At 44.8% G+C, this 54722-nt stretch overlaps 1 protein-coding gene across 1 annotated transcript; it reads right to left on the reverse strand.

Annotated features, from left to right (window-relative positions):
• Nucleotides 1–11667: 11667 nt before the first annotated feature.
• LOC311137130 (retinoblastoma-like protein 2) lies at nt 11668–40960 on the reverse strand. Its single transcript, XM_084171472.1, has 21 exons — nt 40672–40960; nt 38980–39110; nt 38370–38570; nt 38066–38130; nt 36160–36288; nt 33541–33701; nt 33325–33389; nt 32539–32710; nt 32195–32358; nt 30799–31015; nt 29918–30055; nt 29569–29733; nt 29256–29367; nt 28858–29121; nt 28382–28644; nt 27149–27325; nt 20946–21017; nt 14521–14620; nt 14133–14395; nt 13616–13789; nt 11668–13425 (listed from the first exon to the last, which is right to left on the reverse strand). Exons 1-21 carry the CDS (start codon nt 40807–40809, stop codon nt 13258–13260), a joined length of 3339 nt encoding a protein of 1112 aa, XP_084027598.1. The 5' UTR covers nt 40810–40960; the 3' UTR covers nt 11668–13257.
• Between the last annotated feature and the right edge of the window lie 13762 nt (nt 40961–54722).

Here is a 54722-nt window from a genome sequence, read left to right on the forward strand (position 1 = left end):
ATGTATACTATTATTAAAGATCACATCACTCTTATTAAACTTTCCTTCATTTGACTTCATTTGTCAGCATTCTTTTCAACGTTGCTGTATCAACTTAGTATTGACATTAGAGGCCTTTCATTGGCCTTTTCCTGTGCTGACATCATGACAAAATTACACTGTCCAGAAGAGCTGTGTTACACTGCCTGCCTCCCAAATGGCACCATTTTCCCAATATTGTGCACTACTTTTGACCAGGGGCCATAGGGCTCTGTTCAAAAGAAGTGCACTATATAGGGAATAGGGTACCATTTGGGACGCAACCACTGACTGTACAACAGCTAGATGGTGATGCATGCAGTGGGTACAATCACACACACACACACACAGAGGAGGGTATACAGTGCCCTCCGTAATTATTGGGACAGTGAAGCATATATTTTCTTATTTTGGCTCTATGCTCCACATGTTTGTATTTGAAATCAAACAATGACAATGAGGTTAAAGCACATGATATTGGTGGGTCTGTAACTTTCTCACTCATCATTATTCACGATTGATTCAGGACTATCCGTAATCAAACACAAGCAGCAAATGCAACCAATACGTTTGTAGAGTCACAAGCGTGATGTAATCATTACATACTAGGAATATGGGACCAAATACTAAACTTGTAATACTTTAATACACATATAAGTGAATTTGTCAAAATACTTTTGGTCCCCTAAAATGGGGGGAATATATACAAAAGGTGCTGTAATTTCTAGATGGTTCACCCGATACGGATGGAAATACCCTCAAATTAAAGCTGACAGTCTGCACTTTAACCCCATAGTCATTGTATCATTTCAAATACAAAGTGCTGGAGTACAGAGCCAAAATAATAATATGAAATGCTTCTCTGTCCCAATAATTATGGAGGGCACTGCATACCCTCCTCTGCTCTGACGATACTAAACATTATATGACCATGAAATCTGCCCCCCGCGCACAGCATGCTGCCCACCTGCCACACGCTGGCACACCATTGTTCAGAAATTATGTCTCAGGGCAGCTGGTTGATATGATAGTCAAGAGTAACTGATGAACCATTGTTTGTGTTTCTGTGTGTGGTGAGTGACTCAGCACTACAAGAACAGATAGAATAAATGTACATCTTACTACCACTGAACCCGATTTGCATTTCTTCCCCTTCAATTTCTCCTAGGGAATGCATGCTAAACTTACCGGGTTAAATAAATACAAGCAATGGGTCTGTGTATTTTTTTTTTTAAGCAGCCACTCCTATAACAGACACAACAGACAAATCCATGGAGGGAGAGATGTTGTGCACTAATTTATTTCAAAGGTGAAAATCAACATGAAAACGTAAGGTTGAGAGTGTTGTCACTGTGACACACGGCCACAGCAGCGCAAGCAAATAAAATGCTGTAGCAAGGTGGCAGGTGCGTTTTAAGTACCAAAAGTATCGGACTTGATTTGAAGAGACTGAAGGGGCTTGAGGGACATATGAAATGCGTTTATCCAATGCAGACATGGACATGAGGTAATAACAATTAATTAGAGAGAAACATTCCACCTGAGTATAAGACACAATAGTACAGTGGGAGCAAAAACAGGACAATGCCATTTATCACCAGCCAATCATGTCTTAGCATCGCTCTTCAGGAAGCACATATAGGGCCATCGACAACTCCTCTCCATCACACTCTGTTCTGGGTAGTCTTCTCGAGCTCACTTCACCCCATGCCAGTTTACAACGGGTTAGCTGACGATTACACGAAAAAGATGAGCACTTCAAAGGGGTACTTCAAAAGTGCAACTTTATTTATGTTTTTAATAAACATTGGAGACGAAATATAGTTTACATGTTATAAACAATCTAAGCCCCATAGTTGCGCACGAGTCGGTTTTGTTGCTAAACAACCAACCCATCTATAAGCTTCGGCTTTCAGGTGTTTCTTGGGCACGCTCTTTTCCTTGTCCCCTGTGTTCCAAGTTCAGTCTTGACAGCATAAAGTATAGGGAAACAAAAACAGTACTAATTTAATAAATGATTGGACCTTGTTCTCAGTACATCGCGCAGATAGGAATAAATTACTTTCCTGGAAGAAGAAAGGCAGAGGTGTATGTTTCATGATTAACTACTCATGGTATGATTGTGGTAACGTACAGGAACTCAAGCCCTTTTGTTCAGCCTGATCTAGAATACCTCACAATCAAATGCTGACTGCATTACCTCCTGAGAGAATTCTCTTCGATCATTGTCACAGCCCCTTGACTTTTTCCACATTTTGTTATGTTACAGCCTTTTCCTCATCAATCTACACACAATACCCCATAATAACAAAGCAAAAACAGGATTTTAGAAATGTCTGCAAACAGAAATGCCTCATTTACATAAGTATTCAGACCCTTTGCTATGAGACTCGATATTGAGCTCAGGTACATCCTGTTTCCATTGATCATCCATGAGATGTTTCTACAACTTGATTGGAGTCCACCTGTGGTAAATTCAATTGATTGGACATGATTTGGAAAGGCACACACCTTTCTATATATGGTCCCACAGTTGACAGTGCATGTCAGAGCAAAAACCAAGCCATGAGGTCGAAGGAATTGTCCGTAGAGCTCCGAGACAGGATTGTGTCGAGGAACAGATCTGGGGAAGGGTACCCAAACATTTCTGCAGAATTGAAGGTCCCCAAGAACACAGTCGCCTCCATCATTCTTAAATGGAAGAAGTTTGGAACCACCAAGACTCTTCCAAGATTGAACTTGGCCTGAATGCCAAGCGTCATGTCTGAAGGAAACCTAGCACCATCCCTACGGTGAAGCATGGTGGTGGCAGCATCATGTTGTGGGGATGTTTATCAGCGGCAGGGGCTGTGAGACTAGTCAGGATTGAGGGAAAGATGAACGGAGCAAAGTACAGAGAGATCCTTGAAGAGAACCTGCTCCAGAGCGCTCAGGACCTCAGACTGGGGCGAATGTTCACCTTCCAACAGGACAACAGCCTTAAGCACACAACCAAGACAACGCAGGAGTGGCTTCGGGACAAGTCTCTGAATGTCCTTGAGTGGCCCAGCCAGAGCCTGGACTTGAACCCGATCTAACATCTCTGGAGAGACCTGAAAATAGCTGTGCAGAGACACTCCCCATCCAACCTGACAGAGCTTGAAAGGATCTGCAGAGAAGAATGGGAGAAACTTCCCAAATACAGGTGCGCCAAACTTACCCAGCGTCGTACCCAAGAAGACTCGAGGCTGTAATCGCTGCCAAAGGTGCTTCAACAAAGTACTGAGTAAAGGGTGTGAATACTTATGTAAATGTGATATCAGTTTGTTATTTTTCATAAATGTGCAAACATTTCTAAATACCAGTTTTTGCTCTGTCATAATGGGATTTTGTGTAGATTGATGAGAGGGGGAAAACAATTGAATCCATTGAAGAATAAGGCTGTAACGTAACAAAATGTGGAAAAAGTCAAGGGGTCTGAATACTTTCCGAATGCACTGTACATATACAGTACCAGTCAAAAGTCTGGACACATACTCATTCCAGTTTTTTTTTTTTTTTTTTTTACTATTTTCTACATTATACTATAATAGTGAAGACATCAAAACTATGAAATAACACGTATGGAATCATGTAGTAACCAAAAAATTGTTAAACAAATCAAAATATATTTTATATTTTTTCAAAGAAGCCACCCTTTGCTTGGATGACAGCTTTGCACACTCTTGGCATTCTCTCAACCAGCTTCACCTGGAATGCTTTTCCAACAGTCTTGAATGAGTAGGTGTGTTCAAACTTTTGACTGGTACAGTATATATACTACGGACTCCGACATTGCTCATCCTAATTTCTTCTTAAATTTTTATTTTACGCCATTTTTTGATCGTGTCTCATCGCTGCAACTCCCCAATGGGCTCGGGAGAGGTGAAGGTCGAGTCATGCGTCCTCTGAAACATGACCCACCTAACCACGCTTCTTAACACCCGCCCTCTTAACCTGGAAGCCAGCCGCACCAATGTGTCAGAGGAAACACTGTTCAAGCGCCACAAGTAGTCGCTAGAGCACGAGGAGCCAAGTAAAGCCCCCCCGGCCAAACCCTCCCCTAACCCGGACGACGCTGGGCCAATTGTGAGCCGCCCTATGGGACTCCCAGTCACGGACGGTTAGGACACAGCCTGGGATCGAACCCGGGTCTGCAGTGACTCCTCAAGCACTGCGATGCAGTGCCATAGACCGCTGCGCCACTCGGGAGGCTATGTCCTAATATTTCTATATTTCTTAATTCCATTCTTTTACTTTTAGAGTTGAGTGTATTGTTGTGTATTGTTAGATATTATTGCACTGCTTGGACCACAAGCACTTCGCTACACCCGCAATAACATCTGCTAAATATGTGTATGCGACTAATAAAATGTGATTTGATTTGATTTGTTTACACAGCAAACCTTTTGAGTAGAAACAATTACCTGACCCTGAAACAAAATATACAGTGAGGGAAAAAAGTATTTGATCCCCTGCTGATTTTTTACGTTTGCCCACTGACAAAGAAATGATCAGTCTATCATTTTAATGGTAGGTTTATTTGAACAGTGAGAGACAGAATAACAACAAAAAAATCCAGAAAAACGCATGTAAAATTTTTTATACATTGATTTGCATTTTAATGAGGGAAATAAGTATTTGACCCCCTCTCAATCAGAATGATTTCTGGCTCCCAGGTGTCTTTTATACAGGTAACGAGCTGAGATTAGGAGCACACTCTTAAAGGGAGTGCTCCTAATCTCAGTTTGTTACCTGTATAAAAGACACCTGTCCACAGAAGCAATCAATCAGATTCCAAACTCTCCACCATGGCCAAGGATGTCAGGGACAAGATTGTAGACCTACACAAGGCTGGAATGGGATACCAGACCATCGCCAAGCAGCTTGGTGAGAAGGTGACAACAGTTGGTGCGATTATTCGCAAATGGAAGAAACACAAAAGAACTGTCAATCTCCCTCGGCCTGGGGCTCCATGCAAGATCTCACCTCGTGGAGTTGCAGTGATCATGAGAACGGTGAGGAATCAGCCCAAAACTACACGGGAGGATCTTGTCAATGATCTCAAGGCAGCTGAGACCCTAGTCACCAAGAAAGCAATTGGTAACACACTACGCCGTGAAGGACTGAAATCCTGCAGCGCCCGTAAGGACCCCCTGCTCAAGAAAGCACATATACCCGTCTGAAGTTTGCCAATGAACATCTGAATGATTCAGAGGAGAACTGGGTGAAAGTGTTGTGGTCAGATGAGACCAAAATGGAGCTCTTTGGCATCAACTCAACTCGCGGTGTTTGGAGGAGGAGGAATGCTGCTTATGACCCCAAGAACACCATCCCCACCGTCAAACATGGAGGTGGAAACATTATGTTTGGGGGTGTTTTTCTGCTAAGGGGTGCAGGACAACTTCACTGCATCAAAGGGACGATGGACGGGGCCATGTACCGTCAAATCTTGGGTGAGAACCTCCTTCCCTCAGCCAGGGCATTGAAAATGGGTTGTGGATGGGTATTCCAGCATGACAATGACCCAAAACACACGGCCAAGGCAACAAAGGAGTGGCTCAAGAAGAAGCACATTAAGGTCCTGGAGTGGCCTAGCCAGTCTCCAGACCTTAATCCCATAGAAAATCTGTGGAGGGAGCTGAAGGTTCGAGTTGCCAAACGTCAGCCTCGAAACCTTAATGACTTGGAGAAGATCTGCAAAGAGGAGTGGGACAAAATCCCTCCTGAGATGTGTGCAAACCTGGTGGCCAACTACACGAAACGTCTGACCTCTGTGATTGCCAACAAGGGTTTTGCCACCAAGTACTAAGTCATGTTTTCCAGAGGGGTCAAATACTTATTTCCCTCATTAAAATGCAAATCCATTGATAACATTTTTGACATGCGTTTTTCTGGATTTCTTTGTTGTTATTCTGTCTCTCACTGTTCAAATAAGCCTACCATTAAAATTATAGACTGATCATTTCTTTGTCAGTGGGCAAACGTACAAAATCAGCAGGGGATCAAATACCTTTTTCCCTCACTGTATAAACATTTCAAAGAAAACAAGCAAAAGGCACAGGAGGTAGAGCATTTGTGTGCTTCCAGGAAACTTCCAGCTAATGAATGAAGCACAGGCCAGGAGGCAGGCGCCCATTAAAAAAATTATATAATATATAATTGACCAATAAACCATTCATTGAGCTTCTTTCCAGTCACAACTTTATATAAGAGCCAACACAACAGTCTTCCACAAGACCAACAGGGGATCTTCTGCTCCAGCCACCCCCAGAACCAATGGAGAGACTGCAGAGAACCTGGTTGGGTACACACACACTTTGCCGTTTTAAAACAAATTTCATGCAATTCTACTCATTTTGTCATGGGGCGGAGAGAAAATGTGTACTTTTAAAGCTAATTTGCTGCAATTCTGCACATTTTGCCATGGGATGGAGAGAACATTTGACAGTTTTAAAGCAAATTTCCTGCAATTCTACACATTTTGCCATTCATGCCATGTTCACATGATATCTGAGTGAGATTGACTAACAAAACCAATGGGGGCCCCCTGGAGGTCTGGGACCCTGGGCACGTGATTACTACAAGGTTTAGATAGCTGGCTAGACTAACTTACTTAACAATATAACAAATGTTAGCTGACATTAGTGATTGTCATCAGGGGCGTCATGCATGCCAAACATCTGAGGAGGCACAAAGTACGTGAGGATGGCTGGGGGGGGGGGGGGGGGGGGGGGGGGGTCATTATGTCTACTGTATTTATATGTAAAAAAAAATATGTATATTTTTCTGCATATCTACGCATACCTCTTGAACTGTCTATATCCTGATTGGTGGTTCTTTTTTTAAAGAAACTAAATATGCTTCTCTGCGTCTCTGCTCAAATCTGGGTAAAAGATTGAAGGAATATGAATCTTAAGTATATTTAGTTATTGCTTGCTTTTCATCCAACCTTTCCAGCAGGCATTTTTATTTATTTTTTTACCTTTATTTAACCAGGTAAGCCAGTTGAGAACAAGTTCTCATTTACAACTGCGACCTGGCCAAGATAATGCAAAGCAGTGCGATAAAAACAACAACACAGAGTTACATATGGGGTAAAACAAAACATAAAGTCAAAAATACAACAGAAAATATATATACAGTGTGTGCAAATGTAGCAAGTTATGGAGGTAAGGCAATAAATAGGCCATAGTGCAAAATAATTACAATTAGTATTAACACTGGAATGATAGATGTGCAAGAGATGATGTGCAAATAGAGATACTGGGGTGCAAATTAGCAAAATAAATAACAATATGGGGATGAGGTAGTTGGGTGGGCTAATTTCAGAATGGCTGTGTACCGGTGCAGTGATCGGTAAGGTGCTCTGACAACTGATGCTTAAAGTTAATGAGGGAGATAAGAGTCTCCAGCTTCAGAGATTTTTGCAGTTCGTTCCAGTCATTGGCAGCAGAGAACTGGAAGGAATGGCGGCCAAAGGAGGTGTTGGCTTTGGGGATGACCAGTGAGATATACCTGCTGGAGCGCATACTACGGGTGGGTGTTGCTATGGTGACCAATGAGCTAAGATAAGGCAGGGATTTGCCTAGCAGTGATTTATAGATGGCCTGGAGCCAGTGGGTTTGGTGACGAATATGTAGTGAGGACCAGCCAACAAGAGCATACAGGTCACAGTGGTGGGTAGTATATGGGGCTTTGGTGACAAAACGGATGGCACTGTGATAGACTACATCCAATTTGCTGAGTAGAGTGTTGGAGGCTATTTTGTAAATGACATCGCTGAAGTCAAGGATCGGTAGGATAGTCAGTTTTACGAGGGCATGTTTGGCAGCATGAGTGAAGGTGGCTTTGTTGCGAAATAGGAAGCCGATTCTAGATTTAACTTTGGATTGGAGATGCTTAATGTGAGTCTGGAAGGAGAGTTTACGGTCTAATCAGACACCTAGGTATTTGTAGTTGTCCACATACTCTAGGTCAGACCCGTCGAGAGTAGTGATTCTAATCGGGTGGGCGGGTGCCAGCAGCGTTCGATTGAAGAGCATGCATTTAGTTTTACTAGTGTTTAAGAGCAGTTGGAGGCTACGGAAGGAGTGTTGTATGGCATTGAAGCTCGTTTGGAGGTTTGTTAACACAGTGTCCAATGAAGGGCCAGATGTATACAAAATGGTGTCGTCTGCATAGAGGTGGATCTGAGAGTCACCAGCAGCAGAGAAAATAATCGGCCCAAGAATTGAACCCTGTGGCACCCCCATAGAGACTGCCATAGATCCAGACAACAGGCCCTCCAATTTGACACATTGAACTCTATCTGAGAAGTAGTTGGTGAACCAGGTGAGGCAGTCATTTGAGAAACCAAGGCTATTTAGTCTGCCAATAAGAATGCGGTGGTTGACAGAGTCGAAAGCCTTGGCCAGGTCGATGAAGACGACTGCGCAGTACTGTCTATTATCGATCGCGGTTATAATATCGTTTAGAACCTTGAGCGTGGCTGAGGTGCACCCATGACCAGCTCGGAAACGTAGCGGAGAAGGTACGGTGTGATTTGAAATTGTCGGTGATCTGTTTGTTAACGTGGCTTTCAAAAACTTTCGAAAGGCAGGGCAGGATGGATATAGGTCTGTAACAGTTTGGATCTAGAGTGTCACCCCCTTTGAAGAGGGGGATGACCGCGGCAGCTTTCCAATCTCTGGGGATCTCAGACGTTACGAAAGAGAGGTTGAACAGGCTAGTAATAGGGGTTGCGACAATTTCGGCTGCTATTTTTTAGAAAGAAAGGGTCCAGATTGTCTAGCCCAGATGACTTGTAGGGGTCCAGATTTTGCAGCTCTTTCAGAACATTAGCTGTCTGAATTTGTGTGAAGGAGAAGCGGGGGCGGCATGGGCAAGTTGCAGCGGAGGGTGCAGAGCTGGTGGCCGGGGTAGTGGTAGCCAGGTGGAAAGCATGGCCAGCCGTAGCAAAATGCTTGTCGAAATTCTCGATTATTGTAGATTTATCGGTGGTGATAGTGTTTCCTAGCCTCAGTGCAGTGGGCAGCTGGGAGGAGGTAGTGCTACAGGATGCAAATTTATGTTTGAAAAAGCTAGCCTTTGCTTTCCTAACTGCTTGTATATATTGGTTGACATCATGACAGCTAAGATAGAGTAGCTAGCTACTCTAACTTGATTGATAGCTTGAAATAGCTTCTTGGTGGCTAGTTATAAGGTTGGGAACCTATCTGGGCTAGCTCAAGCCAGTGGCTAGTAGTATTACAGGTAAAAAATAAATATGTAAACAGGACAAATCTGAGGGCGCACGTGCCCCACGTGCCCCTGTGCCACCGTGCCGCATCTCATTGTCATTGACTAACATAACACGAGGAAAACTGCTGAGGCACTAACACATTTCACCTATATTCTACTAACTCTCAACAGTTAGTTGAGACCCCGACTGAGTTCTAGTGGTCGGGGGCCCTACGGGCAAGTGTATAGACAGAGGCAGCACTGTGCACACACAACAGCAAAAGCAAACTGGCCTCTACTCCACAACTTCCCAGATCCTGCAGAGCTACACACAATGTCAAAAGGTGGAAAATTCACAGGTTTGGATCTGGATTGAGCAGCAGCATAAAGGTAGAAAAAAAACACAGAGTACTCATTTAATCAATAATTACATGGTTTATACAGTTCACCTTTTCAGTAGAGGCAATTCTCTGAAAACATTCACACATTCGCAGGAATACATTTAATAAACCATGCAAATTAAAACATAGTGGTGCAGCCCAGGAGACAGGCATTTGCTTTCCTTTAAGCTCCTTTTTCCATCAAACACATCCACCACCATGCCTCTGGACTGCATCACTTCCTGTGCACAGACACTTTCTCAAACAGAGATAACAGGGGGTTAAATACAATACAGGTGACCACTTCAACAGTCAATTATCCAATTACATTTTAATTGGAGGAAATTAGTCACACCTGTGACTTAGCCGTCCTCCCATTTTCTTTTATAAACAAAGATGGTGGATAAATTAAGACGTCTAGGCTGTTTACCATTGAAAAAAATGGTCACAGTTCCAGTCTGCTTAAGGGGTGGCTCTCCCATAGACACCAATGTGATAGCAGCTGCGTCTGGTCTGCTTAGTTCAGTGGTATCAAACTCATTCCATGGAGGGCCAAGTTTGAGTTTTTTCCTTTCAATTAAGACCTAGACAACCAGGTGAGGGGAGTTATTTACTAATTAGTGACCTTAATTCATCAAACAAGTACAAGGGAGTAGCGAAAACCTGCAGACACTCGACCCTCAGTGGAATGAGTTTGACATGTGGCTTAAATCATTGACTGGATATGAACCAGATACAACATGAGGAAATGGGATGTCTCGCTTCCTCTTCCGTCTCTGGTATAAATGCCTTACAGTTGGATGCATTAAACACGTCTTTAAAACAGGTAGCTTTGCTGCAATGGACAGAGCTTTGTTAAAGTTACAACAAAACACCCCACTGTCCGGTCATAGCTAGATGGGATACAGTTTATGTCAAAGTGACGTCAAAAGTTGCATGTTCGAGTCACCTTATTCTCCTAACCTGCTATGTTTATTCCCTAACCTGCTGACCGTAGCTGTATACCATCTAGTCAAAACCCTGCTGTCCCTTTTGAAATTCTATTGCAGGATTACATCTATAAAGTTCTCTAGTTTCATTTTATGGCTGATTAAAAAATCTTCTGACAGTTGGTTATCACTATGTTGATATTGTTTTATTATGTTTGGGTTATCTTAACCTTGACATGCTTCAGTTCAAGAGCAGGAATGGACTGTTTTGCATTCTGTGCCATTGAAGTTAGGAGATGGCACATTGCTTATGACCTGTCCAGGGTCCAGCTGAAAGCTGCTACAACCCTGGCTATTCTTTCCAGCGGTGGTCAGATTGGCTCCCATACAAATCAGATGTTATGTAGAGAAAATGCTTATTACTAGGATCTGATTACAGACTATTGGCTCAAGATATTGCCAGACAAAAGCAGTAGCAACACAAGACACGTAACAACATTGGCATATGTACATCTTGAGACTGTTGAATGGCTAATTGAAGAATTAACAACAAAGACACATATAAATATTAGATCGAGCAATGTCGGAGTGGCATTGACTAAAATACAGTAGAATAGAATACAGTATATACATATGAGATGAGTAAAGCTGTATGTAAACATTATTAAGGTATAGTAGTATACTACAGCAAGAATAACAAAGTACAGCATCACTATGTCATCACCATAGTTCAGTGGCCCATGCCAAATTGGCCATACTGTATTGTATGTAATTGTAGACTTCTAATACGTGTGAGAAGTATACAGGATGACAGGGATTGTGCTTATGTGAATATTTCTTTTACTTTTAGATTTGTGTGTATTGTTGTGAATTGTTAGATACTACTGCACTGTTGGAGCTAGGAACACAAGCATTTCGCTACACCCGCAATAACATCTGCTAAATATGTGTATGTGACCAATAAGACTTGATTTGATTACCTACAGCACCATCTAGTGGTTAACATATAACTTACTGACGATCATAAATACATATCATCTGATGACACTTGAGGTCTACAGAGGTTGCCTTTAAAAATGTGAATTAAATAATTGTATGACTTCTAAATATATATTTTTATTTCCAAGGATGGTTGTTTTACCAGCTAGACAAGTTAAACAAAGACATGTACATGTACTGTATAGCTTAAATGAATTGATTCAGAAACTGAATCCCACGATAAAATTCAGAAACATTGCCCACGATAAAATAATATGCTTTCTTTTTTTCTAAGTTGGTGATTAACAAAACGATAACATACCATTGTGACTAACAACACAAATATCAAATTGATTGGATACTAAAATGATTACCTTCGAATTAATGGTAGCTACATGAGACTGAAAATAAATATTGTTGTCAGTGATTCTACTATTCGTCATTGTTAAGTGAAATGTATAGTTCCTTGCTAACATTTATAAAGTTAAAAAAGTAGCATAAATATCTGACAGATTTCACAAAAACATAAACACAACAAATAAGAGCATACAATTAAGTATATAAAACCTCAATTATGTTTTTCTGACTATGGAAAAGAAACCTGGGAGACTTGATGACATCATGTCATCTTCTCCGGTGTTACAAAAGCTTCAAAAATACTTATTGGCCAAACAGTGTACAAAGTATTTAAAGAACATGGTCATGGTCAAGTGCTTTCTTCTCTTCTGGCTCAACTCATTGAAAAAAAACTCATCATATAAACGTCTGAGATATAAAATCCAAAATACATTTCTACATTACAGAATACATCATGTGTGTAATTATGACATCATGTGTGTAATTATGCATTTAGTCTCCAGAAGAATCTCAAAACACTGAAAGGCATTCATGCATAATATATTGAACAGCTAAATTGTAGTTAGTAACATTATTTACTAGAATAGACTTCAAAATGCATGTGATTTTGAATCATACTCCACCATAAATGCACATTTGCAAAATACCACAACACCATTCTGTATTTGCTGTGTATTTAGACAAAATACATTCCTTTGACTCTGGATATATGTAGAAATATATAGATGGGTTAGCTGACATGTGATTCTGGATTGCCAGATACCAAGCAACAATGACAAAAAGCTGCCATGTGGGGAATCATAGGTGGCTTGTATCAGCTACATTTATTTTGTTCTTGATACCATATCTTGTTTTGAGGTGTTTTGACTGCTATCACATCTATGGCTAAAATTCACTAGCTAGCTAACCAACAAATGTAACAATGTGCAAATGTATTTATGTTTTCAATAAACATTGGAGATGAAATATAGTTTACATGTTGTCAACAATTAAGGCAACCCCGTCTGTTTTGCACCATAGTCGTGCACGCATCGGTTTTGTTGCTAAACAACCAACCCGACTATTGCCATGGTGATAAAATAATTGAGCCGTTCCTCACAATCTGGCCATGGACAGAAGTACGGTACTTTCTAGACACAAATAAGAAGAACTACCAACCACTGACCATGACCATGAACACTAACCACTGAACCCTCCCCCTAACCTTACGCCTGTCCTTACCCCTAAATGAAAAACAAATATATCCTCATAAATGTTGATATTTTTTATATTGCCAATGTATTCCTTTCTAACATGGCCATCTAGTGACTAGCGACTTCAGCCAGTGGTGTGTTCTGAAGGGGGTGTGTCCTGCCTCAGTGGGAGGAGCTACGGTCATTGGCCACGTCCTGTAGTCTGCGGAGCAGGGCCATCTGGTTGTCCGGACACACCCTCTTGGGCGATGGCTCCTCCTCAAGCTGCATGCTGCGCTTCTTGGTGGGCGTCTCCCCGGTGCGGATCATACTGTTGATCTCCGCCAGGCGCTGCACAGACAGAGATAGAAATCATAGACACAGGTCAGGGAGGGTTCATCATCATCATCATCATCACACGTCAGGTATGGTATGATTAAACTAATCAATGAGTCACTGTCAGGGTTTGAAAAGTACTGTGCTGAACCAATGTGAACCAGCCTACATTGTGTGCATGAGTATGTATGTACTTGTGACTCACGTTGGCTGGGCTGCTGCAGATGTAGTAGAAGATCTTGTCCCGTGCAGTAGTGGAGGGGGTGGGGGGGCTTCCAGTAGTCTTGTGGGGGGAGATGTAGATGGAGTGGTTGTGGGACAGGAGGACCCTGCGAGGGGAGCTGGTCCTCAGGGAGGGGTACGGGCACAGGGGAGGAGACTGCACCGGTCACAAAAACAAACATATTATAAGAGCATAGGCAGATACCTATTCAAAACATACATTAATTGTTCCAATGTATCCTGTTTGTAAATGTCCCCTCATTTTCCCCTCACTCTCTACCTCTCTTGCTTTTAACCAATAGGTTTGCAGAATAGAGTTAAGTTTGTAAAGACACTAGCAAGAGCAGCGTGTGGGTTTCTCTTTTCTTCTAAGTTGTAAACATAACTTTCTGTTACTTCTTCTCCTCTTTCATCTCTCCCTTTCCTATCTTTCTCTCATTTCCTCCCATGCACCCCCCGCCCCAAGCTCCAACCACCCGCTCCCTCCCTCTCTCACTCACCCCTACAGAGGGCGAGCTGGGCGAGTAGCGGAGGGCAAAGTGACGCATCTGTTTGATGTAGACCCGGTTGTAGAAGTGGATGAGGTCTCCTCGCTCCTCCTCCCCCACAACTCCCCCCTCCTTAACCTGCTCCTGAGAGGGAGGGAGGGATGAGGAGGGGGAGGTGGAGGGGGCCAGGGTGGGGGTGGATGGGGTGCTGCCAGGCTGGGGGGCAGGTAGGCTGCTGGTGGAACACATGGGCACCGGGCTGCTGTCTCCACACCCTGAAGGGGGTAAAGAGAGAGGGAGAGGGAAAATAGACAGAGGGAGGGGAGGAGAGGTCCAGGAAAAAGAGTTAGCGTCTCAACATGTAACCCAGGCCTAACACAGAGTGTGTGTGTGTTCTTACCCTGCTTCTGGCTGGTGTCTGTGGGAGAGCTCTGTGTGTTTCCCACGCTGCAGCCCGAGTGACGTTTCTTCTTTCCAGAGATCAACACACTCCTGTAGACCTGGTAAAGAAAATCACACACAACCAATGGTTCCAGGGCCACCGGAAAACGTGTGGCGAGGTGTAATTTGCCACAGCACTTGTCAATCACTTTTGTTTAAGTTGAATATATCGACGCAAAGCATTAAAAAGAGGGGCAAAGTGCTGTGTTTTTTACTGATTTGCCTCATGATTTGTAAACTCGTGCACAATTTATCTGTTCTTCACATCGGAGTGCTGCTACAGGCTACGTGTCTTGACCAATCAGATTCACGGAAATCGCAGGTCATGCGGGCCGGGCACAACGCTCAAGGCCCGCTCTCCACTTTCCTCAAGGATTTATTTAGCAAGCGTGATAACACATCACTCCCGACAGACACAAGCAAAAACTCTTCCATAAATGTAGTAGCCTATACACCTAAACATTAGCGATCTTACATGCTGTATTGCATGGAAATGAGACCATTTTTCAGTCTAATCAACTGTAGGCTGCTAACAACAGCAGCTGCATAGACAACTTTCTGTGTTTGCAAACATTGCCGCAGGAGGGCGATGCGTGCAAGTTGGTGGCAGAACAAGGGGGAGTTCTTATAGAACGGCAGCAAAAAAAGCCTCTATTTACATGTTGATTATGAGTGCATTTCACATTACTTTTGGATTATAATTGAATTTTAAGGCTCGTATGAATATCCTGCCTAAAATAATGTTTGTGTCATCATTGCAAATCAACTGCATTATACTTAAAAAAACACTTCAACTTCAACCAGTAAAATGGCTCTTCGGCTAGCTTTTGCTTAAGCATGCAGTGCATTCGGAAAGTATTCAGACCCCTTTACTTTTTCCACATTTTGTTACGTTACAGCCTTATTCTAAAATTGATTAAATAAAAAAAATCCTCATCAATCTACACACAATACCCCATAATGACAAAGTGAAAACAGTTATTTTTTTTTTAAATCTTTGCTAATTTATGAAAAAAATTTAAAACAGAAAGATCTTATTTACATACGTATTCAGACCCTTTGCTATGAGTCTTGAAATTGAGCTCAGATGCATCCTGTTTCCATTGATCATCCTTGAGATGTTTCTACAACTTGATTGGAGTCCACCTGTGGTAAATTAAATTAATAGGACATGATTTGGAAAGGCACACACCTGTCTATATAAAGGTCCCACAGTTGACAGTGCATGTCAGAGCAAAAACCAAGCCATGAGGTCGAAGGAATTGTCCGTAGAGCTCCGAGACAGGATTGTGTCGAGGCACAGATCTGGGGAAGGGTGCCAAAAAATGTCTGCAGCATTGAAGGACCCCAAAAACACAGTGGCCTCCATCATTCTTAAATGGAAGAAGTTTGGAACCACCAAGACTCTTCCTAGAGCTGGCCGCTGGCCAAACTGAGCAATCGGGGGAGAAGGGCCTTGGTGAGAGAGGTGACCAAGAAACCGATGGTCACTCTGACAGAGCTCAAGAGTTCCTCTGTGGATTTGGGAGTACCTTCCAGAAGGACAACCATTTCTGCAGCACTCCACCAATCAGGCCTTTATGGTAGAGTGGCCAGACGGAAGCCACTCCTCAGTAAAAGGCACGACAGTCCGCTTGGAGTTTGCCAAAAGGCCCCTAAAGGACTCTCAGACCATGAGAAACAAGATTCTCTGGTCTGATGAAACCAAGATTGAACTCTTTGGCCTGAATGCCAAGTGTCACGTCTGGAGGAAACCTGGCACTATCCCTCCGGTGAAGCATGGTGGTGGCAGCATCATGCTGTGCAGATGTTTTTCAGCGGTAGAGACTGGGAGACTAGTCAGGATCGAGGGAAAGATGAACGGAGCAAAGTACAGAGAGATCCTTGATGAAAACCTGCTCCAGAACGCTCAGGACCTCAGACTGGGGCGAATGTTCACCTTCCAACAGGACAACGATCCTAAGCAGACAGCCAAGACAACGCAGGAGTGGCTTCGGGACAAGTCTCTGAATGTCCTTGAGTGGCCCAGCCAGAGACCGGACTTGAACCCGATCGAACATCTCTGGAGAGACCTGAAAATAGCTGTGCAGCGACGCTCCCCCTCCAACCTGACAGAGCTTGAGAGGATCTGCAGAGAAGAATGGGAGAAATTCTCCAAATACAGGAGTGCCAAGCTTGTAGCGTCATACTATAAATAAACACTATAACTGACAGCACTTGGCCTACAGTTGCATAGGGCAGGACTTCACGATGCAAACCTGCATAAAGCAAGCTCAGCCCTGTGAGTTTCATCGTCCAATTATGTTGCTTTCTCTGTGTCTGTGTATAAGAAACCCCCCCCCCCTTTTCCTTCTTTAAAATATAATTCATATGAACAGGTACAAGGTTGCTGCAGTTTGACAGGGTTTTCATCCACTCCAATGCCAGCAGTTTTTCCAGGAGCTTTTTTAAACCATGTGACCAGATTAGAAAAACTCTGATCCAATCATAGCCCATTTTAAAGCCTTTACAACAGATTAATCACGTCATACCGTAAGGTAAGGTCCAGAGTGCTACCTGGTTAGGTTACCAGATCAGGAAAAACTACAGGCCCCAGATTTAAAAAAAATGCCACACCATTCTGGGACCTGTGGTGCTGTCACAGTACTATAGGCTCAAACTACGGCTTGAAGTTCAGGAAAATCTCCTGTCCCTAGCCATAAGAGTTATACACTAGATGACTGATAGGGGGGCGCTGTTTTGAAGCCCCCACACCTCCATCTTGCCACTCCCCCACCATTGTAAAAAATATTTTGGAAGCTATAGAAATGCATTTATTAAGGTCTACATTTGTTTTTGCCACATTCATTCTATTACAGACACCTTAATACATACGTTTAAATTATATGTGAGGTAAACATTGTTTTTTTTATATATATAAAGTATAATTTTTGGAGATAACTAATGTTACGGTCCCGACTACAACAACAAAAAATACTTAAATACATGCAATTTTGTCATTGAAACATTTAATTCAAATACTGTAGAATTCCATTCACTCCAATGGAGGACTGCTCCTACTGGGGAGTGCCAATATGGCCAACCGGTGGCTTCAAAGCCTCTCAATGGCCAATACATAGCATCAGAAATCCAGTTTTTATATACAGTGCATTCGGAAAGTATTCAGACTCCTTTACTTTTTCAACATTTTGTTACGTTACAGCCTTATTCTAAAATGGATAAAATAGTTTTTGTCCTCATCAATCTATACACAATACGCAATAATGACAAAGCAAAAACAGGTTTGTAGAACATTTTGGAAATGTACACTACCAGTTAAAGGTTTGGACACACCTACTCATTCAAGGGTTTTTCTTTATTTTTATATTGTAGAATAATAGTGAAGACATCAAAACTATGAAATAACACATAAGGAATCATGTAGTAACCAAAAAAGTGTTAAACATTCTCTCAACCAGCTTCACCTGGAATGCTTTTCCAACAGTCTTGAAGGAGTTCCCACATATGCTGAGCACTAGTTGGCTGCTTTTCCTTCACTTTGCCGTCCGACTCATCCCAAACCATCTCAATTGGGTTGAGGTTGGGGGATTGTGGAGGCCAGGTCATCTGATGCAGCACTCCATCACTCTGCTTCTTGGAGGTGTGTTGGATCATTCTCCTGTTGAAAAACAAATGATAGTACCACTAAGCCCAAACCAGATGGGATGGGGTATCGCTGCAGAATGCTGGTTAAGTGTGCCTTGAATTCTAAATAAATCACAGACAGTGTCACCATCAAAGCACCCCCACACCATAACACCTCCTCCATGCTTTACGGTTGGAACTACACATGCGGAGATCCTCCGTTCACCCACACCGTGTCTCACAAAGACACGGCAGTTGGAACCAAAAATCTCCAACTTGGACTCATCAGACCAAAGGACACATTTCCACCGTTCTAATGTCCATTGCTCGTGTTTATTGGCCCAAGCAGGTCTCTTCTTATTATTGGTGTCCTTTAGTAGTGGTTTCTTTGCAGCAATTCGACCATGGCCTGATTCACACAGTTGATGTTGAAATGTGTCTGTTACTTCAACTCTGTGAAGCCTTTATTTGGGCTGCAATTTCTGAGGCTGATAACGCTAATGAACTTATCCTCTGCAGCAGAGGTAACTCTGGGTCTTCCATTCCTGTGGCGGTCCTCATGACAGCCAGTTTCATCATAGCGCTTGATGGTTTTTGCGACTGCACTTGAAGAAACGTTCAAAGTTCTTGAAATGTTCCGTATTGACTGACCTTCATGTCTTAAAGGAATGATGGACTGTCGTTTCTCTTTGCTTATTTGAGCTGTTCTTGCCATAATATGGACTTGATCTTTTACCAAATAGGGCTATCTTCTGTATATCTCCCCTACCTTGTCACAACACAACTGATTGGCTCATACACATTAAGAAGGAAATAAATTCCTGGCAGAGTGGCCAGCTCTAGGAAGAGTCTTGGTGGTTCCAAACTTCTTCCATTTAAGAATGATGGAGGCCACTGTGTTCTTGGGGACCTTCAATGCTGCAGAAATATTTTGACACCCTTCCCCAGATCTGTGCCTCGACACAATCCTGTCTCGAAGCTCTACGGACAATTCCTTCGACCTCATGGCTTGGTTTTCCCTCTTGAAAAAGAAATGGAAAGCCGCACACTCTAGGAGCTCAGATGCAATAATTTAATATCCTAATAACCAACGTTTCGACAGACAAGCTGTCTTCATCAGGGTATTTTCCTCTGACATGCACTGTCAACTGTGGGACCATATACAGTGGCTTGCGAAAGTATTCACTCCCTTGGCATTTTTCCTATTTTGTTGCCTTACTACCTGGAATTAAAATTTTGATTTTTTGGGGGTTTGTATCATTTGATTTACACAATATGCCTACCACTTTGAAGACGCAAAAAAACTCAATTTTAGTCTCATCTAACCAGAGTACCTTCTTCCATATGTTTGGGGATTCTCCCACATGCCTTTTGGTGAACACCAAACGTGTTTGCATATTGTTTTCTTAAAGCAATGGGTTTTTTCTGGCCACTCTTCCGTAAAGTCCAGCTCTGTGGAGTGTACGGCTTAAAGTGGTCCTATGGACAGATACTCCAATCTCCGCTGTGGAGCTTTGCAGCTCCTTCAGGGTTATCTTTTGTCTCTTTTGTTGCCTCTCTGATTAATGCCCTCCTTGCCTGGGCTGTGAGTTTTGGTGGGCGGCCCTCTCTTGGCAGGTTTGTTGTGGTGCCATATTCTTTCAATTTTTTAATAATGGATTTAATGGTGCTACGTGGGATGTTCATAGTTTCTGATATTTTTTAATAACCCAACCCTGATCTGTACTTCTCCACAACTTTGTCCCTGACCGGTTTGGAGAGCTCCTTGCTCTTCATGGTGCTGCTTGCTTGGTGGTGCCCCTTGCTTAGTGTTGTTGCAGACTCTGGGGCCTTTCAGAACAGGTGTATATATACACTGAGATCATGTGACACTTAGATTGCACACAGGTGGACTTTATTTAACTAATTATGTGACTTCTGAAGGTAATTGGTTGCACCAGATCTTATTTAGGGGCTTCATAGCAAAGGGGGTGAATCCATATGCACGCACCACTTTTCCGTTATTTATTTATTAAAACATTTTTTAAACAAGTTATTTTTTTCATTTCACTTCATCAATTTGGACTATTTTGTGTATGTCCATTACATGAAATCCAAATAAAAATCCATTTAAATTACAGGTTGTAATGCAACAAAATAGTAAAAATGCCAAGGGGGATGAATACTTTTGCAAGGCACTGTATAGACAGGTGTGTGCCTTTCCAAATCATGTCCAATCAATTGAATTTACCACAGGTGGACTCCAATCAAGTTGTAGAAACATCTCAAGGATGATCAATGGAAACAGGAAGCTCCTGAGCTCAATTTCGAGTCTCATAGCAAAGGGTCTGAATACCGTAAATAAGGTATTTCAGTTTAAAAAAAAAAATTCTTTGCCAAAAATTCTAAAAACCTGTTTTTGCTTTGTCATTATGGGGTATTGTGTGTAGATTGATGAGGACAAACATTTATTTAATCCATTTCAAAATAAGGATGTAACAAAATGTGGAAAAGTCAAGGGGTCTGAATACTTTCCAAATGCACTGTATATAATAATAATGCGCCATTTAGCAGACGCTTTTATCCAAAGCAACTTACAGTCATGTGCGCATACATTTTTACGTATGGGTGGTCCCGGGGATCGAACCCACTAACCTGGCGTTACAAGCGCCATGCTCTACCAATTGAGCTACAGAGGATACACATATACACACACGTGGGTCTGAATACTTTCCGAATGCACTGTACATCATTGCATAATGCCCTACTAACAGTACTCACGCTGCTGCTGGCCTGGGGCTGAGAGCGGTAGCACTTCATGATATTCTGGAATGACTTGTCCTCTTTCGTCACCTGTACAACAGTAGGAACACACATATACATGTCTTGAAGAAGAGGACAGTAGGAACATGTCTTGAAGAAGAGGACAAACACACACAGCATGCTACACACACTGCCTGCTACCTTACGCACCACAGTCTATACACACCATGCACGCACGCACTTACACACGCACACCCATATCCCACACAAACACACACATTCCAATCCCTCCAGGATTTTGCAATTCTGCACAAAAAAAAGTTTTGTGCAAAATTAACAATTTCCCGCATATTTTGCAAGTCAATCAATCAATCAATCAATTTTATTTTATATAGCCCTTCGTACATCAGCTAATATCTCGAAGTGCTGTACAGAAACCCAGCCTAAAACCCCAAACAGCTAGTAATGCAGGTGTAGAAGCACGGTGGCTAGGAAAAACTCCCTAGAAAGGCCAAAACCTAGGAAGAAACCTAGAGAGGAACCAGGCTATGAGGGGTGGCCAGTCCTCTTCTGGCTGTGCCGGGTGGAGATTATAACAGAACCATGCCAAGATGTTAAAAAATGTTCATAAGTGACAAGCATGGTCAAATAATAATCAGGAATAAATCTCAGTTGGCTTTTCATAGCCGATCATTAAGAGTTGAAAACAGCAGGTCTGGGACAGGTAGGGGTTCCATAACCACAGGCAGAACAGTTGAAACTGGAATAGCAGCAAGGCCAGGCGGACTGGGGACAGCAAGGAGTCACCACGGCCGGTAGTCCCGACGTATGGTCCTAGGGCTCAGGTCTCTCAGTTGGCTTTTCATAGCCGATCATTAAGAGTTGAAAACAGCAGGTCTGGGACAGGTAGGGGTTTCGTAACCGCAGGCAGAACAGTTGAAACTGGAATAGCAGCAAGGCCAGGCAGACTGGGGACAGCAAGGTGTCAGCATGCCCGGTAGTCCTGACGTATGGTCCTAGGGCTCAGGTTCTCAGAGAGAAAGAGAGAACGAGAGAATTAGAGAGAGCATACTTAAATTCACACAGGACACTGGATAAGACAGGAGAAGTACTCCAGGTATAACCAACTAACCCCAGCCCCCCGACACATAAACTACTGCAGCATAAATACTGGAGGCTGAGACAGGAGCGGTCCGGAGACACTGTGGCCCCATCCGAAGAAACCCCCGGACAGGGCCAAACAGGAAGGATATAACCCCACCCACTCTGCCAAAGCACAGCCCCCGCACCACTAGAGGGATATCCTCAACCACCAACTTACAATCCTGAGACAAGGCCGAGTATAGCCCACAGAGGTCTCCACCACAGCACAAACCAAGGGGGGGGGGGCGCCAACCCAGACAGGAAGATCACGTCAGTAACTCAACCCACTCAAGTGACGCACCCCTCCCAGGGACGGCATGAAAGAGCACCAGCAAGCCAGTGACTCAGCCCCTGTAACAGGGTTAGAGGCAGAGAACCCCAGTGGAGAGAGGGGAACCGGCCTGGCAGAGACAGCAAGGGCTGTTCGTTGCTCCAGAGCCTTTCCGTTCACCTTCACACTCCTGGGCCAGACTACACTCAATCATATGACCTACTGAAGAGATAAGTCTTCAGTAAAGACTTAAAGGTTGAGACCGAGTCTGCGTCTCTCACATGGGTAGGCAGACTGTTCCATAAAAATGGAGATCTATAGGAGAAAGCCCTGCCTCCCGCTGTTTGCTTAGAAATTCTAGGGACAATTAGGAGGCCTGCGTCTTGTGACCGTAGCGTACGTATTGGTATGTACGGCAGGACCAACTCGGAAAGATAGGTAGGAGCAAGCCCATGTAACGCTTTATAGGTTAACAGTAAAACCTTGAAATCAGCCCTTGCCTTAACAGGAAGCCAGTGTAGGGAAGCTAGCACTGGAGTAATATGATCAAATTTCTTGGTTCTAGTCAGGATTCTAGCAGCTGTATTTAGCACTAACTGAAGTTTATTTAGTGCTTTATCCGGGTAGCCGGAAAGTAGAGCATTGCAGTAGTCTAACCTAGAAGTAACAAATGCATGGATGAATTTTTCTGCATCATTTTTGGACAGAAAATTTCTGATTTTTGCAATGTTACGTAGATGGAAAAAAGCTGTCCTTGAAACAGTCTTGATATGTTCGTCAAAAGAGAGATCAGGGTCAAGAGTAACGCCGAGGTCCTTCACAGTTTTATTTGAGACGACTTTACAACCATCAAGATGAATTGTCAGATTTAACAGAAGATCTCTTTGTTTCTTGGGACCTAGAACAAGCATCTCTGTTTTGTCCGAGTTTAAAAGTAGAAAGTTTTCAGCCATCCACTTCCTTATGTCTGAAACACAGGCTTCTAGCGAGGGCAATTTTGGGGCTTCACCATGTTTCATTGAAATGTACAGCTGTGTGTCATCCGCATAGCAGTGAAAGTTAACATTATGTTTTCGAATAACATCCCCAAGAGGTAAAATATATAGTGAAAACAATAGTGGTCCTAAAACGGAACCTTGAGGAACACCGAAATGTACAGTTGATTTGTCGGAGGACAGACCATTCACAGAGACAAACTGATATCTTTCCGACAGGTAAGATCTAAACCAGGCCAGAACTTGTCCGTGTAGACCAATTTGGGTTTCCAGTCTCTCCAAAAGAATGTGGTGATCGATGGTGTCAAAGGCAGCACTAAGGTCTAGTAGCACGAGGACAGATGCAGAGCCTCGGTCTGACGCCATTAAAAGGTCATTTACCACCTTCACAAGTGCAGTCTCAGTGCTATGATGGGGTCTAAAACCAGACTGAAGCATTTCGTATACATTGTTTGTCTTCAGAAAGGCAGTGAGTTGCTGCGCAACAGCTTTTTCTAAAATTTTTGAGAGGAATGGAAGATTCGATATAGGCCGATAGTTTTTTATATTTTCCGGGTCAAGGTTTGGCTTTTTCAAGAGAGGCTTTATCACTGCCACTTTTAGTGAGTTTGGTACACATCCGGTGGATAGAGAGCTGTTTATTATGTTCAACATAGGAGGGCCAAGCACAGGAAGCAGCTCCTTCAGCAGTTTAGTAGGAATAGGATCCAGTATGCAGCTTGAAGGTTTAGAGGCCATGATTATTTTCATCATTGTGTCAAGAGATATAGTACTAAAACACTTAAGTGTCTCTCCCGATCCCAGGCCCTCGCAGAGCTGTGCAGATCCAGGACAGCTAAGCCCTGGAGGAATACGCAGATTCAAAGAGGAGTCCGTAATTTGCTTTCTAATGGTCATGATCTTTTCCTCAAAGAAGTTCATGAATTTATTACTGCTGAAGTGAAAGCCATCCTCTCTTGGGGAATGCTGCTTTTTAGTTAGCTTTGCAACAGTATCAAAAATAAATTTTGGATTGTTCTTATTTTCCTCGATTAAGTTGGAAAAGTAGGATGATCGAGCAGCAGTGAGGGCTCTTCGGTACTGCACGGTACTGTCTTTCCAAGCTAGTCGGAAGACTTCCAGTTTGGTGTGGCGCCATTTCCGTTCCAATTTCCTGGAAGCTTGCTTCAAAGCTCGGGTATTTTCTGTATACCAGGGAGCTAGTTTCTTATGACAAATGTTTTTCGTTTTTAGGGGTGCAACTGCATCTAGGGTATTGCGCAAGGTTAAATTGAGTTCCTCAGTTAAGTGGTTAACTGATTTTTGTCCTCTGACGTCCTTGGGTAGGCAGAAGGAGTCTGGAAGGGCATCAAGGAATTTTTGTGTTGTCTGAGAATTTATAGCACGACTTTTGATGCTCCTTGGTTGGGGTCTGAGCAGATTATTTGTTGCGATTGCAAACGTAATAAAATGGTGGTCCGATAGTCCAGGATTTTGTGGAAAAACATTAAGATCTACAACATTTATTCCATGGGACAAAACTAGGTCCAGAGTATGACTGTGGCAGTGAGTAGGTCCAGAGACATGTTGGACAAAACCCACTGAGTCGATGATGGCTCCGAAAGACTTTTGGAGTGGGTCTGTGGACTTCTCCATGTGAATATTAAAATCACCAAAAATTAGAATATGATCTGCTATGACTACAAGGTCTGATAGGAATTCAGGAAACTCAGAGAGGAACGCTGTATATGGCCCAGGAGGCCTGTAAACAGTAGCTATAAAAAGTGATTGAGTAGGCTGCATAGATTTCATGACTAGAAGCTCAAAAGACGAAAACGCCATTTTTTTTTTTGTAAATTGAAATTTGCTATCGTAAATGATAGCAACACCTCCGCCTTTGCGGGATGCACGGGGAATATGGTCACTAGTGTAACCAGGAGGTGAGGCCTCATTTAACACAGCAAATTCATCAGGCTTAAGCCATGTTTCAGTCAGGCCAATCACATCAAGATTATGATCAGTGATTAGTTCATTGACTATGACTGCCTTTGAAGTGAGGGATCTAACATTAAGTAACCCTATTTTGAGATGTGAGGTATCACGATCTCTTTCAATAATGGCAGGAATGGAGGAGGTCTTTATCCTAATAAGATTGCTAAGGCGAGCACCGCCATGTTTAGTTTTGCCCAACCTAGGTCGAGGCACAGACACAGTCTCAATGGGTATGGCTGAGCTGACTACACTGACTGTGCTATTGGCAGACTCCACTAAGCTGGCAGGTTGGCTAACAGCCTGCTGCCTGGCCTGCACCCTATTTCACTGTGGGGCTAGAGGAGTTAGAGCCCTATCTATGTTGGTAGATAAGATGAGAGCACCCCTCCAGCTAGGATGGAGTCCGTCACTCCTCAGCAGGTCAGGCTTGGTCCTGTTTGTGGGTGAGTCCCAGAAAGAGGGCCAATTATCTACAAATTCTATCTTTTGGGAGGGGCAGAAAACAGTTTTCAACCAGCGATTGAGTGCTGAGACTCTGCTGTAGAGCTCGTCACTCCCCCTAACTGGGAGGGGGCCAGAGACAATTACTCGATGCCGACACATCTTTCTAGCTGATTTACACGCTGAAGCTATGTTGCACTTGGTGACCTCTGACTGTTTCATCCTAACATCGTTGGTGCCGACGTGGATAACAATATCTCTATACTCTCTACACTCGCCAGTTTTAGCTTTAGCCAGCACCATCTTTAGATTAGCCTTAACGTCGGTAGCCCTGCCCCCTGGTAAACAGTGTATGATCGCTGGGTGATTCGTTTTAAGTCTAATACTGCGGGTAATGGAGTCGCCGATGACTAGGGTTTTCAATTTGTCAGAGCTAATGGTGGGAGCCTTCGGCGTCTCAGACCCCGTAACGGGAGGAGTAGAGACAAGAGAAGACTCAGACTCAGACTCCGACTCGCTACATAATGGGGAAAACCGGTTGAAAGTTTCTGTCGGCTGAATGAGCGACACCGGTTGAGCATTCCGACAGTATTTCCCTCCAGAAGCCATGAGAAAGTTGTCCGGCTGCGGGGACTGTGCGGGGGGATTTATACTAACGTTACTATCTGTACTTACTGGTGGCACAGACGCTGTTTCTTCCTTTCCTACACTGAAATTACCCTTGCCTAACGATTGCGTCTGAAGCTGGGCTTGTAGCACAGCTATTCTCGCCGTAAGGCGATCGTTCTCCTGTATATTATGAGTACAGCGACTGCAATTAGAAGACATCATGTTAATGTTACTACTTAGCTTCGGCTGTTGAAGATGTTGACGAACCATGTCCAGATAAAGCGTCCGGAGTGAAAAAGTTGAATGAGGGAAAAAAGTTGCGATGGAAAAAAGAAAAATAAAGTAAAGTTGGCAGCAAAAACGCACAGGAAAATGACTCTTCTGTCTCGGGACTCCTGCTTCACGACTCACTCCCAGCATGCACTCCAACGAGAGAGGATGACGTGGGTAGGATAGCTCAGATCTCAAGTACTTGCAAATATGACCAATCGCCACACTATTACCAAATACAACAGTCAAATCATCGCAATATCACCGCATATAACTGTCGGATCACCGCACTACAAAAAGAGGGCTCGCAATTTTAACCAATCACCACACTTTTAACGCATAAATGGATCAATCAAGCAACACGTCAACAAATGTTTTCCCTCGTCAGTGCATTTTCGCGACAAAATTGACAAAATCATTGGGAATTGCAATCAAGCATTTTGGCCTGCAACGATCACACAAAAAAAAAAACGATGAAATCCTAGAGGGACTGACATCCCCCCCACACACTCTAACCCTACCTTGGTCATGACGTAGACTGCACACATGAGGAGCTGGTCTAGGTGTCGGTCCATCATGAGCTCTGTGCATTGCACCAGGGAGTACTCGAAACACGTCCAGATCTTCCTCCTCAGCTCACTAGAGATGTCCAGCTTGGCACACAAGTCTCTCAGACGCACACTGGCCATGTGGTACACCTGTTGGTGGTACAGAGCAGAGTCTTTAACCTCTAGCAAGTATGAAATGCTACAGTTGTGGGGTTCTTCAATTTAGGGTTGAAACTGGCCACATATTGCACAGTAGGGCAGAAACATAATACTAGGATGGATTTAAACTATACTGAACAAAAATATAAACGTAACATGCAACAATTTCAAAGATTTTACTGAGTTACAGTTCATATAAGGAAATCAGTCGATTGAAATAAATTCATTAGGCCTTAATCTATGGATTTCACATGACTGGGCAGGGGTGCAGCCATGGGTGGGCCTGGGAGGGCATAGGCCCACCCACTTGGGAGCCAGGCCCACCCACTGGGGAGCCAGGCCCAGCCAATCAGAAGACGTTTTTCCCCACAAAAGGGCTTTATTACAGACAGAAATACTCCTCAGTTTCATTGACGATCTCGCAGGTGAAGAAGCCGGACGTGGAGGTCTTGGGCTGCCGTGGTTACATGTGGTCTGCAGCTGTGAGGCCGGTTGGACGTACTGCCAAATTCTCTAATACAACGTTGCAGGTGGCTTATGTAGAGAAACGAACATTCCATTATTTTCTGACGACAGCTCTGGTAGACATTCCTGCAGTCAGCATGTCAATTGCACGCTCCCTCAAAACTTGAGACATCTGTGGCATTGTGTTACGTGACAAAACTGCACATTTTAGAATGGCATTTTATTGTCCCCAGCACAAGGTGCACATGTGTAATGATCATGGTGTTTAATCAGCTTCTTGATATGCCACACCTGTCAGGTGAATGGATTATCTTGGCAAAGGAGAAATGCTCACTAACAAGGATGTAAACAAATTTGTGCACAAAATTTGAGAGAAATAAGCTTTTTGTGCATATGGAACATTCCTGGGACATTTTATTTCAGCTTTTGAAACATTGGACCAACACTTTACATGTTGCGTTTATATTTTTGTTCAGCATACTTTCTCCATATCCAAAAGATGAGATGAGTTAGATTCGTAACGTGCCTGAACTATCCCTTTAAATTCAGTGACAGATGGAGATGGTGTTTGTTTTCCCTTACCTTGCGGAAGAACAGCGAGAGGGAACCCTTTTTCTGAGGCTTGTTATTGGACGGGCCCTGGGCTGCCAGCTTCTTGTTTGGTTTACTGGTGGCGTGGCTGCCCTGGGGGCCAGGACTGTTCATGGTGGTGTTGGTCTGTGGTTGGCTGGTCAAAGTGCCAGTCAGGGACTGGGCAGACAGGGGCTGGAGCATGGTCGTGCCTTGTCCCGTCACACTCACCTGGACAGGGATGAAGGTGATGCCTCCGTTCTCATTGGCTATTCCTGCAGAGGTCAGAGGGCATGAGATTGCTCATTAATAACACTGTATGCAATCATTTTATATGATTCATCATAGCGTAGCAACCTGCATCCGAGTCAGAAACCCCACTATACAATGCATATAGGATTCATATACAGAATAATTTGGCAGTAGGGGCAAAGGTGTACAAAAAACCATCATGTCATACTGTACAGTAATTAATCTGCAAACGTCACCTTGCACAGGTATGGTGACTGTCTGTCCGTTGTTAGCGGTAACTGTGGCCGTTGCCATAGTGACCACTGTCTGTCCGGCAGGGATGGTGGTGGTGACGATGGCCTGGGAGGTCCTGACGGTGGTGGTAGTGGTGGTGGTGGGTGTGGAGGAGGAGGGGTCTGAGGGGGTGTCGAAGGAAGCGTCCACAAACAGCCGTCTCTTGGTGGAGCCCGTGGGGGGGGAGCTGTAGCGGTCCAACAAGGTGGTGGGAGAGGGAGAAACATCTGGGGGGGGGGAGAGGGGGAGGGAGGAGGTAACCAACTGACTGACTATTTGAATGAGTTATTACACAACTGACAGACAAATTGACTGCCTGACTGAATGTCTGGCTGACTAGCTAACAAGCTAAATGACTAACCTTTCCCACCACTGTTGGCGCTTAGGTCAGTGCCATGGTTGTTAGGGGTGAGAGGGGCGCTGCCAGCACTGCTGCCTCGGTCCCCATCCTCCAGGTGCTGCGGTGGCATCACCTGAACATCAATGAGAAATATTGTTATTTTGTCCTGATTTCAGTACAGTCCATCTTTTTCAAGACATTGAATTCAGAGTTACTTTGGGGTCACATGATTCAGCATGTGTGTGAGAAGTGAAACTTGGCACCATTTTCCTAGCTGTACACGTGATGAGTAGGGGTAGGGTGGGGATAAGGAGGGGTGCTGTGGATGTCCTACCTCCTGGCAGGCTGGTGGCTGGTTCTTGGCCCCCCTGATGCTGTCCCACAGCGGGGATCCCCCCCTCCAGGCCAGGCTCTCCAGGACCTGTTCCTCCACCTGGTTCAGATGCTTCACCACCTCCCTGAACAAGCCCTGCTCTGCCCGTACCAGCACCTCAATCACCTGAGATACATTACACAGATATGCATGAACACAACCACGGAAGCACGCATGCACAAACGCACACAGACAAAAGGGGAGAAAGTGACATATTGTCTTGTCACATACACTCATGACTAACACACACTCATGACTAGGACAATCACACATACAAACACATAATACAGGTATAAGTACAAGTATGTACCTTGTAGAAGTGGTATGCGGGGAGCTGGAAGATGTGTATGACTCGTGGGAAGTCCCCTGGGGGTCGGTAGGAGAAGATGACAATCTCCAGACAGCAGGCCAGCAGAGAGCGCTGGAACACATCCTGCTCCAGAATACCCTAAGGACACACAACAGAACAAAGGGTTTATTGCTCATCCACCATAGAGAACAAATGCTTTTCCATATTTTACAAGCAAGGCACACCTTCCTAATATTGAGTTGCACCCTGTTTTGCCCTCAGAACAGCCTCAATTTGTCTGGGCATGGACTCTACAAGGTGTCGAAAGTGTTCCACAGGGATGCTGGCCCATGTTGACTCCAGTGCTTCCCACAGTTGTGTCAAGTTGGCTGGTTGTCCTTTGGGTCGTGGACCATTCTTGATACACACGGGAAACTGTTGAGCGTGAAAAACCCAGCAGCGTTGCAGTTCTTGTCACACTCAAACCGGTGCGCCTGGCACCTACTATACCCGGTTCAAAGGCACTTAAATATTTTGTCTTGCCCATTCACCCTCTGAATGTCACACATACACAATCCATGTCTCAATTGTCTCAAGGCTTAAAAATCCTTCTTTAACCTGTCTCCTCCCCCACCCAACTGATTGAAGTGGATTTAACTGGTCACATTAATAAGGGATCATAGCTTTCCCCTGGATTCACCTGGGCAGTCTGTCATGGACAGAGCAGGTGTTCCTATTGTTTTGTACACTCAGTGTATATGTGAGCTGAAAATATAAGAGCGTAACTTGGACCGTTGCATAAATCATGCTTTGACGTCAATGGGAAATTTGTGTGAAAATTCTAGTTAGCTACAGCAAACTGAGCTAAGCTAGCAGGGCAGCGCAGGGCAGGTGAGACTCACAGAGAGGTCTGTGTCACCCAGTCTCTCCTTCTCCTGGTCAATGACGGCCTCCAGGGTTTTATAGTAGAGCGTCTCCGCCAGGCGGAAGTACTTCACTGCAATGTCTTTCCCCAGTCCTGCGTTCTCCTCCCCGTTGCCCTCAAAGTGCTGACAAAAGAGCTGGCACATGTCCTTCAGCCTAGTGGAGATGGCCTCACTGGGGTCTCTGGCACACGCCCTGAAACAAGACAGACACAGTTACTGATACACCACCCTCCAGACTCATACTTACACCCCAAAACTGTTATAACACCCTTCATGGCTCAAATACTAACAACCTGAAATGAAAATGGACAACTGCACACTTCAGTGTGGTAACAATATAAGAATGGGTAAGTATTTGAAAAGGTAAGGCCTATCCAAGACATAAAACACTAAATAATAACATTCTGTATGTGGTTCACACACACAGAATGTGGAATCTGATTGGCCACCCAAGTGTCCCCGCAGACATTTTTAGATCCGATAGGTTGTCTCTGAATATATTGATAATTTTGACCGAGACAAACACCTTCAGCAAGACTCATCAATCTCACTAGAGAAAGCATTCAGTACGTGTGGGGCAAACAGTGCCCCTGTGTCTTTGTACTATAGATACTAAGACAGAGGGGCACTGTTTGCCTGGCTCGGATGCTTTCTCTGTTGAATTAGATTCAGCCTCTTGCAAATTGAAGGAAAATTATGCAACATGGATAGACACAAATGAGAAATCACATTATAAGTTTGTATATTATATAAAACTATTCTACATTTTATCTCTGGGACCCTTAGGATGACAAATCAGAGCAAGATTACTGAATGTAAGTACATTATTTACCTTCAGAGGTGAATGTATCAAACTAGTTGCCGTGATAAGTTTTTGTTGTTGTGCACTCTCCTCAAACAATAGCATGGTATTTTTTCACTGTAATAGCTACTGTAAATTGGACAGTGCAGTTAGATTACATGTCTATGTCCTGGAAAGTTTGCTGTTACTTACAACAGTCATGCTAATCACATTAGCGCACGTTAGCTCAACCGTCCCGTATACGGGACACCGATCCCGTAGAGGTTAAATTACGTCTTTACCATGAAGTCCATAAAAAAAAAGCGCACACATAGGAGGTCCTGTAAAAAAAAAAATTTGACCCCTGAATGTCACGGTATAATTCGCACTTTGGATGCCAATTTCAAGTGAATTTACTACTGTATGCTAATACCCTTATATGTTTTTTTGGTCCCCCTTAACTGGGTCTGTGCCCCACCTTGGCCACCCCATTCAAAATGTTCTGGGGCACCCCATTCAAAATGTTCTGGGCCACTGGTGTGGTTGTGTGCAGCATAGAATATATTTTATTATTTTTATTGTGTGCAATACCTCAGTAAGTCTGTGAGTCTGCCACTGGGGCTGTGTTTGAGTCCTGTGAGCAGGCTGTGGAGTCGGCCAACACTCTGCATGGCTGTAGATACCGGCGTGCCCAGACAGTTGTCCTGGACATACTTAAGACCCGTCAGGGGAGTAGACACCTTAAAGGCTGAGGCCTACAGGACACACATAGGAGACATAACACAGGGATTACTGTACATATGCATTGAATTGAGACTCAAAGACAAAAGACGTGTATGTGTGTTTGTGTGTTACACTAATCCTAATAACAGCAGCACATTTCATACATAACAAGCAATAATGTATAATAATGTGTGTGTGTGTGTGCGTCTTACAGTCAGACTGCTGTAGAGTCTGTATACGGAGGCGTCCTGGTTCTTTACTCCCTCACAGAGACAGTGGCCTGGTGTGCCGATGTATTCGTTTGCCCCCTCTCCCAGGAAGATCCTCTCATCCAGACCCCCTGTGGCTAGAACATGCTCCTCATACACACGCCCCATGGACGCACTAGACACACACACACAAATACACTGAGTATACCGAACATTAGGAACACCTTCCTAATATTGAGTCGCATCCCCCTTTTGCCCTCAGAATAGCCTCAATTCGTCGGAGCATGGACTCTACAAGGTGTCGAAAGCGTTCCACAGGGATGCTGGCCCATGTTGACACAATTGTGTCAAGTTGGCTGGATGTCCTTTGGGTGGTGGCCCATTCTTGAGACACACAGGAAACTGTTGTGTGTGAAAAACCAGCAGCGTTGCAGTTCTTGACACAAACCGGTGCGCCTGGCAGTACCATACTCTGTTTAAAGGCACTTAAAGCTTTTGTTTTGTCGATTCACCCTCTGAATGGCACACATACACAATCCATGTCTCAATTGTCTCAAGGCTTAAAAATCATTATTTAAACTGTCTCCTCCCCTTCATCTACACTGATTGAAGTGGATTTAACAAGTGACATCAATAAGGGATCATAGCTTTCACCTGATCAGTCTGTCATGAAAAGAGCAAGTGTTCTTAATGGTTTGTACACTCTGTGTATATGAAACCTTGAATATCACTCAAAAGACTATCAATATCTGCTCTGTGCAGAGAGACCAGATAAGGATTGACACTTACAAACTGTCTCCAAAATTCATAGGATCGAAGAAGCCAGTCAAGCTATCTTCTTTCCCTTTGAGAATCTGTTGATGACACAGAATATCCATGATGAGACAAGGCAGACAAGTAGACTGTGTAGGACTAAGGTGTGTGTGTGTGTGTGTGCGTGCGTGTGTGCGTGTGTATGTGTGTGTGTGTGTGTGTGTAGGACTGAGGTGTGTGTGTGTGCCTAACCTTCTTATGGAAGAGCCTCTTGATGAAGGGTTTCCAGAAGTGTTCCTTGACCCCCTTTGCCTCCAGCACCAGGCCATCATGCAGTTCACACAGCTGTTCTATGAAGCAGTAGGGCCCTGCAGTGGGCTTGTAGTCTTTACTGCTGAAGTCCTCAGAAAGGCCTGTGGATCAGACGAGACATAGCAGCTTCCTGCATTAGATGCAAGTGATAAGATATTACAGTAACTATGCATATTCGTATACAAAAAAGGACCATACAGATTGAACATACTCTACGTACGGATCATGTGAGTAACCACACATGTATGCATGCATGCCTGCACACACGTACACGGATACTGGTTGGATACTATCAATGTTGTTATCTATAGGAAGATAGGGAGTGTCACGTTGTATAATGGTAGAAGGCAGGTGCAGGAATACGTAATAGTTTTTTTTATTTCTCTACCCAACATAAGGTACGTCATGAAAAACGAAACAAACACATATATATACAGAAAGGTGTAAGGTGTAAACCTCTAAATATACATGTAAGGTGTAAACCTCTAAATTATACATGGACCCGTAATAACAAGTGCACAATTACACGGTATGTAAACCGTAATACAATGTACTGTAACACGTAGCACGAAAGCTGATACAACAGAGCACAGGTACTCACATGAGACCAACGGACATGGGACAATAATCGACAAGGACAATGGGGAACAGAGGGCACATATATACACATACTAATCAGGGAGAATGGGAACCAGGTGTGCATAATGAGACAAGACAGTCCGGGGTTGGTGGTAATGATCCAGGTCAGTGACGCCTAGAAAGCCGGTGACGTAGACCTCTGGAGCTGGTGAACGGAATGAGCAGCAGTCCCAGGGGGATCCGTGACAGGGAGGGTATATACAGTGCATTCGGAAAGTATTCAGACCCCTTGACTTTTTCCACATTGTTACCTTACAGCCTTATTCTAAAAATGATTAAATCATTTTTTTCCCCTTCATCAATCTACACACAATACACCATAATGACAAAGAAAAAACAGGTTTTTATATATTTTATCCACACAAAAAATACGGAAATATCACATTTACATAAGTATTCAGACCCTTTACTCAGTACTTTGTTGAAGCACCTTTGGCAGCGATTACAGTCTCAAGTCTTCTTGGGTATGACGCTACAAGCTTGGCACACCTGTATTTGGGGAGTTTCTCCCATTCTTCCCTGCAGATCCTCGCAAGCTCTGTCAGGTTGGATGGGGAGCGTCGCTGCACAGCTATTTTCATGTCTCTCCAGAGATGTTCGATCGGGTTCAAGTCCGGGCTCTGGCTGGGCCACTCAAGGACATTCAGAGACTTGTCCCGAAGCTACTCCTGCACTGTCTTGGTTGTGTTCTTAGGGTCGTTGTCCTGTTGGAAGATGAACCTTCACCCCAGTCTGAGGTCCTGAGCGCTTTGGAGCAGGTTTTCATCAAGGATCTCTCTGTACTTTGCACCATTCATCTTTCCCACAATCCTGACTAGTCTCCCAGTCCCTGCCGCTGAAAAACATCCCCACAGCATGATGCTGTCACCACCATGCTTCACCACAGGGATGGTGTCAGGTTTCCTCCAGACGTGACGCTTGGCATTCAGGCCAAAGAGTTCAATCTTGGTTTCATCAGACCAGAGAATCTTGTTTCTCATGGTCTGAGAGTCCTTTAAGTGCCATTTGGCAAACTCCAAGCGGGTTGTCATGTGCCTTTTACCCAGGGAGTGGCTTCTGTCTGGCCACTCTACCATAAAGGCCTGATTGGTGGAGTGCTGCAGAGATGTTTGTCCTTCTGGAAGGTTCCCCCATCTCCACAGAGGAACTCTGGAGCTCTGCCAGAGTGACCATCGGGTTCTTGGTCACCTCCCTGACCAAGGCCCTTCTCCCCCGATTGCTCAGTTTGGCCGGGCGGCCAGCTCTAGGAATAGTCTTGGTGGTTCCAAACTTCTTCCATTTAAGAATGATGGAGGCCACAGTGTTCTTCGGGACCTTCAATGCTGCAGAAATGTTTTGGTACCCTTCCCCAGATCTGTGCCTTGACACAATCCTGTCTCGGAGCTCTACGGACAATTCTTTCGACCTCATGGCTTGGTTTTTGCTCTGACATGCACTGTCAACTGTGGGACCTTATAAAGACAGGTGTGTGACTTTCCAAATCATGTCCAATCAATTTAATTGAGCACAGGTAGAAACATCTCAAGAATGATCAATGGAAATAGTATGCACCTGAGCTCAATTTTGAGTCTCATAGCAAAGGGTCTGAATACTTATGTAAATAAGTTATTTCCGTTTTTTATTTTTAATAAATGTACAAAAAATTCTAAAAAACGATTTTCGCTTCATCATTATGGGGTATTGTGTGTAGATTGATGAGGAAAAAACATATTTAATCCATTTTAGAATAAGGCTGTAATGTAACAAAATGTGGAAAAAGTCAAGGGGTATGAATACTTTCCGAATGCACTGTATGCATAGGGGGTGCGGGGGGAGATATGGAAGATAGGAGGATAGGAAGGGGATATAGACATCAGGCAGATACAGTAAGGAGGGGATATAGACCTACGGAGGGGATACAGGCCTGGGCTGGGAGGTCACCTTTGAAGTTGGGGTTGAGCAGCTCCTTCCTGGTGTTACACAGCAGAGCGTTGGAGAAAACCAGGTCCAGAGCACAAAGCAGCAGGTGGTATGAGTTCACCAGGTCATCACTGATCATAGGGAAGTTTCCTGGCAGGGGAGGGAGAGAGAAGAGACATTGAAATAATAATAATAATAATAATAATAATAATAATAATATGTAGGATTTTACAGCGCTTTTCTAAGACACAAAGATAGTTTGACTCAATGATCTGGTCATACCAATAAAGCTTGTTGAATTGAATTGATCTGAAAGACAGAGATGTCTCGTGTTGACTGCAGAGTAGTGCTGGTAGCCTCAAACCTCAATTGTAATTATTTCAACTACGTCCATAGAACAATGGATTTCACAGTATAGTATACTTACCAAAGTCACCTTTCACCTAATTCAACTAACAAACACTAGTAAAATCAAATCAAATTCAGTCTAGTATGTGTGAGTACAATCTTAGAAAAAAGGGTTCCAAAAGGGCTCTTCAGCTGTCCCCATAGGATAACCCTTTTTTGGTTCCAGGCAGAACCCTTTTTGGTTCATGTAGAACTATTTTTGGTTCCATGTAGAACCCTCTGGGGAGAGGGTTCTACATGGAACCCAATAGGGTCCTACCTGGAACCAAAAATTGTTCTTCAAAGGGTCCTCCTATGTGGACAGCCAAAGAACCCTTTTAGGTTCTAGATAGCACCTTTTTTTCTAAGAGTGTAGAGTCTAGTGAGTGTGCATAGAGTCAGTGCAAAACAATTAAGATAAATAAATAAATAATACAGGGGGTCAATGTAAATAGTCCGGGTAGCCATTTGATTAACTGTTCAGCAGTCTTATGGCTTGGGGGTAGAAGCTGTTCAGGTGCCTTTTGAGCACAGACTTGGTGCTCCGGTACCACTTGACGTGCGGTAGCAGAGAGAACAGTCTATGACTTGGGTGGCTGGAGTCTTTGACCATTTTTAGGGCCTTCCTCTGACACCGCCTGGTATTGAGGTCATGGATGGCAGGGAATTCGGCCCCAGTGATGTACTGGGCCGTTCGCACTACCCTCTGTAGCGACTTGCGGTCAAATGCCGAGCAGTTGCCATAACAAGCAGTGATGCAGCCAGTCAAGATGCTCTCAATGGTGCAGCTGTATAACTTTGAGGATCTGAGGGCCCATGCCAAATCTTTTCAGCCTCCTGAGGGGGAAGAGGCGTTTTCGTGCCTCTTCATGACTGTGTTGGTGTGTTTGGACCATGATAAGTCCATAGTGATGTGGACAACTGAGGAACTTGAAGCTCTCGACCCGCTCTACTACAGCCCTGTCGATGTGAATGGGGGCGTGTTCATCCCTCTGTTTCCTGTAATCCATGATAAGCTCCTTTGTCTTGCCCACATTGAGGGACATGTTGTTGTCCTGGCACCCCACTCCCAGGTCCCTGACCTCCTCCCTATAGGCTGTCTCATCATTGTCTGTGATCAGGCCTACCACCGCCATGTCGTCTGCAAACTTAATGATGGTGTTGGAGTCGTGCGCAGCCACGCAGTCGTGGGTGAACAAGGAGTACAGGAGGGGACTGAGCACGCACCTCTAAAGATCTGGTTGTGTGTGTGCATGAGTTCTTATTAAGGATTAAGGAGATATAAAAATGACACATCTGCTTGCCCTGGCCTCTGGTCTCTGTTCTCTGTTCTCCTGCTGATGCCAACAACTCAGTGCAGGCCTTGGCATGCCCAGTGCCCAGTGTAGAGTAGCTAGCCCTTGTCACTTATACTTTGTGAGTAACCAAGTAGTGATCACTTCATATAGCCTTTTCTCAGTACCCCACTGAGCCCTAGTCCTTTCCCTCTGTCCTCCCCTCTTTTCCTGTCTTTTGCCATGAACAAAACAGAAGTACTCACCTTTAGCGTGGACAAACAGAATCCAGCAAAAGTTGAAGACTTCAGCGACGGTGCAGGGATGGCGTCTAAATCAGAATAAGTCAGTGGTCAGTCTGGTCAAGCAGACTGACCACTGTGCTCAGAGATATCACGATCTGGCTGGCACCAGGATAGAAACAATTAAATGTTTACATTTTAGCCATTTAGCAGATGATCTTATCCAGAACAATTTACAGTAGTGAGTGCACACAACTACTTGGCTTTGTCCAAGAGCGGTCAAACTACTGTATAAAATAGCGAGCTACAGTTTCAACGACTAACTCACCTCTGTTTGCGGCTCCTGTGGACTCTGGGTGGGTCGTCAGAGGGCGCCTTAAAGATGGCTTTGAATATGGGGACGTATTTCTTGAAGATGACGGCGGAAATTGTGAAATTCCTCTCCAGCTTCTCCGTGCTCTGGCGAAAGTCTTGGGGCAGACTTGCCATGTCCTGCCATTTCTTCATCTTGTTAAAGAACTCAATGAGGCTGCAATCAGAAACAGGTCAACTGTTTGAGAAATGCCAGTATTTTCCAGTTCATTCATTATATATTACATAGGACAGTTCTGTGGTTAGTAGGTGTGTGGTTCCTTGTTCAGCATTACTTAACATTAATACATAATTTATTACACAAAGAAGCAGGTTGGAATCAGAATCCAAGAACTAAGCAAGAAACCATATTGACTGTTATGCAAATCTATGGAGGACTTTGTGTGAAAGTCCTTTAGTAAGTTACATATGAAGTGGGGCACATTTAGGGCCAGTTTCCTGGACACAGATTGAGCCTAGTACTTGACTAAGAGGCCCGTTCAATGTATAATCTCCATTGTCTAGGATTAGGCTTAATCTGTGTCCCCGAAACCGGACCATAGGGATGAGTGCCTGGGCGTACGTACCTTTGTTCTGAACAGCTGAGGATCCTGGTCAGAGAGACATAGTTTCCCTCTGCTGTGCCCTTACCCACCGTTGGTACGGCTGTCCTGCAGGCCACATAGAGAGCACAGGCTAACCAGTGTAGCTCACTGCCCTGTAAGAAAGGGGGATGGAGAAAGAGAGAGAGAGAGAGAGTGTTACTTTTTCTGTCCCAGGCTCTATCTCCCTATTAAGGACACCAGTCAGAGCTGGTGGGGCCAGAGATGAGATATGCCATGTTAGAAATTCTCCCCTCTAGTGGTCTCTTCTGTTATCCATATTCCTAATTTTCTGTCAAACCACCTCCAAATAAACCTTACACAGATACAGCAGTTGGCTATCCCTTATGAGGAAAGGTTTGTGAATAAGGCATATGCCCAATGCAGACTTTATTATAACAACCATGATATCCATAATTATACCATACGTTAAAAGTGGTCCTCTGTAGCTCAGCTGGTAGAGCACGGCGCTTGTAACGCCAAGGTAGTGGGTTCGATCCCCGGGACCACCCATACACAAAAATGTATGCACGCATGACTGTAAGTCGCTTTGGATAAAAGCGTCTGCTAAATGGCATATTATATTATTATTATATTATTAAAATGTTAAGTAAGTTCGATCATTCAGTGTTATGACCAAAGAGCAGTGCCCCCTTTTCTAAACCAGGGGTTGCCAACTTAGGGGGTGCGCCGTACATATGGGGCGGCAACATGTCATTGGGGGGTGTGGGACCTTCCTTGATTTGAGGAGTAATTATTTTTATTTATTTTTTACATTTTACAATTTGCGATTGTTTTTATACCAATCTAAAACTATTAATAAATCTGCAATGCTTTAGGCTAGAAACAAGCAGTAAAATGCCAGAGAAAGACTGATGACCATGGGAATATATTTGTCTATGACATTCAGAAACTGAGCTAAGACCTTCTAAAGTCGAGGAGTCAAAGAAATGGGACTTTGCATGGGAAATAATCTTATACAATGTGCGACTGTCGCTATCAATTGATCTAATCACTTTCTGTAAAAGAGAATATGTATCATTAAATTGAGGGTTCATATAAATTATCTTAATAAAACATATTTGGTAGCAGAATAACATTTGGGGAAATCGGGTGTAGAGTTTATTTTCAGTATGCATTATTATTATTATTATCATTAAATAGCCTACCTAAAAGATGTCATGATGTCTTGTTAAACTAATTATGTAAAATTGCAGGAAATGAGCTTCAAAAACAATGACATTTTCCTAGGTCCCTCAAATTAAACAAAATCAAGCTGGTGGTATATTTAATATAGGCTATCTCAATAAATAAAAATGTGTTGTGAAATTTTTCAAACGTGAAAAAGGGGGCCCTGGGGGGAAAAGGTTGGGAACCCCTGACCCTAGTTAACCTTGTCCTATTCTAAACCCTGACACAGACCAGTAAATTCAGACCGGTAAACTCCTCCCCTTTCCACAGAAATTGTTCACTAATAATGCAGTTTTATATTTAATATTCATGTAAAACTACAAACGTAATACAAGCTGCGTCTTTAAATATAAAATGGGACGACATAAAATGTCGGTCATGAAAGGTAGAGGCAATGCTATTCTGCAAGTGAAGCCTGCGGTAAACCGGTTTCCAAAATGGCTAAATGTATATTACTGTACAATATACAATGCAAAACATGTTTACCTCTAATGTGTAATTTTTGCTTATGTTTTCGTAGCTCTTCCATGCTTCGTTGCTCGCCTCCTCGTCCATATTCAAAGCTCGACAGAGATCTTCAAACCCCTGCCTTGTTTTCTGCAAAAAGTCTTCCTCCTCGTTCATTTTGACTGTTCCAAAGGGTACACGGCAAATAGATTCGGGTCCAAATAACCATGCAGTTGCAAAGCAGAGTTGACTCAAGCGTGGTTTGTTACAAAGTACATGTAAACAATGTTACTATTCGTATTGTGCGATCCGATACACAGTGGGTGCTATAAAGTGTAGCCATTTAAATGTCCTTTGAGTGACAGCTACTATCGTGCGTAGCATATTACGCAAAAGACTTGCGTAGGAAAACGTGACATTGTGGACGGTTTTGCTTGGTGAATACGATATCAAGCGTACTGGGGGTTTCCGCCCATAAAAAATGCGTTCCAACCTTTAATGCGTGAATACCAGTCATTCAATAAATTAACACTTCCGGCTGATTATATCATTCATACCAGTTTTTTTTTTTTTTTCGATTTTTTAAATCCTTCATGCCATGTTCAACAACGTACACTAAAGTTTACGTAAAATCAGTGGCGATTTTATCATCTAAGTCTTTGTGGGGCAATATATATATATATATATATATATATATATATATATATATATATATATATATATATATATATATATATTTAGATGCCAGCAAAGCCACTACACAACACAACAGTAAACAATACATTTATTGCACTGTAACGGTGACCACAAACTGTTAGGGCCTACATAAAGCTGTCCCAACAGCAGAGTCCCAACACCTTACCACTGCTACACCTGGCAATCAGCGGATTGAAACAGTTCATTCAGCCTCATTTACTGCCTTTAAAAAAAAACATAGCTGATATGGCTGACTTGCTTAAACACATGTGGTTTCTACTGACAATTGAGATGTACAAACTATGGCATTAGGGGACGTCGAGCGGATAAGAGGCAATCTGTAATTTCGATGAAGACATTAATGAGAGAGCTAGGACGGACGTAGTCAATATACATATTTGTTTAGCACTTTTGAAATGTACAGCGACAGAATTCAGAACATGGGCCATTCTTACAGTATTCTCCCTGCACACCAAGTCAGAACCGTAGGATAAATAAAGGGGCCATATAAGCAGACAATGAAAGCTCTTACAATATTCGATGATTGCATTTCTCTAAACAGGCTATAGGCTACATGTGCACCACCAAGTCAAAACAGTAGGCTAAATTATGAAGGGAAAAGGGAGCATATTACTTGGGTGAGGCACATGGGCTACTAACAGCTTACTATACGATATACACTTAGTATTACTTTCTTAGCTACAGTATACATATCTCCCTGGCATATTACATCATTTATGCAGCAGCATACATTACATTTTTGGACTGTGCTCACTTGAACTGGAAGTTGGCGCGGCCCTTCCTTGGCAAATTTTGTCATCAAAGTCTGACGTTCTCTGGATTTATGGTGCTTTCACGACAACTGGGAACTCGGAAAAAAACAAGGTCGAATCATGAAGACGTCAGTGATCTTCAGGTCGGAGCTCTAGAAAGATAATATTAGGGACATTTGATATTCACAAATGCAAATGTTTTATTCAAAACATAACTTTTTTCACTTTATAAATGAATTTAAACAATATGGCACTACTTCAACTAAAATGAAAAACAAAAAGGCAATTAAAACTTGTTGTATTATTAATGAATATGATGTTTGTTTAGGATTCATGGCAATGTAAATAGTTTGTATGTATGCTTGTTTGCATGTGACTATTCCTCTTTTATTTGTTAATATTTGTTTGTTAATTTAAAAATAAAATAAAAAAATATATATAATAATTTTTTTAAAGAAAAAAAAGAAAGAGGTCCGAGTTCCCGTCTTGCAATTCCGAGTTGGATGACCGTTCAAAACGTATTTTCCCATTCGGAGCTTCCCAGTTCCACGTTTTTAGCGTAGCAGCATGGTTTTGGATTGACAGCATGGGCAATGTTGAATGTTTATCATTTTATGCTTGGAAAATATACCCTTTTTTATTTATTTTATTTCACCTTTATTTAACCAGGTAAGCCAGTTGAGAACAAGTTCTCATTTACAACTGCGACCTGGCCAAGATAAAGCAAAGCAGTGCGATAAAAACAACAACACAGAGTTACATATGGGGTAAAACAAAACATAAAGTCAAAAATACAACAGAAAATATATATACAGTGTGTGCGAATGTAGTAAGTTATGGAGGTAAGGCAATAAATAAATAGGCCATAGTGCAAAAATAGTTACAATTTACGTTACAAGTTACGTAATTAACACTGGAATGATAGATGTGCAAAAGATGATGTGCAAATAGAGATACTGGGGTGCAAATTAGCAAAATAAATAACAATATGGGGATGAGGTAGTTGGGTGGGCTAATTTCAGAATGGCTGTGTACAGGTGCAGTGATCGGTAAGCTGCTCTGACAACTGACGCTTAAAGTTAGTGAGGGAGATAAGAGTCTCCAGCTTCAGAGATTTTTGCAGTTCGTTCCAGTCATTGGCAGCAGAGAACGATTAGTTACCGGAGTGTAACTCCAGTTCTATGAGTGGAGCGGAGCCCCATAGGTGAGCTCTGCTCCTATTGGTTTACCCTCTGCCCTAAGGCAGCATCAGCCTGAGACAAAATTATGCACACACCTACAGCCAATAGGAGTACATGTGTCCCTGTAAAAGGGGATGCCTCCCCTCAATCAGCCTCCCGAGATATTTTTCTTCAGCGAGACTAGAGAGGGTCGGCAGGGCCTTAAGTCCTATGGGGCTCCGCTCCACTCATAGAACTGGAGTTACACTCCGGTAACTAATCGTTCTATATCGTGGAGCTCCGCCCCATAGGGGAGCTCTGCTCCTATTGGTTTAAGGCGGAGCGTAGCGCTCCAAAATGTACTCCCTGCCGAGCCCAACACTTCTCATCGAAACGAAAAGGTCAAGGCCTAGCAATGGCTGCGACCAAGTCCCGCAGTACTGCAACTAAAAACCCCTACGGGCGTCACAATATACCGCGTCATCGGTTAAAGACCCGCCCCACCTAGTCCAATGGCAATGCCAATGACTAGTGGGCAGATCACCAGAATAGAAGCCATACTACTCTGTACTAGCAGATAGATGTGCCTCAATATCCTGTGAAAACACTACCGACCACTAATGGAATGACACAAAGTGTCACTCTACATTGTGAACGCGGTAGACCGCCCCACTCACTCAATGGAATCCCAAGATTAGTGGGCAGGAACAAAACATGAGTCATACTAAACTGAACAAGCAGATATATGACCTCACATTCTGTCAATCAACACATGCCTCTACTGTACTGAACCTGTCAGTCAGGAGTCATGCCACAAAATATGTTTTCTTATCCAAAGCGGACCTGATGGAAACCTTGTCCATAGTCCTGCTTTTTCCTCTCTTCCTAGCTCAAGATCTCCCTTCAGCTATGCTGAGTACAGACCGAGCCAAAGAGTTAGAAAACACATCTGTCAAAAACACGTCTTCCTAACCAAAGCGGACCTGATGGAAACCTGTGTCCACAGTCCTGCTTCTGCTCTCTTTCTTGCTCAAGAGCTCCCTTCAGCCACGCTGAGTACAGATTGAGCCAGAGAGTTAGAAGACATATCTAAGAGATAGAAACGGATAAATGGAGACGGCATCGACCAGGATGCTGCTCTACAGATATCCTCTACCCCTGTTCCTCTGAAAAGGGCAGTAGAAGCCGCTACTCCACGAGTGGAGTGAGCTCTGATACCCTGAGGCAATTGCCGCCCTGCTGCCTCATAAGCTGTCTCAATGCCTTCACAAAGCCAGTGAGACAACCTCTGTTTTGAAAGTGGTCTACATAGTGCAGCCGCACTCTAATCGTGGCAGGCGATTTTTGCTTATCAAACATGAGCTGTAGAAAAGAGAGAATACTCTCCACCTGACAGCTCATGGGGTCTACACCTTGTGTGACACACCATCGTGAAAACACGTTCCATCTACTGGCATACATCTTAGAAGTGGAACTGGCACGTGAACCCTGTATGGTCCTGATCACTGCATCAGATAACCCACGGCGCTCTAGCCTGTCCCTCTCAGCAGCCAGGCATTCAGTGGTTGGCCGATTATCGTGCCAGCCGCCTGAGACAACGCGTCCCGTCGATGTGGAATTGGCCAAGGTGGCGCAATCAACATCTGACTCATCTCCGCAAACCAAGGAGCCCCCGGGCGATCGGGCGCTATCAGTATCACTGACAGCCCCCCTGACCTCACCCTGGCTAGCAGTGGGAGAATGCAGGACAGCGGAGGGAATGCATACAGGAGAACTCTCGGCCACGGTTGGTGCGCAAAGGCGTCCCTTCCCAGTGGCGGTTCGTCCTGTTCCCTCAGAGAGAACCACAGAGGACATTGCGCGTTCACGCGTGACGCGAATAGGTCCACCTCGGCTCTCCCGAATTGTTCCCAAATCTGGAGAACAATGTCTGGATGCAGACACCACTCGTCGTCTCGAGGACCCCCTCTTGACATGAGGTCTGCTCCTACGTTCAAGTAGCCCGGAATGTGTGCTGCTCTCAATGAGCAAAGGTGCTCGTGAGCCCACAGCCACAATTCCTCTGCCGCCCGATGGAGAGCAGGAGACCTGACTCCTCCCTGGCGATTTATGTGGGCTACTGTGGTCCGGTGGTCTGACCAGACCAGCACATCGCGACCCCGAAGGGTAGACGCAAAGTGGGTCAGAACCAGTCGAACCGTTTCCAACTCCAGGAGGTTGATGTGACGACCTGATTGAGGCCACACACCTCCTATCGCTTGTGTCTGACATGTCCCTCCCCATCCCGTCAGGGACGCATCCGTGAATACTGGGATGTGAGAGGACACCTTTCCTATCGGGACTCCGTGCGTGAGAACGCGCGAGTTTCTCCAATAGTTTAGGTCTGCACTGAGCGAGAGGGGAACCACCACCAACCGATGACGTTGACGCAATGGGTCTAGTCTTAGTTGGCCGAACCATCGCTGCATCCTGCGCATATGCAGGAGTCCCAGCGGAACCACAGAGTGGGCTGACGACATGAGACCCAAAAGTGACATGATCGACAGCGCCGTCACCGTGTGATTCGGACGACACTTCCTTAGGGCTAGCAACAAGGCTACCCTTCGGGGGTCCGAAATTCGAGCCCTCATCCTCACAGTGTCTAGCTGTATCCCCAGGTAGACAATCTGATGAGTGGGCCAGGGCGCGCTCTTTTTCCAATTCACAGCAAACCCCAGACTTGTGAGATGCATCACTGTCTGTGTTGTGTGAGTGATCGCCAGCTCTGCTGACAGGGCGAGAACCAGTAGGTCGTCCAGGTAGGCTAGTAGCCGTATTCCCTGACGACGCAACGGTTCCAATGCCGCCTCCACACACTTGGAAAATGTGCGAGGTGCCAGGGCGTACCCAAATGGCATCCTCGTGTATTCGTGCGCCACCCCTTGAAAGGCGAACCGCAGAAACTTCCTGTGACGCGGCTGAACCGGCACATGAAAGTACGCGTCCTTTAGGTCTATGCTCGTACAAAATCCCCTCTCTGGACACATTCCAGCAGACGTTTTGTCGTTAGCATTCGGAAGGGCCGTTTGGTTATGCTCTCGTTGAGAATGCGTAAATCCAAAATCGGCCTCACTCCCCCCGTCTTTTTGGGCACTAGGAAATAAGGCGAATATAGCCCTTTGTTCCTTTGCTCCCGGGGAACTACTGTCACCGCCTCCTTCGCCAAAAGTTCCGTAATCTCTGTCATCAGAGCGGCCACTTTGTCTGCCGTTTTCATCACCGTCCCCACCACTCCCCTGAACGGGGGTGGGGTCCGGTGGAATTGGAGAGCATAACCCTTCTGCAACGTCTGTTCTAGCCAGCGTGAGAGGGTGCAGCTTCTTCGCCACTGCCAGCAATGCAGAGAAAGCGGCTGGGCCCGAAGCTGTGGTGCATCCAGTAGGAAGGACCTGTATTCCTCTATGGCCCTTACCACCACTGTTCCCCAACATCGAAGTGGTGGAACAGTCCAAGGTGGGCCTCCCGTGAAAGGGAGAGGAACCATCAATGCGTTCTGAGATAGAAAGAGGAGCAGGGACGTCGGTTAAACTCGTAACCGTCGTATTCCTGCCCTCCTTGAACGCATCGCGGGTCTGAATTGCGCTGACCGAGGTCACAGCCTGCGGCAGGGCACCATCCCCAGCAAGCGATTGCGTCATCTTAGGTGACTGCAATTCACTATCAGAGCCCTTCACTACAGTACTCCTAGAAGTCTGTAGTATGAGGTCTCTATGAGGTAAAACAAGGCAGCGCCTTGATACCTTCTTAACTTTCACCTTCTGTGTGTGTTCAACTCTGCACCCCTGGTGGGTTGATTCACACTCAGTGTGGTGAGTACTAGCTCGTTCTGTCAGGGGAGCCGATACGTTGGTTATACCCATAACCTTAGTAATCCGCCCCTCCGTGAACGTAGCATGGGTCTGAATCGCATTAACCGAGGCCTTGGTCTGCGATAATGCGCCGTCCCCAGATAGCTGCTGTGTTACAATGCCTGGGGGCGCCGATACTCTGGACACCTTCGTGACCGCGGTAATCGGGCCCTCCGTGAACGCAGCATGGGTCTGGCTCGTACTAGCGGAGACCTTAGTCTGTGCTAGTGCGCCATCCCCAACAAGCGGCTGCGTCCTCATGTCAGAATCTGACCGGGACTGCTGCCTGCTATGTAAAACACTTCTTATACGTGAAGTGTGATGTGACGACCTGATTGAGGTCTTATGGATACCTACTCTATGTGCCTGTTCAGCAACGCACCCTCGGTGGGCTGAACGGCTCTTAGAGTGGTAAGGAAGAGAGGGTGAGATTTGAACGCTCTCGGACATATTATGGAAAAGGAGCTCTTTTTTGACAAAGTCAGGTGGAGCCAACTCTTTATTAAATACATCAACAAAGGCATTTACATCAACACCCATCCCTTCAACCGAAGGGTGGGGGGGAACAGTGGGCGCTTTCGACACCATCGATGCGTCCTCCATCCACTCCCCCGCGTCCAGTCACGTACGCCTCCTCTTGCCTCCCTTGGAGGGCCAGGTCGACGTCCTCGTCACCTCCCTCGCCGGCTGTAGTGGGGCTACCGTAGCTGCTGGAAGGGCGGGGCCCGTTCCCTTGCTGCTCGTGACCGCCGGATGACGCCGATTACGCCGCCTCGCCGTAGACCCCGGTCTACTTGGAGGGGCGGAGGTAGATGGCCTTTGGGATGGAGCGGGGCCGAGTCGTCCTGCCAACGGCAGGTGCTTGGCCAGCTGTTTCTTCTCCTCCTCCAGCTTAGAAAAACGCTCCGTCGCCTCTTTGACTGCGACCCCAGGGGGGCGTTCAAAAGAGACGTCCTGTCTGCCTCTTTCATGGATGTCAAGGACAACCAGAGGTGTCGTTCCCCGACCACCGAAGTGGCCATGGACCTCCCCACGTAGACTGCGGACGCCTGTGTCAGGTGGAGTATGGCGCCAGAAATTCTGGACGCCTCCTCCACCTCCTCCGGTGCCAGCTCTGTCTTGCCCGTGGTTAAACGGGACAGAGAGGCCGCCAAGAGGGCAATGTTGTTAGCTGCTGCTACAGCTTGGGCTCCCAACCCAAAGGACTTCTCTAACAGCGACGCTGTGAGTCGGTCCTTGTGGGATGGCAACGTGGCCTTCTTGGAAGAGGGCCAAGGGCTCGAACCCGGTACGAGATACGCCGCCATGGCGCTCTCTAACCTGGGGATTCCCTGACCCTGGAACCTTCCTTCCACTCTCGTGAATGGGAGATACGCTTTTACAGGCGAATGCGCCGCTAAAGGTGCCTCCCACGAGCCCTCAACGTATCTAGCCAGAGAAGGCATGGCAGGAGCCACTGGCTCTGCCGCCTTCCTTGGCCTGGAATAAGGACCGCCCTCCATCATATCAACCTCCGGTGCGGCGGGAAGAGGGGGCAGCCTTATCACCAGCCGTTGAGCAGCTCTCTCAATGAGACCCGGAAAATCCGATCTCAGAGAGGCTGCGGCGAAAGAGAGAGCTTCTGATCTCTCAGAGCTCGTATCCCCTTCGCTATAAGGACTACAAGCCCTCTCGCTCTCCAAAGGAAAGGGGGGCTTGAAAATATGAGGGATGGGGTCAGACTGTTCCATTGGAATGCCAGACTCCTCCTCAAAGTCCTTATCCTCCCCCGAGTCTGCGCCGTCGGACGACGCCTCTGAAGCAGAGGCTAGTATCGACAGCACGTCCTCAAGGGGGATGTCCTCCCTGAAAAACGCCCAACGCTGCTTCCTCTCCTTTAAAGAAAGGAGGGCGCAGGAGGCGCAATTCGGGGGACTGCAGACGCCTTCCTTGGCATGCTGGGATCCCAAACACACGAAACACAGGTCGTGGTGGTCACCGGCCGCCATGGAAGTGCATCTGCACTGAGCTCTGAAAAGAGCTTTTTGGGGTGGAAAAACTCCCGGTGTGCTCATTTAGACGACGTTGATGACTGGAATATCAACAGCGTTTTTCTCGTCCTGAGTCTTGTGCTTCGTCTCTTCTTGACTCTTCAGTCTAGTCATCCAGTCGCTGAAGAAAAAGGGAGGCTGATTGAGGGGAGGCATCCCCTCTTATAGGGACACCTGTACTCCTATTGGCTGTAGGTGTGTGCATAATTTTGTCTCAGGCTGATGCTGCCTTAGGGCAGAGGGTAAACCAATAGGAGCAGAGCTCACCTATGGGGCGGAGCTCCACGATATAGAACTGGAAGGAATGGCGGCCAAAGGAGGTGTTGGCTTTGGGGATGACCAGTGTGATGGAGCGCAGACTACGGGTGGGTGTTGCTATGGTGACCAATGATCTAAGATAAGACGGGGATTTGCCTAGCAGTGATTTATAGATGACCTGGAGCCAGTGGGTTTTGGCGACAAATATGTAGTGAGGGCTAGCCAACAAGAGCGTACAGGTCACAATGGTGGGTAGTATATGGGGCTTTGGTGACAAAACGGATGGCACTGTGATAGACTACATCCAATTTGCTGAGTAGAGTGTTGGATGCTATTTTGTAAATGACATCACCGAAGTCAAGAATCGGTAGGATAGTCAGTTTTACGAGGGTATGTTTGGCAGCATGAGTGAAGGCGGCTTTGTTGCGAAATAGGAAGCCGATTCTAGATCTAACTTTTGATTGGAGATGCTTAATGTGAGTCTGGAAGGAGAGTTTACAGTCTAACCAGACACCTAGGTATTTGTAGTTGTCCACATACTCTAGGTCAGACCCGCCGAGAGTAGTGATTCTAGTCGGGTGGGCGGGTGCAAGCAGCGTTCGGTTGAAGAGCATGCATTTAGTTTTACTAGTGTTTAAGAGCAGTTGGAGGCTACGGAAGGAGTGTTGTATGGCGTTGAAGCTCGTTTGGAGATTTTTCAGCTCTTTCAGAACATCAGCTGTCTGAATTTGTGTGAAGGAGAAGCAGGGGGGGCATGAGCAAGTTGAGGCGGAGGGTGCAGAGCTTGTGGCCGGGGTAGTGGTAGCCAGGTGTAAAGCATGGCCAGCCGTAGCAAAATGCTTGTTGAAATTCTCGATTATTGTAGATTTATCGGTGGTGACAGTGTTTCTTAGCCTCAGTGCAGTGGGCAGTTGGGAGGAGGTGCTCTTATTTTCCATGGACTTTACAGTGTCCCAAAACTTTTTGGAGTTAGTGCTACAGGATGCAAATTTCTGTTTGAAAAAGCTAGCCTTTGCTTTCCTAACTGATTGTGTATATTGGTTCCTGACTTCCCTGAAAAGTTGCATATCGCGGGGGCTGTTCGATGCTAATGCAGTACGCCACAGGATGTTTTTGTGCTGGTCAAGGGCAGTCAAGTCTGAGGAGAACCAGGGGCTATATCTGTTCTTAGTTCTGAATTTTTTGAATGGGGCATGCTTATTTAAGATTGAGAGGAAAGCACTTTTAAAGAACAACCAGGCATCCTCTACTCATGGAATGATGTCAATATCCATCCAGGATACCCGGACCAGGTCAATTAGAAAGGCCTGCTCGCTAAAGTGTTTTAGGGAGCGTTTGACAGTGATGAGGGGTGGTTGTTTGACCTCGGACCCATTATGGACGCAGGCAATAAGGCAGTGATCGCTGAGATCCTGGTTGAAGACAGCGGAGGTGTATTTAGAGGGTAAATTTGTCAGGATGATATCTATGAGGGTGCCCATGTTTACAGATTTAGGGTTGTACCTGGTAGGTTCGTTGATCATTTGTGTGAGATTGAGGGCATCTAGTTTAGATTGTAGGTTGGCCGGAGTGTTAAGCATATCCCAGTTTAGGTCACCAAGCAGTACGAACTCTGAGGATAGATGGGGGGCAATCAGTTCACATATGGTGTCCAGGGCACAGCTCGGGGCTGAGGGGGGTCTGTAGCAAGCGGCAACAGTGAGAGACTTATTTCTGGAAAGGTGGATTTTTAGAAGTAGAAGCTTAAACCCAGACTTGGGACCACACAGCCACTCCACTGAATAGCAAGCTAGTGATTAGCCACTGATTCCTTCCAAACCACTCATTGTTGAATTAGACATTTCCAACTTGTTGTGTAATGTTTATGTCCAATGGCCGATGAGCACCGATACATTGTATCTATAATTTCTCTTCATTATTTACCTTTATATGACAAGGATTAAAAAGGATTTGCCAGTAGATTGTCGATTTGATTCATGATGATGACTTCTTGTCTAGCTTGCTAGCTAAGATTTTGAAAGTATGATGTTGACATGATCAGTCCAATCAAACCTACTGTCGATATAACGTGATTTGACATCATTTTATCTGTGGTCAATGACCATGAGCCTTCCTGGATGGGCACTTCGAATGTAACTCAATGGCAGCACCTAAGGGGCTTGAATCTTCGAGCTCTACCCTTAGATTTGGCAGTGATGTAGTGTCCCCATGAGTGACAGAACACTGAGCCAATCACGGCGCAACTAGAGAACATTACCAACCCCTACCCTCCATATTTTCCGCTGGCTGCCCCACCACCACAGAAAGCACTGAGCTAGGCTGAAACACCTGCATTTTAGAACTGCCTTACTCAAAAAAGCAAAAAAGACACCTTGTTTGTATGCGGCTTTATTAACTCTATGATTTTTTATTCAATTTTTTTTACATTGTTTTCCCCACCTGCCCTGAATGACGGGTTGCCACTGCGTAAAATATACATCCGATAACTTTGGTACTTTCTGGTCTAGCTAGATCATGTTTTGCATGCAAACCTCCCAATTCTTCTTCCCAATAAAGCTGATTGGGTGTTACTTTGTAGCAACTACCACCACGTGCCAGTCAACACATTGTAACAGCATGCAGCTAGGCAGATTGAAATGGTACGTTGTAAAAAGAGACAATGAATCCTCTTGTAGAGATACGTGTTTCTTTTGTTGCTCAGCATTGCCTCAAATTTAACCTACATTGTTTAAATGGCAGCTTATTTATTTGGCAACTCCTTGTTGAAAAACATGCCACTGCACACAGGACTGCCCCCTAGATTAGATACCTACAGTGCCTTGCAAAAGTATTCATCCCCCTTGGCGTTTTTCCTATTTTGTTGCATTACAACCTGTTATTTAAATTGATTTTTATTTGGATTTCATGTAATGGACATACACAAAATAGTCCAAATTGGTGAAGTGAAATGAAAAAAAATTACTTGTTTCAAAAAATTCTTCAAAAATAGATAACGGAAAAGTGGTGCGTGCATATGTATTCACCCCCTTTGCTATGAAGCCCCTAAATAAAGATCTGATGCAACCAATTACCTTCAGAAGTCACACAATTAGTTAAATAAAGTCCACCTGTGTGCAATCTAAGTGTCACATGATCTGTCACATGATCTCAGTATATATACACACCAGTTCTGCAAGGCCCCAGAGTCTGCAACACCACTAAGCATGGGGCACCACCAAGCAAGAGCCACCATGAAGACCAAGGAGCTCTCCAAACAGGTCAGGGACAAAGTTGTGGAGAAGTACAGATCAGGGTTGGGTTATAAAAAAGATCCTAAACTTTGAACATCCCACGGAGCACCATTAAATCCGTTATTTAAAAAATGGAAAGAATATGGCACCACAATAAACCTGGCCATCCACCAAAACTCACAGACCAGGCAAGGAGGGCATTAATCAGAGAGGCAACAAAGAGACCAAAGGTAACCCTGAAGGAGCTGCAAAGCTCCACAGCGGATATTGGAGAATCTGTCCATAGGGCCACTTTAAGCCGTACACTCCACAGAGCTGGGTTTACGGAAGAGTGGCCAGAAAAAAGCCATTGCTTAAAGAAAACAATAAGCAAACACGTTTGGTGTTTGCCAAAAGGCATGTGGGAGACTCCCCAAACATATGGAAGAAGGTACTCTGGTCAGATGAGACTAAAATTGAGCTTTTTGGCCATCAAGGAAAACGCTATGTCTGGCACAAACCCAACACCTCTCATTAACCCGAGAACACCATCCCCACAGTGAAGCATGGTGGTGGCAGCATCATGCTGTGGGGATGTTTTTCATCGGCAGGGACTGGGAAGCTGGTCAGAATTGAAGGAATGATGGATGGCGCTAAATACAGGGACATTCTTGAGGGAAACCTGATTCAGTCTTCCAGAGATTTGAGACTGGGACGGAGGTTCACCATCCAGCAGGACAAGGACCCTAAGCATACTGCAATACTTGAGTAGTTTAAGGGAAAACAATTAAATGTCTTGGAATGGCCTAGTCAAAGCCCAGACCTCAATCCAATTGAGAATCTGTGGTATGACCTTAAAGATTGCTGTACACCAGCAGAACCCATCCAACTTGAAGGAGCTGGAGCAGTTTTGCCTTGAAGAATGGACAGAAATCCCAGTGGCTAGATGTGCCAAGCTTATTGAGACATACCCCAAGAGACTTGCAGCTGTAATTGCTGCAAAAGGTGGCTCTACAAAGTATTGACTACGTCTACCTTTGACTCATTTCTCTCTGCCTCCTTCTTTCCACTCCTCTCCTCTTTTGACCTCACCCTCTCACCGTCTCCCCCTGCTCACAAGGCAGGCAATACGCTTGACCATCATTACTCAATGCTGTTCTTCTACTAATCTCATTGCAACTCCCCTCCAAGTCTCCAACCACTACTTTGTATCCTTTTCTCTCTCGCTCTCCTCCAACACTACTCACTCTGCCCCTACTCAGATGGTAATGCGCCGTCGCGACCTTCGCTCTCTCTCTCCCGCTACTCTCTCCTCTTCCATCCTATCATCTCTTCCCTCTGCTCAATCCCTCTCCCTCCAATCTCCTGATTCTGCCTCCTCAACCCTCCTCTCCTCCCTTTCTGCATCTTTTGACTCTCTATGTCCCCTATCCTTCCGGCCGGCTCGGTCCTCCACTCCTGCTCCGTGGCTTGACGACTCATTGCGAGCTCACAGAACAGGGCTCCGGGCAGCCGAGCGGAAATGGAGGAAAACTAGACTCCCTGCGGACCTGTCATCTTTTCACTCCCTCCTCTCTACATTTTCTTCTTCTGTTTCTGCTGCTAAAGCCACTTTATACCACTCTAAATTTCAAGCCTCTGCCTCTAACCCTAGGAAGCTCTTTGCCACCTCCTCCTCCCCCTCCCTCTCTGTGGATGACTTCGTCAACCATTTTGAAAAGAAGATTGACGACATCCGATCCTCATTTATTAAGTCAAATGACACCGCTGGTCCTGCTCACACTGCCCAACCCTATGCTTTGACTTCTTTCTCCCCTCTCTCTCCAGATGAAATCTTGCGACTTGTGATGGCCGGCCACCCAACAACCTGCCCGCTTGACCCTATCCCCTCCTCTCTTCTCCAGACCATTTCCGGAGATCTTCTCCTTTACTTCACCTCGCTCATCAACTCATCCTTGACCACTGGCTATGTCCCTTCCGTCTTCAAGAGAGCGAGAGTTGCAACCCTCCTCAAAAAACCTACACTCGATCCCTCCGATGTCAACAACTACAGACCGGTATCCCTTTTTTATTTTCT

Source organism: Coregonus lavaretus, assembly GCF_964263955.1.
Source record: "Coregonus lavaretus genome assembly, chromosome: 11".
NCBI classification, from domain to species: Eukaryota; Metazoa; Chordata; class Actinopteri; order Salmoniformes; family Salmonidae; genus Coregonus; species Coregonus lavaretus.

Bases quoted from the DNA above. Each gene is read 5' to 3' on its own strand.
- LOC311137130 (XM_084171472.1), bottom strand. From the start codon at position 40,809: ATGAACGAGGAGGAAGACTTTTTGCAGAAAACAAGGCAGGGGTTTGAA. The intron at 38,571-38,979 runs GTACGTACGCCC...TTCTGATTGCAG, and splicing joins CTCAGCTGTTCAGAACAAAG to CCTCATTGAGTTCTTTAACA. The intron at 29,122-29,255 runs GTTAGTCATTTA...CCCCCCCCCCAG, and splicing joins CGCCAACAGTGGTGGGAAAG to ATGTTTCTCCCTCTCCCACC.